Raw genomic sequence first — 72,089 nt, 5'->3', positions numbered from 1 at the left:
TCCATAATGACAAGTGAAAAAGGTTTTGTAGAAATTTTTGCAAATTTATTAAGAATGAAAAACTGAAATATTGCATGTACATAAGTATTCACACCCTTTGCTATGACACTCAAAATTGAGCTCAGGTTCGTCCTGTTTCCACTGATCATCCTTGAGATGTTTCTACATCTTGACTGGAGTCCACCCGTAGTAAATTCAATTGATTGGACATGATTTGGAAAGGCACACACCTGTCTATATAAGGTCCCACTGTTGACAGTGCATGTCAGAGCAGAAACCAAGCCATGAAGTCAAAGGAATTGTCTGTGGACCTCCGAGACAGGATTGTATCGAGGCACAGATCTGGGGAAGGGTACAAAAAAATTTCTACAGCTTTGAAGGTCCCGAAGAGCACAGTGGTCTCTATCATTAGTAAATGGAAGAAGTTTGGATCCACCAGGACTCTTCCTAGAGCTGGCCGCCCAGCCAAGCTGAGCAATCGGGGGAAAAGGGCCTTGGTCAGGGAGGTGACCAAGAACCCGATGGTCACTCTGACAGAGCTCCAGCGTTCCTCTGTGGAGATGGGAGAACCTTCCAGAAGGACAACCATCTCTGCAGCACTTCACCAATCAGGCCTTTATGGTAGAGTGGCCAGACAGAAGCCTCTGCTCAGTAAAAGGCACGTGACAGCCCGCTTGGAGTTTGCCAGAAAGCACCTAAAGGACTCTCAGACCATGAGAAACAAGATTCTCTGGTCTGATGAAACCAAGATTGAACTCTTTGGCCTGAATGCCAAACGTCACGTCTGGAGGAAACCAGGCACCTCTCATCACCTTGTTAATACCATCCCTACAGTGAAGCATGGTGGTGGCAGCATCATGCTGTGGGGATGTTCTTCAGCGGCAGGAACTGGGAGACTAGTCAGGATCGAGGGAAAGATGAATGGAGCAAAGTACAGAGAGCTCCTTGATGAAAACCTGCTCCAGAGCGCTCAGGACCTCAGACTGGGGCGAAGGTTTACCTTTCAACACGACAACGACCCTAAGCACACAGCCAAGACAACGAAGGAGTGGCTTCGGGACAAGTCTGTGAATGTCCTTGAGTGGCCCAGCCAGAGCCCAGACTTGAACCCCATTGAACATCACTGTAGACCTGAAAATAGCTGTGCAGCGATGCTCCCCATCTAAGCTTACAGAGCTCGAGAGGATCTGCAGAGAAGAATGGGAGAAATACCCCAAATATAGGTGTGCCAAGCTTGTAGCTTCATACCCAAGAAGACTTGAGGCTGTAATCGCTGCCAAGGGTGCCTAAACCAAGTATTGAGTAAAGGGTGTGAATACTTATGTACATGCAATATTTCACTTTTTTATTTTTAATAAATTTGCAAAAATTTCTACAAAACCTTTTTCACTTTGTCATTATGGAGTATTGTGTGTAGATTGATGAGAAAAAAAAAGGAATTTAATCCATTTTGGAATAAGGCTGTAACATAACAAAATGTGGGGAAAGTGAAGGGGTGTGAATACTTTCCGGATGCACTGCATACACACACGCACACACACACACACACACACACATACACGTGCTTGCTTGCTGGTTGTCCATCGTATCCGATGAGGACCATCTTCTCCTATTTGTGAGTCCTTTGGTGGCTGAATAGTCCGATCCTGGATGCACAGTTACGGTTGTAGACCGGGCATGTAAAAGTGGTGCTGGGGGGGGGGGTAGCTTTGCGAGCATGCCTCTTCGCACGCTTTGCCACGCACACGAATAGTAATGTATAATAATGATGCCTGTTATGCATACCTCATAGATTTGACTGTCTTTGAAAAAGCCATGATTTATGAAGTGTGTATTATGGGCATTTCTTTCTTACTTTTTGCACTTGGCCAATTACCCCACTCTTCCGAGCTGTCCCGGTCGCTGCTCCGCCCCCTCTGCCGATCTGGGGAGGGCTGCAGACGACTATATGACTCCTTCGATACATGTGGAGTCACCAGCCACTTCTTTTCACCTGACAGTGAGGAGTTTCGCCAGGGGGACGTAGCGCATGGGAGGATCATGCTATTCCCCCCAGTTCCCCCTCCCCCCCGAACAGGCGCCATCGCCGACCAGAGGAGGCGCTAATGCAGTGACCAGAACACACCCACATCCAGCTTCCCACCCGCAGAGATGGACAATTGTGTCTGTAGGGACGACCGACCAAGCCGGAGGTAACACAGGGATTTGAACCGGCTATCCCCGTGTTGGTAGGCAATGGAGTCAGCCGCCACACCACCTGGATGCCCCAAGGGTATTCTAATATATGGACACAGAACTGTAAATTCTCGTATGATTTCTATGTTGCTCATTTATTATGATCTAGTGCAAAAAAATGAACCGAATGTCACATGTTACATTTTCCAAAGAGAATAACTGAGATAACAAAGACAACTGTCGCAATAACACAAAATAGCCCCACCGTTGTCTGCTTTAGTTGGCGGTTTAGGCAATTATGGACTCCCTTATTTCACAATTCCAATCTGACAGCATTTTTAAAACGTTTAATAACAATTCATGAACAAAATGCTCCCTTTGGCCTTAAGCAACAAACCGAGCAACATGGAGCCTGGAGACCAGATGTTAAATCTGTGTCTGTAATTGCTTTATTAACGGTCTTATCAGCTTTGCTCTCTTTTTCTGTAGGTCCTTGTGTGGTCATTTATTTTCAGCCTGACAGTAAACATTTCAAAATGTTCTCGACCCTACAGGCAGGACACAGGGAGAGTCTCCACACTGGAGGGTGTTGGTCAATGTTCTGGGAATGCACACAGAGAAGACTTATAGCTAAGTGGTAAGAGGGGGGCATTGTGGGTCACATAAACACTTTCTTGCTCTGTGGCCATGTGCTAGAATGATTTTCATATGTATGAATGTAATTCAACATTGTGAATAACAGTAGACCACACAGACACACCAGCGATAGCACCCTGGCTCATGTCTTAGCAACTGGAACAAGTTGCAAACAGGAAACGTGCCAAGGCAGCAACAACTGTCCATATCAAATTCACCAAATTTCCGCCAATGACACTGAGTGACATACAGTCACTCTGTTGACCTTTTTCGACTGCATACATGAATTCTGACCAATTTCCATTAATTTTTGTGCCATCCTTCACATGGTAAACCTAACTATACATTTGATAGGATAGGATGGGATGGGATGGGATGGGATAGGATAGGATAGGATAGGATAGGATAGGATAGGATAGGATAGGATAGGATAGGATAGGATAGGGTAGGGTGGTGACAGGCATGGGTGCAAGTCCATGAATACTGGGATGGCATCCAGCGCTTTTCCTGTGGTTAGTGGTTGTGTCAGGAAGGGCATCCGACATAAAATGTTGCCAAATCAGCATGCGGATTGACAAGACCATACCGGATTGGTTGAGGCTCCATACCGGGTCAGTCGAGGCCCAAGTAAACAATGGCTGCCATTGATGCTGTGTCCTCAAAGGTTACTGATGGAAACTGTAAAATCTGCTGTGGTGACCCCTGAGAAACAGGGAATAAGCCGAAAGAAAAAGGATTGGATGGGATAGGATGGGATGGGATAGGATAGGATAGGATAGGATAGGATAGGAAATATAATTCCTGTGAGGTCCAATATGATAGGATAGTAAATATAATTCCTGAGATATCAAAGCTCTTGACTTTGGTGCAACAAACTCCCTCTTCTGCAATCTGACCATCTGACCAGATTCAGTCTGGTGTGTGCATGTCTGGCACACATCTGGGAAGTGAGTGAACTAGCTATCTCATATGGTAGGAGGCAGTGAACCTTCCCCTTGGAATTCTGGTAGCTTTACCACAGGCCACCCTCTTGCAATCAGCTAGCGGACGTCCATTTCCACCAGCCTTCATCCTGCTCAAAACGCAAACCGCGGCACTATTATGTCCATGTGAACTGGCGCGCTGCCTATATAGCCCATGTCAAAGCGTGGTGAGAGGAGTAGGATACCAGATAGAGTCAAATTAAGGCCAGACTGAGGCCTGGATCTGAGCTCCCCTCACCTCATCGGTCATGATGTAGGAGAGAGATGTTCGCATTGACAAGCAATTGCTGATGTCTCTTGTTGCGCTTTTAGAAATCTTCTGGTAGCTTTAAGGCTAAGTCATATTTACAGCGGCTTTAGCACACTCTTGATTTATTCCACAAGAACAGAAGACATGGCCCCCGGCAAAATGTGTTTCTCGTTAGAAAAGTGTTTAGGGCTCCAGGAACATGCTCCACCATGTAGGAATTTGGAGAATGTATGCTGACGGGGTTATATAATGCAGTTTTTTATGTGGGAAGATAGTGTGAGTAAACTTGCTATATTGCAGTTGTCAAGCTCAGACGTCAGTAACGCTTAAGGTTGGTGAGGCGGTATCTAATTGGGCACAGGAAAACATGAAAATAAACATTTAGCATCCCGTGTGTATAGATAGGGCGATATAGAATGAGTTGGCCCATGATGTCATGGCTCCTACTGAAATACAACATTGGCAGTTCACCTCCAATCTGTTGGGCGTCTGGCTTCCTGTTTTTCTCCATGCCTATTAGGGTGTCCTTTGGGAGTCTATGTGTCGCTCTGATTCACGGTTTTACGGAAGTCTTATCTCTGTGGTCGGTAAATACCATTGCCAGGTTCTGTCCCATGCTGAAATGTTGACTTTAACAAGTGCAAAAATACAGGCCATTCCTTACCGGCAGTATCAGCATGGAGTGTTATCAACCATCAGAAAGTTGTGGTTTTCCAAAATGTGTTGCATAGTTGCATTGACAGTAGCCATCATGCCAGGTAACATGTGATCACATTCACGTATTATACCGGGTGTGAGACCATGTGTTGGCCTCCCTTCTTCGACTGTAAGTAGAAGTATGTTTGGTTTCCCTCTTAGGAACAGCAATATGCTTCGTAACATCTGTTGAGATTTTCTTCAGCCTCTTTAAATCCGTCAAAGGCTCTGCAGTTCATTAACAGCCTTGGAAGCTCCCATCTGCCAAGTCAGAAACACTATGATGACAACGATTGCATCGAAACGTGTTATGAAGTCACTGAATTGTGTTGTCTGAAATAGGAAACACATTTTTGAAAATTTCTCAGGCGTTGCTGCTCATTTTAAGAGCTATGCAAGGCATTTATCCCAGAGAGCGGAGCAAATCAGTTCAAGAGACGAGGATAAAAGCATGAGTGGGGGGGGGTTGAGCCAGTGGGTTTTTGACAGAACCAGACACCGTCTACTGTACTGTATACTGACAAAAGGTTTAATTTGACAAGTTCACTCACATTAGCAGTCAATAAGCAGCACTTATTTGCAGTAAATAGATCCAACTCATCTCGTCGCTCATCTACAATTCTGCCAATCATATTAGGTGGCAGGGCTGAGGAGCATATGGAATTGGGCATGCCAAATTGGAATGAAGGAAAATGAGAAAAAGGAAAAAATAGAAAAGGAATGACAAAATAAGATTAGCACCATAACATTCTAGAAACTTCTGAAATATCCTACGAAATGATGACTTTTTTTTTTAATATATATTTCACTCCCAGAACTGATATATGGTATTTTGGAAAATAAACAGCTAATAAAAATACAAGGATGTCTTGTATCCACTAGCAGCTTTGGGGTAAACCTAATTGCTGTGGATGTTTCCCCCCCTTCCTAATGGTGTAGCAGTGGTGCAGGTCGTGATTTGACTGGCTACCTGTTCAAACCTGTCTGGAGAAGAGAACAACGCTTCAGGGACCAGGCTTGAGTTTACCTTCTGACTAAGCCAAGTCCTCTGACTCTTGCATTCCTTTTAACTCTCACTACAACTCACTCTGCACTTTACACAGCATACGCACCACGCAAAATACCACGCCGGGCCTTCCAAGTTTCTCCAACATGGAAATTAGTGCAGAAACTATTGTGCGGAGGCCTGCAATAATGGTCTGCTCCTCAGAAACTCCAGTGTGCGTCAAAGGCAGAGGGAACTTGTGCAGGGTCTCGGTGCATGCCACAGATACCTCAGCCTTTAGAGTATTCAGAGCCACTGAGCGTGTGCAGAAGAGGTGAGACACCAGGCGTGTGCAAGGGCACAAAAGACCTTATCATGCGAAGGGAAGGGCATTTGATAGCTGGAACACCAGCCGTGAGCAGTGTCAACATGAAAGAGTGACCGTGAAAGAGTCCATTGACAGGTAACCTGGCTGATAATTGACTGACATATGAATATTTCAAAGATCCCAGTTAATTTCTCAGTTCCCCCAAACAGCAGGGTCAGGATGTATGCAATTTTGAAGGAAGTTACAGGGATGATCTGATGTTCCATGAAAACATCCAAAGGAGTGTTTTCAGCATTTTTGACAAAAAGATAAATAAAAAGGATTTCAGTATAGTAAAGGATTAAAAGGATTCCATGTACCCAAGATATGCCCAACATATGTCTGTTCATTATTAATATATTTATAAATTCATTAAATGAAACCTTCAATGGTAGGGAAAGTGCTCAACAAACAAGGAGCAAAATAATCCAGTGAGTCAAGTATTTTTTTTTAATTAGCCAGTACAAGCCTGTTTCATGCCATAAGCAATCATTAGCTGTCAATAAAGCAATAACGCTTTATGCTGATGATATATATATATATATATATATATATATATATATATATACATACATACATACACACTCACTGGCCACTTTATTAGGTACACCTTGCTAGTACCGGGTTGGACCCCCTTTTGCCTTCAAAACTGCCTTAATCCTTCGTGGCATAGATTCAACAAGGTACTGGAAACATTCCTCAGAGAGTTTGGTCCATATTGACATGATAGCGTCACGCAGTTGCTGCAGATTTGTCGGCTGCACATCCATGATGCGAATCTCCCGGTCCACCACATCCCAAAGGTGCTCTATTGGATTGAGATCTGGTGACTGTGGAGGCCATTTGAGTACAGTGAACTCATTGTCATGTTCAAGAAACCAGTCTGAGATGATTCGAGCTTTATGACATGGCGCGTTATCCTGCTGGAAGTAGCCATCAGAAGATGGGAACACTGTGGTCATAAAGGGATGGACATGGTCAGCAACAATACTCATGTAGGCTGTGGCGTTGACACGATGCTCAATTGGTACTAAGGGGCCCAAAGTGTGCCAAGAAAATATCTCCCACACCATTACACCACCACCACCAGCCTGAACCGTTGATACAAGGCAGGATGGATCCATGCTTTCATGTTGTTGACGCCAAATTCTGACCCTACCATCCGAATGTCGCAGCAGAAATCGAGACTCATCAGACCAGGCAACGTTTTTCCAATCTTCTATTGTCCAATTTTGGTGAGCCTGTGCGAATTGTAGCCTGTTTCCTGTTCTTAGCTGACAGGAGTGGCACCCGGTGTGGTCTTCTGCTGCTGTAGCCCATCTGCCTCAAGGTTCGACGTGTTGTGCGTTCAAAGATGCTCTTCTGCATACCTCGGTTGTAATGAGTGGTTATTTGAGTTACTGTTGCCTTTCTATCAGCTCGAACCAGTCTGGCTATTCTCCTCTGACCTCTGGCATCAACAAGGCATTTTCGCCCACAGAACTGCCGCTCACTGGATATTTTCTCTTTTTCGGACCATTCTCTGTAAACCCTAGAGATGGTTGTGAGTGAAAATCCCAGTAGATCAGCAGTTTCTGAAATACTCAGACCAGCCCGTCTGGCACCAACAACCATGCCACGTTCAAAGTCACTTAAATCACCTTTCTTCCCCATTCTGATGCTCGGTTTGAACTGCAGCAGATCGTCTTGACCATGTCTACATGCCTAAATGCATTGAGTTGCTGCCATGTGATTGGCTGATTAGAAATTTGCGTTAACAAGCAGTTGGACAGGTGTGCCTAATAAAGTGGCCGGTGAGTGTATATATATATATATATATATATATATATATATATATATATATATACACATATGTGATATATTAATTGATTAGTTGACCAGTAATTGTTGGTCGTATTGAACATCTTAAATTATAAAACATTGATTCAAAGATTCTGTAGGATTATATGTTCCTAACTAATCACAGCGCCATTATGAGTGGATTGAAATCATTAATGCCCACAATTGAGGCCTTTGCACGCCAAATCTGAATTTTTGGTATGTGTTTTTTAAATCCATCACCATGGTCCAGCAACTCTTAAAGTGTCTTAGAGCTTATGGACAGATGCAAAAAAAAACAAACAAAAACAACAAACAAACAGAAAGCTGAAACTTCTGAAAACCTTTATGACGGGTGACTTTTCCTGAGTCAAGATCACTTGTAATATTGCTGTTAAACTGCAAATATTGTAGTCTAATGTTTGTGTCAAAGAAGGTTGAATCACTTCATGTGGATACAACGCCTACTGACAGATACATTTCATCACTTAGATGAGTCTCTTAGTTGAGTGATGGAACATAGCTGTCAATAAACATTGTAGCCAGATGAACCGATTCAACTTTCTTTGATTTTCTTACCTGGATTCCTGAGCATGGATAAAGATATAATGTTTGTATTGTATTTTGTCATTATGTTTGACGTTGTAAAGTACAATTGATTGTAAAAGATGTAGTTCTGAAACAAAAGTTTTTGGGGGTTATTTTTCCCTGTGGAAGCTGTTATCTGTATGTCTTATTCCATCATGGCCTGTTTTGATGTCCTTACACAAAGTCAAACAGATGCTACTGATCACCTTCAACTCAGGTTCCAGCCTTCGCCGTATCACAATAAAAACCACTAGCTTGTCCTAATACTCTTACCTTAACATTCACCTGGGTCATAGAGAAACACCACTTGCGATATTATAAGATCCATGACTAACACCGACCCATTTCTCATCCCGACATGATTAATGGTCATTTTTCCATCCACTGTAGTTTACTGGAGAGTAATGTATCTCCACTTCTTAATGGTGCAGCAGGGTCATAGACAGAGACACGTTTTGTAAAACGATAAGATCAGATCCTCATATCAGCCCATTACCTATATCTGTAGCAGTAAAACACAGCATCCTCTGGCTCCATGGTAGCCGGGTCACGCAGAGGCTGCTCGCCACCATCAGCCGGAGAGCAAGGTAGCCTGGATATCTTGATTGTCCCGCAGGGCAGATCAAAAGGTGATCTTTAACTCTCCCATGCGGTTTGCATTTGACATGGGCGGGGGTGGCTATAGGTATAGCCAGGTCTAGTCCCTTTCATTGTCCCAGATGCAGACGTAAATCATTTGGGCTACACGTCCGACCTGCCCCATCTGGGCCTGCTTATCTCTCAGCCTGCGGAGCTCGTGCTAGCCATCACTCAGACGCTTCAATCACAGACACGGACGTGAGTGTTTGAGTAGAGATGTGAGAACGAGAGCAGTGTTGATTTCAGGCCTTGATTGGGAGACAGAATGTGTGTTGCAGTTTTTGTTGTGTTTTTTTTTTGTTACAAATTTCTGCATCAAACCTCATTGAAATGTGTTGGGAACATGGGGACTGACAATGTGTGTAAGAATGATGTAGGGCAGAATATTCTTACGCGTGCTATCCTTCCAGAGAGGAATGTGATGCTATTAATGTATGCAAAGAAGAAAATGCAGCGGTTGGCGGGCATCCAGTCTTTGTGTGTGTGTGTGTGTGAGAGAGAGAGAGAGAGAGAGAGGGAGAGAGAGGGAGACAGAGCAAGACAGAAAGAAAGAGAAACAGAGAGATAGACTGATTGACATAAAGAAAGATAGGGAGAGTAAGAGAGAGAGAGATTTGATTTCAAAAGCACATTTATTTAATTTACATTAGAAACACAAATATGTCTGTACATTTATTCCACATATACCTTAAATAGATAGCTATTCCTCTGCAACAACAAATTAAAACACATTTAAAGCAGATTTCAACCAAAAACACTTGTAAAGACTATTTCATCCTGGAACAAATGAAGAAGGCACACTGTTATCATACTACCGCTGATGAACGAAAGTGAAACAATTAAAAGGTATGACTTCCGTCCCTGTTCTGTCCTCCATTTTGTTTTTGCTGGTCATAATGTAAATGGATATTTAAATAATGTCGAATAGAGAGCCCCCTCTAACAGGAAGTCCAACAGCTGATATTCAGATTTATGCGTCTTATTGTGATCCAGCTCATAAAACGAAAAACAGTTTCAGAAAATGTCTCGTTGAGTGGTTCAAACAATGTATTTATAACAACAAACAGGTTTTCAACTTGCCCACACTCTGTAAAATGATGAAACATTGCTTCTATTGTCCCGCAGAGAGGACAAACATGGGGGGAGACAGAGAGACAGAGACAGACAGGGACAGAGACAGAAAGAGAGCTAGAGAGAGGTAGAGAGGGACAGCGAGACAGAGAGAGAGAGAGAGAGAGAGAGAGAGATAGTGAGAGCGAAAGGTAGCGAGAGCCAGAGAGAGAGAGGTAGAGAGAGAGAGAGGTAGAGAGAGAGACAGAGAAAGAGGTAGAGAGAGATAGAGAGGTAGAGGGAGGTAGAGAGAGACAGTTGGAGAGAGAGAGCAGTAGAGAGAGAGAGTGAGAGGGGTAGAGCGAGAGAGAGAGAGGTAGAGAGGTAGAGAGATAGAGGGAGTTAGTGAGAGAGAGGTAGAAAGAGAGAGCGAGAGAGAGAGGTAGAAAGAGAGCGAGAGAGAGAGAGGTAGAGAGAGACAGCGAGAGACAGAGATAGAGAGACGGAGAGCGAGAGAGGAAGAGCGAAAGGTAACGAGCCAGGGAGAGAGAGAGAGAGAGACAGTGAGAGAGGTAGAGAGAGACAGTTGGGGAGAGAGAGTGGTAGAGCGAGAGAAAGAGAGGTAGAGAGATAGAGGGAGTTAGTGAGAGACAGTTGGAGAGAGAGAGTGGTAGAGCGAGAGAAAGAGAGGTAGAGAGATAGAGGGAGTTAGTGAGAGAGGTAGAGAAAGGTAGAAAGAGAGCGAGAGAAAGAGAGAGAGAGAGAGGGAGGTAGAGAGAGAGAGGTAGAAAGAGAGAGAGAGAGAGGTAGAAAGAGAGAGCGAGAGAGAGAGAGAGGTTAGTTTATGTGAGTGAGAGATGTTGCAAGGAGTTGAATTTCGTACAATGGCCTTCGAAAGCCCACTTGTGCGGAAAGTGTTTGTGTTTGTGCAAGTCGCCAGGTGCCTGGAATGCCTCTCGACACGCAGGCAACGCTCTCCCTCATACGATCCCCCTGCGCTCGCGAACGCAGAGCATTTAAATCACCCAAGAATGCTATGGAATAACAAATGTCACGTTAGGCCTCCCTAAAACAATGCCAGTCTCCGCGGAGCTGAGGAGCTCTCCAGCAGCCCGTCATTACATTCTTCTGAATTTATATTTCCCGGGGGTGCACTTCACCGAGACATTCCCAAACTAAACAAAAGGAATGTTTCACATTTCTCTGAAATGACCGTAATGCTGCCTTGCCCGGAGGTAGCTAGTGTTTATCAGTCATTGAATCTAACTTTATCAGCCCCGTGTAATTGCACTCTTCAGCGCTGACGTTCGGGGGAATGACACTGTTATTGTCCACGCGAATACCCCTCTGATGACTGATGCTGCGATTAACGACGCCGCGGGGTGTGTTTATCCGTCGTCCGATCCCGCTTTTAATTTTCACATCCGGGAATAGCTTTAGTCATTCGTCACGGTGCACATAGAGGGGGTCCATTACATTTTAAGCATTTAGCTGGGCTCATTTTTTCAATATGAGTTGCAGTAATGACAGCGGCAGAATGATATTTGTTTTTCACGAGAATTGCAGGAAGCTATAGTGGGCCACAAAGCAAGCGTATGTTGGTGATAAGTTGCACGGGTCTCTGGGACCGCACCTAGACGGCAACAGTGTTGCGATAGTACGACATTCGTACATCATCAGCCATAGAAGAAGAGAACAACAGGCTTAGGGAAATGGTGCTTTTTTTTTTTTTGGCGAGGTCAGGTGATTGAGGACGAGGAAGGCGACGGCGACGGATTGTTCTCATCTTCCTCTCTCACTTTTCAGTTAACTTTTAGCCTCCCTTCTCTCGCCACCTCTCTTCATCAGTACGGGGGACAGCCAGAGTGTAATGTGAATGCGTGTGAAAGAGAGAGCGAGATAAAGATAGAGAGAGAGAGAGAGAGAGAGAGAGAGAGAGAGAGAGAGAGAGAGAGAGAGAGAGAGAGAGAGAGAGAGAGGAGAGCAAGAGGGAGTGTGAGAGCGAGGGTGACTGAAATAGCTGAGGGTGTGTAGGCCGGGCTCCGACCACTGGCATGCATTAGGAAGCTTGTCTCCATTCCACAGGCTAGCGTATGGTTGAGAAACACTACAGAGAGCACAGCTCAGCAGCCCACATGTAAGTCCTCTGCTCTTCTCCACCCTCAGCTATTCTGGGCTCCTCTGCAACTGTGGTGGCTTTCACTCAGCAACCGCACAAATAACGCCTGGCGGAGGAAAAACACGAGGAACTGAAGCGCCACGCAAGGGGGAGGGTGGCGAGGGGCGGGGGGGGGGTTTATGGTTTATTGTTTTTAATTGTTGTTGTTTGTCATCGTGTGTTTTTCAGGCCGAGTGAAGCAGCACACATAAATCCTGCTGCGGTTTAGTGTATTTTAAGTCTTTGGATCGAATGAGGCAACGTCCTTGTATTCTTGGATGTTCCAGCGAGTGTCCATTCAGCCCTATAATGTCATGAATCAGACATGATGCGTGGAAGTTTTTATACCCAGATGTGCCGTTGCAGCATCGCCAGTTCTGAAATAGTCCCAACCGCGGATAATCAAAATTATTCTTCCAGTAAATGGGTGGTGCTCTTTTTAGTCATCTTTATTACCGGTGGACACAACAACTTATAATGAAGGCTGGGGCCTCGATTTGCTCCGTTTTCGGCCTTCGGTTCGTGTCGTACCTGCCACAGGTAAGGCTTTTCGCTCTCAGGTCTGTGGTTTGGTGTCATCCGACATCCGTCCCAAAATAGCTGGAAGGGGATGTGAAGACGTCATCACTGACAACCAGTGGGCATCGTCGGACCACTCACAAGGATGTTGCTGTTAACGCCACCAGAGTGAATGAGCAGAGAATAAAACAACACGGCAGTGTTTATAGTTGTGAGAGGAGGGGGAAATCCAGGGTGAATGCACTGTAAAGGTGATTTTTGCAATGAATAAAAACTCTCTGATGCTTGAACATATAGACGGAGAAGCTGCTTGAGCTGTAGATAAACTGAACGAAATAAAGGTAAAATCATGTACAGGCCTTATTTTTTTAGCATTTGAAGTTTTGAAACTCAAAATGTGCTGGTAACAACAATAACAACACCAAAGCAACAACAGCAACAAAAAAAGTTGCTGCGCTGATGTTTGTCTCAACCCGTCCTCTGCCCGTCCCAGGAGTCTTGTTTGGTATTTGGTAAAGAGTAATCACCATGTTCTGGTCTACTTAAGAAGAGAAGACATAATGTAATGTAGGAGGACTACTGACTCAGGTTTTCCTAACCTATACATGCAGCTTTGCAGTCGTGCATAACAGACTACCTGGTAATGCTCTCTGACCTGCCATCATGTGTGTACTGTTCACAGCCTTGATAATCATCTTATACCACCCAGGTAGATACAAAGCTGTTATGTCTGGGTACATGCACTCATTAACCTCTTTATGGCTAATCCTACATACAGACAAACGCTGAGGACAACATAAGGTAGCAATGTGTCCTGTAATGCATCCTGTGTGCTCCGTTCCCTCCCTCACCGTGAGTCGCTCCTGTCCGTGTTCCTCAATGGCAGTTCTTTTGGCGCCATCTGCTGGCCATGTTTGGCCTGCACTTAAACGCGCCAAGGACCACATGCAAGGTTGGACACGCTGTTGCTGAAGATAAGTATAAACTCACCTCCGATGGACAATGTGTGTGTGTGTGTGTGTGTGTGTGTGTGTGTGTGTGTGTGTGTGTGTGTGTGTGTGTCTGACTCAGACGTTTTTATCCACTTCCTCTCAAATTAACTAAGCAAAGTTGAAATATCGAGGCAATAAAACGCTGTTTACATTTTAATTCGTCATGCGGGCTGTGTGTGTGTGTGTGTGTGTGTGTGTGTGTGTGTGTGTGTGTGTGTGTGTGCGTGTGTGTGTCTATTTGAAGGGGAAAAAAAGCAAACACACAAAAAGAAACGCTTATGTGATGCTCATTTTGTTATTGTAAACCTGTGCAAATACTGGGTGGTGTTTGTGCGCGTGTGTTTGTGGAGGGGCCGGTCAAAGGTCATGGACAGGAATGTGCTGGTTTTATACTGACTTTGTTGTTTTTTCTGGTTGTTTTGTTTGTTTTGCACTGCAATACACTTTCCTCGAGCATAATGTCGGTATCTTTATATATTCTCAGCAAGGTCTTTGTGTTGCTCACTGGGTTAGACAGAAAGACAGGGAGAGGTCCTAAAAAGAGAGCATGTAAATGTGCGAGAAGGGGACTGAGGTTTCTCCAGAAGGAAAAAGAAAAAAATTGGCACAAACTTGGAATACGTGATGTGCATCTGCTGCCTAAGGAATGAGTGATATAGCCGATATGAGCCACCTACTGTCCACGAGGGGCAGCCCAGTCCCCTACACACTTGCCCCCGATTGAGAATATACCCTCTGCGGCGTCATCCACAGAAGGCCAAAAAGCTAAAAGGTCACGGTGAGGTATCTGATGTAACCTGGTTGCCCCATATATCTTCCCACCATTCATCTGCTGTCAGTGGGGTAATTACTTTCTGTCCTGGGGGTTTAATGTCTCCCCCCCTGTGATCATTTCAGCCGACTCTCCGGGGAGCGGGGTTTATCTGGGATGCATAATTTCCGAATGTGCCCCATTAGTCACAGGGTAGTTTCACCATGTACGCCTTCCCCGGTGTTGTAGTTTTGCCCCCAGTCCATCCTGCAACTGGAAGATGGATGTGCGTGTGGCGTGTACAGTCTTTGTGCTGTACTTGCACATGTTCATGTGTACTGTAATGTGCGCGCCATCATAACACATTTCTCCACTGGGTACCTATTGCATCCCCAATTCTCTCATTTTATGAGGGTACACGTTTATTTAGTTATTCTATTTGTTTACTTACCTGTTTTCTACACCGTAAATTTCCAAAAGTTATGTTTACTTAATAAAATAGGAAACCGATTACTCTCGGGAAACGTAAGTAAATGAACTTAATTGTGTCAAGTTATGTGAAACGATTTTGATTTCACATAAGTTGGCGCAATTAAGTACTTATACCGAGTGTAATCGGTTTCCTAATCTTCTTTAAGTACACTTAGCATTCACAGTGTAGTAAGGTTAGGTTCAGGTTTGTGTGTGTGTGTGTGTGTGTGTGTGTGTGTGTGTGTGTGTGTGTGTGTGTGTGTGTGTGTGTGTTTGTCTTTATCTGAACGTCTGTGTCTGTGTTTGAAAGAGAAAGAGGTCTGAAGAGAGAGAGAGAGAGAGAGAGAGAGAGAGAGAGAGAGAGAGAGAGAGAGAGAGAGAGAGAGAGAGTAAGCAACTGCAAACTGAGGGGCAGTAACAGATATTTCGTTCCTCAATTGGTGTTTTTTTTGTGTGACATACTTAACCTTCATGACCTTGAAACCTAAATCCACCGGCTACTAATTAGGAATGCTAACCATGCCACCTTGGTTGAGTTAAAAGCCCCTGAAAAGGTGTGAAAACCACAGTTTATAATAGTTTGCACGGCAGAGCAGTGATGAATGTGGACGGAGGCCATGCCAAGTTCTTCCCTGGGCAAAAAGGCCAGGATTTTGCGCATGATTTGTTACAGCAATGTAGAGAAAGCTAATAATCCTCGTCTACGTATCTGGTCAGGCAGAAAGACGGACGACATGGTCAGGGGGGAGTGAATGGGGGGAATACTGCTGAGCTTCTTTTTAACTGCCGTCTGTCCCTGCAGACTTGTTCTGTAGCCAGATGCAGAAAACTGCACCGGCGGTGGGAAGTTCCCAGGTGGGAATGTGTTTTCAGTAATGGGAAGTTGCGTCTTGGCATGCTCATGAACCTTTCCTAAACAAGTGGGGGGGGGGGGGAAGAAATCCAAAAAGGAGCAAGTATGAAAAACTGTTTCACCACATTGCCAACCAAAAAAAAAAAATCAAATCATTTGAATTAGTTTTCATTATCTACGAGAACAGAGTACAGTCCCTGGTCGGACGATTTTTAACATGGGGCCAAAACAAGACATTTAAATTTCTGTATTTATTATTATATGGGCATCCGGGTAGCGTAGCGGCCTATTCCGCTGCCTACCAACACAGGGATCTCTAGTTCAAATCCCCGTGTTACCTCCGGTGTCCTGGTTGCTGCACTAGCGCCTCCTCTGGTCAGTCGGGGGGGGGGGGATAGCGTGATCCTCTCACGCGCTACATCCCCCTGTCCGGTGAAAAGAAGCGGTTGGCGGCTCCACATGTATGGGAGGAGGCATGTGGTAGTCTGCAGTCCTCCCCGGATCGGCAGAGGGGGTGGAGCAGCGACCGGGATGGCTCTGAAGAATGGGGGTAATTGGCCAGATACAATTAGGGGGGGGGGGGTTCTATATTTGATGAGGTAAAAATTAAGAATGTATCCTTATATAAAGATCAGAATGGACAGCATAATACATAAATGGATAGATAGATAAAGGGATAGATGGAACTATCGGACTAGCCAACAGCCTGCTAGTTTAGACCGGTCCTCATCCACGACATAGTGCAGTGGCGGCTGGTACTAAAAAAAATTTGTTTTTTTTGGGGGGGGGCGCAATGCACCTTGGCACAGCACACCTGACAGCTGATTTAATGTCAACACAGTCACAGAGTTATTAAGGACAATGTAGCCTATAGATTTCATCCGGGTTCGTAGATGGTGGATGACTGACAGTCGAGACGAGGCGTCGTGGTGGGTGTGAACATGATTGACAGCCACGAGAACTATCCAATCACATTAGCTCAAAAACCATTAAAACAATACCAATTCGCTGCCAATAAAAGTGGGAGTATCTGGGGCGCGCAGAACTGCGCCCCCTGGAAAATCTGAAGAAACCAATCAGACAGCAGCCTCAGGTCACCTGCTCACCACAAGTGTGAGGGCTTACATAAGGTATGGTTTGGCCGGTGTCCCTCACCCAGGAAGTCTATGTATTCAGACAGAAATCAACCAAATACCATGTGGAATCAATATTTAAAGCCTGCAGACAGGCGCTCACAGGCTGAAAAGCACTTTTATTTCATAATTATTTGCAACTAAATTATATTTAACGAAGTAGATTTTCATCTCTTAATATTTGAATGGGGCGGCGCCCCAGCGCCCTGTACTGGCCAGCCACCACTGTTCTTCAGCATACTTTGAGACAGATAGAGAGACAGAGAGATAGGGAGATAGATAGACAAGTTAATTGAATAAGTGGATAATTGGATTAAGAAATGTTAACCTACATATAAGCACATAAATCAACATAGCAGCATTGGGCGCCCTCGGCTGATTGTATGATATAAATTCAAATTCAAATGGCTTTATTGGCATGAAATAACACTGTACATATTGCCAAATATGCCAATTGCCAATATGCCAATATATTTATAAAGAAGTTATTAGGTGATGAAAAATGTGCATCTGTTAAGAAGACAAATATGACAGTTACATCAAAAACAACCATCACTTACAATAAACTTTTACTGTTGGGAGGGTTTTGACTTATTGTAAGATGGGATTTGTTATTGCGCCTGTCTTTGGTGACTGCCTAATTACAAGCGAAGTGCTTCTGAGGTGGGCCTCAGCATGAATACACTGAGTGCCTTGCAGTTAAAATAGAAAACAAAATAGCAAGTCTCTAAGTTGGACTTCCCCAATCCCCACAAATGCATTCAATCAGTTACGCAACACTTGCCACATCTTTATGGCTGAATGAATCTTTAAACTATCTGCAAACACGGCATCCAGCTGATACAGGAGTTAGCTCTCCTTCCACTGAGGTACAGCCGGCAGCTCACGTAAACAGGTAAAAAACCCCTACGATTCCTTCTGAAAGAGAACAGTTGAACGCCACACTCTTCCATCTGTCAGTACAGACCTGATAGTAATGCCCTATTTCACTCTGTTTCTTTGTATTGTTTGACAACTGTTACGGGCTTATTTCTGCACATAAAGCTAATCTAATGGTGCTTTCATATCTTCCCCTGTGGCATAAGACCTTGGACAGACATGCGGTGGGTTGATAAAACATCTGTTTTGACATTCATTCCTTATCTGCTGGCTTTGACCTGATGGGAGCAGAGCCGTGACTGGATGTTCCTCTCTTATCAGCTCATCTGCGTCTGTTTGGCCGAGCCCAGTGCTGGTGGCCAAGCTTCTTTTTTCTTTTTTTTTATCACCATGCTTCTGGGTTTCAGGTGGGCTTTTTGTTCCCTGTGCTGGCAGAATGCAGGCTGTGGGCCGAGGAACAATACAGTGTATTCTGTGCTCAAAGAGCAGGGAAAAAACTGCACGTAGCGATCATCAAATCATCACATCACTTAAAGTGTGGTTACAAGGGGACCCTCCCCGCTCCTGTTTCCAGCCGTTCCTCTCTGCAGGCTTTAATGAATGGGAAGTCATTTTTCTATTTCTGCCAAGTCAAACAAACACTGTGTTATCACTTCCAAAAGAGATGTTTTTAATATCACTAATTACTTTTCAATGTAATAAAATGTATTGTCATTTGGGGAGGTAAGGTAAAGTTTCACTTTATCACAAACTAAGTTGTAACGCAAAACATGTAGGTTATGAATGACAGTCATTTATTTAGAGGTGTTTTTGTTGACCTCTTCAAATAAAGATCCTTGCTTAAGGTAAGCTGCAGATTTGATGGATTCATTGGCAGATCAGGAGAGTTGAATGATGTTGCGGCAGCCTACTGATGAGCATGGTCCATCTGAGCTTTACTATATAGGCTGTTATTCCCTGATAAGTCAAACAGTTTTATAACATGTCTTTTGATAATGGACAAAATCAAGTAAAAATGACAAAAATTCAGCTACTACACAGTAACACGGTGACAATCTGAGGCGCTGGAATAAATGCCAAAATAGGGCAGCTCTATTTGAGCAGACTAAAAGTTCAAGGTTGATTAAATGTATTTTGAACGCTCACAGCTCTGGTACTCATTTTGCCTCAGTTTAGACCCACAGACGCCACATAATATTTTCTTTACAAAGGTAAGTCATTATTTGAATTGTATATTTTCTAGAACACTTTAATAAGCCTTACAGAATGGAAATACTGCCTCCCACGTGCAGAATGTTTTGCTGCTACACAATGAAGCAGGGATTTGAAATGGGAAGCTCTTAAAACCCGCTAGATGTTGCCTAAAACAACTAACTTTTGGTAAAGTTTAAGTTTGTAAGAGGGAAAAGGGGTTTCCAAAACCTGCCTCGTTGTCATTGAAAGCTTATGGAAGAGCTCGGGGGCTCAGGCTAACAACAACAATACAATTTTAATAACATCTACATGACATTATCTGAGACCAGCTTTGGGAAAATGGGCACAAGTACATACATTGTTTAGCATGGCATGTCTTGACATTAATATTATATAATATTTTATATGATATTATAATATAGAATATTTTTGTATACCTGCTTGAATTGTGCTGCATTGCGTTAGGTGGTAGAGAATTCTAATGAGAAATCTAAATGTATCCTCGCCGTCTACTTTTAGGTAGTTGTTTTGTTTTTGTTTGTTTGTTTTGTTTTGTTTTTGTTTGTTTTTTTAAATTATTTTTTCTAATACCCACAGACCCCCTAGAAACTACGTAGAATTCAAAACGGAAAAAATAACAGTGCGGAACCTTTCTGTGAAATCCCGCATTTAAGACGGAACGGTTTGGTAGTTACACAGAGAGATACGGAGACGTGCAGTCCTGCTTACCCACTGTAAGACTTCTAACTTTACTTGTTTTACTTTTTTTGGGGGGGCAAAAGTCTGTCAGTGCAGCTAATCACGGTGGTTATATATCATTAAAAGGTACAGTGTTGTGACGTGTATAGTTGCCCCTGGCACATTGATAATACCTTGTCGCCTAACTTTGTTTACTCGTTAGCTCGGTGTTTAAATGGAGCTAGCAGAACGTCGAAACAGTTTCACATGTTGAATTTCTCTGTGACGAGACTTAAATTGACGGTTCGTAACCAATAGCGACGTACACCTGCTTGGTTGAGAGGTATTGTCACTGGTTTTCACCGTATGTGAATAGCTTCACAGAGCTGCTGGCTAGCTAGCTCGCTAAGTGATTATTGTGTTTTTATCCTATTAAGCAGCCTAGCCGGCCTGCCAGCCGTTCCGTGTAAACAACTCCAGGGCAACAAGCGAATGACAGTTTTATGTTGGATTCGTTTCCATTAAGGTGCCTGTGGGCTTTCCAATCTACAGCGCTGAGGCCATTGCCATGTACCGTCGCAATAACGTTTCCCCTGCTTTTGACTTCATTCATGCCTCATAGATCTGTTTAACATCGCAGTAGTGAAAATTTAACAAGTTGAAGGAACAAAATTGTCACATGACACAGTGCCATTATAGCACTCAACGGGAGAGCAAACATACTGTAGAATGAGATAATCATCATTCTTTGCTCATTGTTTCTGTTGTAGATAAACTTTCAAAGTGACAAGGCTGGAAATTACAGAGCCCTCCTGAGTTTTTTTTCACTTTACATTTTCAAAATAAAATGTGTGGTAGGCTACTGTAAAGAACTATACCATGTTCTACTTTTTAAATAGCTATAGTAAATAAGTGTTCTCTGCATATTTTGTAAATGAAAATATCAATTGCTTAAAGAAAAGCAGACCCCTTTTTTAGATGGAAAGTCTTAATTAAGGCCAGATGCTTGATAAATTTACTGGGAATTCTCTATGCGTTTTCTGGCAAGAATAGGCAAACCAATAGGCTTGATAAACTTACTTAAAGTGTTTTTCCCAAACTTGAATTGTAGATCTATATGAATAAAAGAACAATTTGTGGGTTTCTTGGAAGCAGCTGTGTTGTCTAGTCTACTAGTGTGCTTTGATTAAGGATGAAACTTGAAGCAGACAAAATCTATTGAGTGTATTTTAACATTGACTCATATCTCAAAAAAGTTAAGATGATTCCCACCAAATTTTATCAGTTTAGTTGAGTCTATTCTTTAAGTGGCAGTATTAAATGCCATGGACTTGGGCCTTTGTCCAAAATGTTTTCTTTTCAATATTGTTGCAGCTCTTGATGTCCTAACGAATTCACAAACAAGCTACACCAAAACATGTGACTACAAACTGGCAAGAAGTTGTTTCCCCTCATATTTCAGCCTTTAGATAAAGCCATATGAATGTTTAAAGTCATTGTAACTTGCTATTCCTGTCTCTCTCTGTAGGCCTGCAATATGGCACAGGCAGACAACAAGGTGCTGGTTCTGGGAGCATTGGCGGGGGTGGCTGGCATCAGTTTGGCTGCGGTCTGGTACCAGGGCCTCAGGTCCAGACGAAGAAGCTCCTGGCCCGCTGCATACTTCAACAGTAGTAATGAGCGGAGTGCTGGGATGATGATGGTGAACAGTCCAGTATTACCCAACGGCCAAGCTGAGGTGCTTGAGCGGCTTGAAACCTTGATGCAATGTGTATCAGAACTGAAGGACGAGATGAAGGCTTTGAAGAATGCAATGCCGCTGTTCCAAGACCAAGTGAGGGAAGAGCTGAAAGGACATGGCGGGGCTCATGGAGCAGTCAGTGCACATAAAGCCAGCGCCCTCCACAGGGCCACACCCACACGTAGAAAAAAGGCTGCTGGCGCTGGGACCAGAGCAGAGGCTCAAAGCTCAGAGGACGCAGAGAGTGAGGGAGGGTGAGTACTCTACAATACCTCACTGAGGAGCCCTTTAGAAACCTTTTATACCAACCGTTTACAACACATTTTATTAGCGGAAGCCATTCATAGGAATAGTAGACTGATGAGAGGATTATTGGTAGCCATAATTCAGTGAATAATAAAAACTCTTATAATAAAAAATCTAAATGACCTTTAAGATTCATACACACTAATCAGTCATTAAAATTACTAAATAAAAAAATATTTATAATCTATTCCCAAATCATTCAAAATAATTCACTTAAATTATTAGAAATATTTATCCTCAGAGACGTGTTTTTTCGTCACATTTCAACTTCATTCAGGTTATCTTAAAGTCGTTTAGCCTTGCAAAAGATTCTGCGATAGGCTGTTGTTCTTTCCCTTTCTTTTTAGTGTTGTCTCCTATGCAAACCTCGAACTTTCAATCCCCACACTCTTTTAACACACTTTATTTGGGAACATAGTATATAGTATGATTTAACACCAAAAATAATTGTCTTAGAAAATTGACAACTGACATCAAGTTCTTTCTGCTACAGTTCAAGGCCAGCTCAGCTAGAGATGGTTCAGTAGTTGTATTTAATCATTAATGACTGGATGGAGGTACAGCTGCAAATCCTACATCAGTACAGATGGTTTAAGCAAGACTTAAGCAAAGATTGCTGTGGTTGTTGGTTAAATCATCAAAAATTATTTTGGCCATCAAGTCACTGATTCACAATTCATTAGTAAGCATTGTCAGATGAGATCACATTAACAATGTAAGGAAGGCAAAGTTAATGCTCATGAGCTCAGTTAGTAGTTTGAGTAGTTCCTGTCTTGACAATTATTAGTACGCCTGATCACAGTGTACTAGAATGATCTCCGGTACTATTTATGAGCGGCATTTATCTGTAAGCTGGTCATAAGCCTTCGCACTGTCCTTTGCAGTATCATTAACCTCCTGGCGTCAGTGGAAACCAGCAGCAGCTAATCTAAACAGCAGTGTATTTTTTTTTCTTTTCTGGTGTTTGTCACATGACATCTGAATAAATGTATTACATGTGGCATTCATTCATTCACTCATACAGAACATGGGCACAAAATGAGTGCCGAGTGAGTAGGGGAGGTGCTAGAGGCTGAATGAATGTGTTACCTTTCTCCCCGTACACATTGTGCATTCGTAGCACATGTAGAATAATTTTGTTGTGCTGCTTATCTGCATTTATATACATGAGATGCGGGCTAGGGCAAAATGCCACTTGCAGTTCGTATTGCATTATGAACCAGGATGAGCCAGAAAGAGCAACCCTGTGGCTTTGGGAGGCAGTAGAGGCCCTCAGTCTGCTTCCAAGTGCTCTTTCATATGTGAATGTTCAAGCTACCAAGTTACTTATACATTTCACACTCCTCCCTTTGGAAAGGCAGGTATGCGAATGAGATTCTAGATAAGACGCTGATGATAAAATGAATGGGAACCACTCCATTAAACCTCAGGTCTTTTTAGTTCTAGTGTACCTTCATCATGGAGAGTGACACAAGGATATTGAGAGTGGGTAGGTGTCAGGCAGTTGTGAGGAAAAGTTAGAGGTGGTAGCTCTTTTCAACATTTAACAGTTAATAGCTACCTTTTTTAATGAAAAAAAAATCACCGAACAGACCATGTGTGTCATCCACGTGAGTGGGAACAGAGGGGAAACAGAGGCACTTGAAGTGAAAATAAGCAAATTAATTAAAAGGAATGATAAGAGTGAAGAGTTGAGTGTTTGCATGTTATCCCTGTGTCTGTGTGGGTTTCCTCCGGTGCTCCGGTTTCCTGCCACAGTCCAAAGACATGTAGGTCAGGTGAATCGGCCATACTAAATTGTCCCTAGGTGTGAATGTGTTGGCCCTGTGATGGACTGGCTGCCTGTCCAGGGTGTCTCCCCGCCTGCCGCCCTGTGCCTGCTGGGATAGGCTCCAGCTTCCCGTGACCCCGATTGGGATAAGCGGCTCGGATAATGGATGGATGGATAAGAGTGATAGGTTGCTCATGTCGATCATTTCTATATCCTGCTCAAGTTGAGTAGGCGTGAGGCTTTTTAGAAGCTGTTGCAAAGGTCAGAGACTCTGGAGCTGTACTGCATTCTATTGTGCACACCATTTTCCATTCAACTTGAATCAGTTTTGTACAAGTTGAGCTCTTACACATTTATGAACAACAGTGTTACTTTTTGATTTAACAGAAGGCAAAATAACACAAAAGATGATTTTAGGTAATTGTTCCCCTTTTAACAAGCTTATTTTTACTAAAATTTTTTTTTTTTGAAGCTACATTTTTGTGTCCATCCTACTTAACCAGCCAAACTTGCATATCTTATGTGGCTTAAATTATAGGTGATCGTGTATGCCTCAGGTGTTGGGGAGAGGAGCAGTGGAATCTTGCACCACATGCCCAGTCATCCACCTCCATCCAAAGCCAAATACCTTGATCACACGCCAGCTCCAGAATAACATAAACAACAGATGTCTTTCTCTCGAATGAGCTGCCATTTAAATCTCATCTTTCAAAAACAAATATTAACAGGTAAATGAAGATCATTGAGACAAAGGCCCATATATTTTTCTAATTGTCTGGCACGCTCAGACTCTTGGACGTAAGCAAAATGTGCGGCGCTCTCTGCACGCTTCTCAAAAATTGTATTAAATCTGAGAGCAGTGAAAATAAAGTTGGGTTTAAATATATCCTAGCACATAATTGTGTAAGAACCATCCTAAGAGCTGGATGAGAGTTGGATCCTGTTGGCAGAAGACACCTGGATTGATTTTTACCTTAATGTTCCCCGCTGTAAGACTAGATGTGCTGTGCCAGGGACATATTATAAAAAAACTGAGCCCTGCCTGCTTGCCTCAACATCCTAAGTGGTGTGGAAGTGCATGAAGAGGCTGCAGATCGGTGCTATATGACTCCTCCTCATCACTGCAGCAGATTTGAATCCTGGCAGCAATTTAATGATTGCCTGGGAGCAAATTTGTACAACAACAACGCAGTGAAGCAAGCCAATTAAACATCCAGAGCACTCAAGGAAAATTAATGACTGCTGTGAAAAGCATTCTGTCTGTCTTTAAAATGAAAAAAAAAAAAACCCGAACTTGTAGGTAGAGTCTAGTGCACTATTTTCTCCCTGGAGTTTACAAGTTAGAGTCTGTCTTCTTAGCATACCAATGTCTTGTGCTAGTACTTACGAGAAGTCACAGCCAAAAATGTACATCCGTCTACTCGAGGCACCAGTATTGATACTTGTGATACAGTAAAATGGACTGGAAATGATACCATCCAAACAGAGCAAAATAACATAACATTGTTTTAGCAGGAACGTCATGATGAATTCTCATGTGACGTACAGGTTACCAGTGACAAAGCAAAATGAAACAGGTCATTTTCAGTCGGCAACATGAGACTACATTTGTTTTATTAGCAATAAACATAGCACCTGGAGAGAATGCGGATGAGGCTGTTTGTCTAAAGCCATAGTTACACTGGTCATTTCAATGCTACTTTTGTGACTGGATGCGCCAGATTGGAATTTTGTCCGCGTATTTCTGTCCACTTGACACAGCTATTCGACCTTCCTATTCGGAGATTGATCTCGAACGTAATGCTCCCACACATCCGTCCATCCATTATCTGAACCACTTATCCTGCTCTCAGGGTCACGGGGATGCTGGAGCCTATCCCAGCAGTCATTGGGCGGCAGGTGGGGAGACACCCCGGACAGGCTGCCAGGCCGTCACACGGACGACACACACATACACATTCATACCTAGGGGCAAATTAGTCCGGCCGATTCACCTGACCTACATGTCTTTGGACTGTGGGAGGAAACCGGAGCACCTGGAGGAAACCCACACAGGCACGGGGAGAACATGCAAACTCCACACAGAAGACGACCTGGGATGACCCCCAAGGTTGGGCTACCCCGGGGCTCAAACCCAGGACCTTCTTGCTGTGAGGCGACTGCTCTGACCACTGCGCCACCATGCCACTCCCACACAGTAGAGCTGAAATGTGATTGCCCTTTTTTTTTTTCAGCACCCCAGGTTTGGGAAGTAAATTTCCCGTTCATTTTTGACAGACATTTCAGAAAATCCTTATGTGAAGTGGGTTTTTTTTTGAGGGGGTCCCCCCCCCCCTTTTCTCCCCAACTGTACCTGTACCCGGCCAATTACCCCACTCTTCCGAACCGCCCCGGTTGCTGCTCCGCCCCCTCTGCTGATTGGGGAGGGTTGCAGACTACTACATGCCTCCTCCGATACATGTGGCATCGCCGGCCGCTTCTTTTCACCTGACAGTGGGGCGTTTTGCCAGGGGGACGTAGTGCGTGGGAGGATCACGCTATTCCCCCCAGTTCCCCCTCCCCCCCAGACAGGCATTCCAACTGACCAGAGTAGGCGCTAGTGCAGAAACCAGGACACATACCCACATACAGCTTACCACGCGCAGACATGGTCGATTGTCTCTGTAGGGACGCCCGACCAAGCCGGAGGTAACACGAGGATTTGAACCAGTGATCCCCGTGTTGGTAGGCAATGGAATAGACCACCACACTATCCGGATGCCACGGAATGTGAAGTGTTTTAAGCCTTGAACCGATCCATCCTGCTACAAGATGAATCATGGCTTTATAACCATTGAGTCCAAAGAAAAACATTTTTGAAAAATGGAGAAACGACAAAGGTACAACCCATTGTACTTCATGTCTTTTAAGAGGGAATGAAAGATTCATCCCATAAAGCATTGTGAATGATGACATTGAGTCCCTTTCTCCTCACTGTTATTTTTTTTTTTTTACTTCTTTTATTAATCCCCTTGGGGCAATTCTTTCTCTGCATTTAACCCATCCTAGCTGTGTAGCTAGGAGCAGTGAGCAGCTGTCGTGCAGCACCCGGGGACCAACTTCAGTTTGTCTTGCCATGCCTCAGTCAGGGGCACAGACAGGAGTACTAACCCTAACATGCATGCTTCTTTTGATGGTGGGGGAAACTCCACACAAATCCCACGGTTGGACAACCCCAGGGTTCAAACCCAGGACCTTCTTGTTGTGAGGCGACAGCGCTAACCATTGGGCCACAGTGCCACCCAACTATCAACTGGTTTCAATTAACTTTTGTGATCTTGTATATTTTATCTTTAATTCTTTCTTGTATATTGTGTTTGATGATTTGACTCCTCTTCATCGCTAAAAAAGCACATCATGTTGAACAGAGAAAACATGGTGGCGTATGCCACTAGCCAACACAGATGATATTACATTGCTATGTTCTGCCCCCCCCCCCCCCCCCGGCTCAACTTCGTAGTGGGTTACAGCCCCTTGGTAATGACAATGTCTCTGATTGGTGGAACTCAGTAAAGGACTGTGGGTAATGTAGTACTTCACCCGGAATTCGTTTGCAAAACAAATGATTTCAGTTTTGTGAAACTGGACACAGGTGAAAGTGCAAGCGCAGAAATAAGCCCAGGGGCACATGGGTGTGCCAAATATATTTTTGGTAATTCGGTGACCCGAAACACAGGTGCAACCCTGTGAGGTGCAGCGCCAACTGTGTTGATAGTAGAATTGACTCCTGTCCTACGGGAATGCTGTGGGAGTCCTGTGACCCATAAGATGTCGGGCTCTAGTAGAGACCGTTTGTACTAGCGGATACATCTGTCTGGATCAGAAAGACTTTAACGTTGCCAAGTTAGGTTGAGTTTTCCAAGTGTCGTGATAAGTGCAAAGTCTCTGATTCACTCCAAAATTCAACAGCCACATATCACAATTTTTTCCCCCCCGATTAACTTATATTCCGATTGTTGCATTCAATTGTTGCTATTGGTTTCAGTGATTGAATTCAGTGGAGTGAATTCTTTAGGTTAACAGCCAGTAAAACACATCTAGCTAGATGAATGAGCCACACCGGATGACAGTGCGAGTTAGATCCAGTCGTTGAGCGTACAAACTTGGCAGTTAATGCACCTGGCATGATTGGATGACAAAAGTCACGTTGAATAGACAAGTTTAACTGTGGTGTAAGACTGTCTTGTGGATACAATTGCATGTCATTTTCATAAATTATATCAGGTGTTGAAGGTGCATTTTCAGTTGAAAATTATGTCTGTGCTAGTGATTAGGGTGGGGCCAATAAACAAATACATCGGGATTTGGCAAAGGGCTAAATCTGTTGCCAGCAGATTTTTTGGGGGGGCTGATTTAAAAATCTTTATTTGGGTTGTTTAAATTTATTATTTTTTTTTTTTTTAATTTTCCCAATTTTTCTCCCCAACTGTATCCGTCCAATTACCACCACTCTTTCGAGCCGTCCTGGTCACTGCATGTCTCCTCCGATACATGTAGAGTCGCCAGCCGCTTCTTTTCACCTGACAGTGAGGAGTTTCCCCAGGGGGACGTAGCACATAGGGGGGATCACACCGTTCCCCCTCCCCCCTGAACAGGTGCCCCTGACCGACCAGAGAAGGCACTAGTGCAGCAACCAGGCCACATACCCACATCCGGTTTCCCACCCGCAGACACGGCCAATTGTGTCTGTAGGGACGCCCGACCAAGCCGGAGGTAACACAGGGGTTCGAACCGGCGATCCCCATGTTGGTAGGCCACAGAATAGACCGCCACGCTACCCGGACACCATAACAGGTTGTTTAAATTTCAGAGGCCTAAAACATTACCCACCTGTACTACTAAAGGCATGGTCATCTCTACACAGTTGTTAGCGCAGTGTGGATCATTTGACAGCCAAGCAGATTAGCTCTGTTATTCCCACTTGTTTCTTCATTTGGAGGCTGCAAGCAACGGCATGGTTCACTGGACCAAGTTTCGTTTGCTATTTCTTCTTCACTTAAGGCTGACACACAAGTAGAGGTTTCAGTGCCGAAACATGCTTGTCTGTCTGACCCCAGAATACATCTGAAATCTCCGACTGAGGGAATGGCAGTGACCATTAGGAAAATTGTGATATATTGCCCAACCCTTATAATGATGAACAATGCAAAATAGCCACTAAAATCAGAATAATGGAGAGATGCTGTGCCATAGTCAGAGGCATTGACTCTAGTCATCTTTAGAATGACATAACACCCACATATAAAAAGTGCCATTATTGCACTTAAACAGTATCAAGTATCATAATGGTTTCTCATGATGTTATTTTAGTAGTCCCTAAGTATTGCATCCTGAACTCTGCCTTGGGAGGAGGGTAGCCTATGAAGGGGAAAATCCTCTGCCATACACTTGGTCTCTCTTTAGGTTTGAAGTATCATACATGATGGATGAACAGGTTCATATCAGGTTGTCCTACCACTCTCTCTATAAACATCATCCCTCCTCCCCTACCCCTCAATTGGTTAAGAAGCAGAAAGAGGTGTAAGAGCCGCCCTCTAGCTGATACAGAGCCCAGATGCTGAGTGACAGCCATCGGCCCCATCAAATGCTCTTAATTACAGCCCAGATTATTATCCTTTTAAAGAAATCACATAATGTGCACACCTCCAGTAATTAAAGAGCCTTTGCCACCGCTCTGTTATTTGTACGAGCAGAGGGTGTGGGCTCAGTGGGAATGGTGCAGTGAAGAAATTCCAGCCCCCCAGGGAATGACTGGCACTCACCCAGGGGAACCAGTTACACCCCTAATTCTCAAAGGGCTCTCCGTGTTAGTTGTAACAGCTGGATGTTATAACATTGTAACGCCACACAATGTCCTGGTGAGATGCATGTTGAAGATGGTTGGGCAGTTTTTATAGAAGTTTTTACAGCATTGTATTCACTCATTTGATGCAATCGAATGTCTTTAGATTAAAGAAGGTTTTTTTGGGGCGGACCCCCCCCCTTTTTTTTCTCCCCAATTGTACCCGGCCAATTACTTCGCTTGTCCGAGCCACCCCGGTCGCTGCTCCACCCCCTCTGCCTCCTTCCGATACATGTGGAGTCGCCAGCCGCTTCTTTTCACCTGACAGTGAGGAGTTTCGCCAGGGGGACGTAGCGCATGGGAGGATCACGCTACTCCCCCCAGTTTCCCCTCTCCCCTGAACAGGCGTCCTGACCGACCAGAGGAGGCGCTAGTTGCAGCGACCAGGACACATACCCACATCCAGCTTCCCAGCCACAGACACGGCCAGTTGTGTCTGTAGGGATGCTCGACCAAGCCGGAGGTTTACACGGGGATTCAAACCGGCGATCCCCGTGTTGGTAGGCAACAGAATAGACCGCCATGCTACCCGGATGCCCCCTAGAAGTTATTTTTTACTTTGTTCAAAATGCAGGATTACAAACATTATGAATGTTAAACCTTTAACAACTTAAAAAAAAAGTCACCTCAAACTAGATAACATAGTCAATCCTCAATTCTAACTGAAAACAAAAGGAAATCTTTCCTCCAATAAATCACTGAAAAAGGCATTGATGTGTCAGCTAAGATCCAGTATTAGGTATCGTGCTACAATTACAAATAGGACTCCAACCATCCTCTGCAGCATGCTCCGCTGTAGCGCAACACACGGGTCATTTAAAGCCATTAGTAGGTGAGAGCTTCTTTTTTTTTTTGATGTTTTTTGCTGCCATGTTTTTTTGATTTTTTTTATTACAGTCTCAGTGTCTGAAAGTGATTTATTTTACACACGTCATATTTCTATAAGCTATGTTCTGAAGCCAATCTTTTTTACCCCTCAGTGCAGATAGTTGCGGTTGATTCATAAAAAAATACCCGAGTCAACACCTTTTCTTCAAACCAGCCCTGCCTGCTGTGTTCGTAAAGATATTCTGACTGTGACCAATATTGGCGAAGTCTCTGATGAGACGGGTCTTGCTCAAACATGAGTCTATGTAATTCAGCACGATACTTCTCTGAAGCAGTGCGCGTACAGTAAACGATAAAACGAATCTGTAAGACACAAGACACCGTGTCACCAATAATGAGTGGGGGGAAAAGCCTATCAGGAGTTGGAAGATTTGCGCTACAGCGAAGAGTTGAGAGTTACAGTTGTTTACCTCAGTCAGTCTTCGTCTGTCATAACAGCTTCCTCTCAGCTACCTCACTACAGGTTAGAGACCAATCAATCATGATGACGGCGTGCCAAGCTGTCAGAGACCTCATTTAAAAGTGTCTTGCACTAACATGTCATTCCTCACAACAGTTCCTATTGCAGTTGATTCCCCTCACGTAGTAGTCATAGCTTAGCATCTTTTTTCTTCATCAAAAAAAAGAAGCATTTATTACACAAGATAGTTGTTGATTTAAGCTGAGTGGTTTTGTTTAGTGAGGGGCATGTCTGATCAACACGCTAACAAAAGTTAAGAAAGGGACTTCATTGTCTGCTTTGTGATTTCAAGCTTTAACCTCACCGCTTTGTGATGTCATGGGGGTTGTCCTTTAGTGTCATAGACGGTTGCATTTAAGAGACTCATATTCTTACTTCCATGACATGGACTCAGGTGTGAAAACAAATGTGCTTATGTAAAGCATTGGATGTAGATGGTACACCGACTTTGTTCTAAACAGGCCCACAAGGCCCCCTTTTTCCACTAGCTAAAGGGTATCGTGTAGAAAAAGCTTTAATGGATACATTTATTTTGGAAAAATTGACCTTGTTTCTAAAATAAATTCAGATACATTGATTCTCTTGTATTTTATTATCTGTGATGAATCGGAAGACCTCATTTCTCTAATCTGGTTTATGAATCGTTTGAAAACTGATGTACAAGGAAAGCAAGACTGTCAAAAAATATAAAGGAGTCACTAGGTTGCTTTGCAGCTGACATCTGATATGCCACGACCTAGAACCCAGAGTGCACTTGTACTGTTCTACAAGACAAATGCAGGCAAGTCATTTACAGTGCCTTCCACTAATATAGGCACCCTTGATAAATATGAGCAAAAGTGGCTATAAAAAACGTCTTTGCTGTTTATCCTCCTGATCTCGCACTCAAAATATTTAGTAATGTCTAACCTCAAATTGAAGTAAAATGGTTGAAAGAAGAAAAAAAAAGTTTTTTGGATTCCCCCCTCCCCTTTTCTTCTCAATTGTATCTGGCCAATTATCCCACTCTTCCGAGCCATCCTGGTTGCTGCTCCATCCCCTCTGCTGATCTGAGGAGGGCTGCAGACTACCACATGCCTCCTCCGATACATGTGGAGTCTTCAGTTGCTTCTTTTCACCTGGCAGTGAGGAGTTTCACCAGGGGGCCGTAGCACGTGGGAGGATCACGCTATTCCCCCTCCTCCCTGAACAGATGCCCTGACCAACCATAGAAGGTGCTAGTGCAGTGACTAGGACACATACCCACTTCCAGCTTCCCGCCCACAGACACGGCCAATTGTGTCTGTAGACCAAGCCGGAGGTAACACGGGATTTTAACCAGTGATCCCCATGTTAGTAGGCAGCGGAATAAACTGCTACACTACCCGGACAGAAAAAAAAAATTCTTATTATAGTAGCACAGTGGTGCAGTGGTTAGCAAGGTCGCCTCACAGCAAGAAGGTCCTGGGTTCGAACCTTGTGGTTGTCCAACCTTGGGGCTCATCCCAGGTCATCCTGTGTATGGAGTTTGCATGTTCTCCCCGTGTCTGCCTGGGTTTCCTCCGGGTGCCCCAGTTTCCTCTCACAGTCCAAAGACATGTAGGTCGGGTGAATCGACCATACTAAATTATCCCTAGGTGTGATGTGTCGGCTCCGTGATGGACTGGTGGCCTGTCGGCCTGTCCAGGGTGTTTCCCCACCTGCCGCTCAATGACTGCTGAGATAGGCTCCAGCATCCCATGACCCCAATTGGGATAAGCAGCTTGGATAATGGATGGCTGGATGGATTCTTATTATATAATGAATATTTTTCTCAAAAATGTGTGCCACAATTATTGGCACCCGTAGAAATTCTTAGGAGTAAAATCTAATTGAAGTATACTTCCATTCATAGTTTACTTTTTCATGTTCACCTGAGTGATTAGGCGCACTTAAGTGGTCATCTATAACTTCCTGTAATACTGAGGTATAAATATGAGGTGACACACAAGCCAAATTCCCATAGTCATCCTTCACATCACTGTGGGAAAGATCCGAGAATACAGTAATGATGTGCGACAAAATGTTGTTGAACTGTACAAATCAGGAAATGGCTGTAAGAAAATAGCTTAACGGTTGAAAATTACCATTTCCACTATCAGGGCAGTAATTAAGAACTTGAAGATGTTAAGAATCTGCATGGAAGGGTGTCCGGGTAGCGTAGTGGTTTAGTCCATTGCCTACCAACACGGTTCGCCGGTTCGAATCCCCATGTTACCTCTGACTTGGTTGGGCGTCCCTACAGACACAATTGGCCGTGACTGCGGGTGGGAAGCCAGCTGTGGGTATGTGCCCTGGTCGCTGCACTAGTGCCTCCTCTGGTTGGTTGGGGCACCTGTTTGGGGGGGAGGGGGAACTGAGGGGAATAGCGTGATCCTCCCACGTGTTACGTCCCCCAGGTGAAACTCCTCACTACCAGATGAAAAGAAGTGGCTGGCAACTCCACATGTATCGGAGGAGGCATGTGGTAGTCTGCAGCCCTCCCCGGATTGGCAGAGGGGTGGAGCAGCGACCAGGACAGCTCAGAACAGTGGGATAATTGGCCAGGTTCAATTGGGGGGAAAAAGGGGGAGGAAAAAAAACCTGCATGGAAGAGGACGTGTATCAAAACTGACCCGACACACAGTGAGAAGGATGGTTCACGTGGCCAAAGAATCTCCAAGGATCACTGTTGGGTAATTGCAGATGTTCGTTGCATCTTTGGGTCAGAAAGTCTCCAAAACTACGATCAGATGCCACCAACATAAACACGAGATGTTTGGGAGGGTTGCCAGAAAAAAGCCTCTGCTGTCATTAAACAACAAACTGAAGTGCCTACAGTTTGCCAAGCTTTACTGAAGCTTTCAGTGGGGCCAGGTTCTATGGTCAGATGAGACCAAAATAGAGCTTTTTGACAACAAACACCAGAGGCGGGTTTGGCATAGACTGAAAGATAGCCGTGTAGAAAAGTACCTCATCCCAGCTGGAAAGCATGGAGGTGGATTGTTGATGTTGTGGGGCTGTTCTTCTTCCAAAGACCCTGGACAACTTGATAGTATCATGGAATCTATCAAGTACCGGCAGATATTAAATCAAAACCTGACTGCCTCTGCAAGGAAGCTTAAACTGGGCCCTGGTTGGATCTTCCAGTAGGACGATAATCCAAAGCACACCTCAAAATTGACACAAAAATGGTTCGCTGACCGCAGACTCATTTTGCCATGGTCCTCTCAGTCCCTTGACCTAAACCCCATAGAAAACCTTTAGGATGAGCTGAAGAGAGAGTCCATAAGCAAGGACCAAGGAATCTGAAGAGTTTCTGTATGCAGGAATGACCTCAGATCCCTTGCCATGTGTTCTCCAACCTCATTACGCATTATTGACCCTTTTCACATGACGTCACATCCCACTCGCGGGGAATATGAACGCCATGACGGACGGCAGAAGACTCTGGCTTCAAATTTATGACAAGCAGGCACGTTAGCTATAGTTCGACATTTCGTTGTTTGAAGCTAGTTTTTATTTTACTTTTATGGTATGATGGTGATTTCCTGCTGTGCCGTGCAGTGTGCCAACAGGCAAGGCCTGAACCTGAACTGACTATATATATAATTTTCTTTTTTTTTTAACCAAAAATTATGCATTTTTAATTTAATTAACACATTTCATATGAAGAGGGAAGTATTTTTGCTCATAAGAATAATAAAAGTCTGAGATTTATGTGATATTTTTTAAGCGTTACCTTACATGAATGTGAGAAATGGTCAGAGTGGACATGAGACAATGATTGTAATTTAACAAAAACAGCTTATATTTATTATTTAATTGTATTTTGCTTCATGCTAACCAGTACACTTGAATCAGTGGCTTCAGACACTGAAAACATTACTGACAGTTTTATTATGCCTCCTTGTCCCCTTTGAATGTTTTGGACTCAAACGTAACACTTTCTATGGAATGACCCAAATGTAGATGGCAAGACTGTGTAACCTACTATGAAATGGCAAGGAAAGTATGAGCTGCTTTTGGTTACAGTCGATTTGAGTTTTGATGGCATCCTAGGGGAAACAGGTTAAAAACATACACAGCTGGCTAGCTATGTCTTACCTTTGCCATCATGAGGTACATCCCCCTGCTGTGAGCGTAGCACCGCGATTCTGTAACCAAACCAGCTACAAAGAACTGGTAAGCATCCAGACTTTTGTATGCTTTTAGATCAGCACCTGTGTATGGGGACACTCCGTTGGTAACATAGTGGTACAGATCGTGTGGATTGAACTCGGGCAGACTGGACGATTTTGCTAGATCTGTGAACACATCAGTAGGAAGAAGGTACGGGTCGCTAGCTAACCCTGATAACGCTAGCTTCTCCACATATCTCTCTTTGTGCCGTCCTACAAGGTGACTCACTTCACAGGACAACTCCACAACATTACTCTGACTATCGGTAGCCATCACTTAAATTTAAACTATAATAGCTACTCATTCGTCGCAATATTTTGTTTGTTTTTGTTGTTCGCTTTTGAATTTCCCGGTCTATCACTTACTGCTGTCCGTCATGGCGCAGTCTCTCTCGTCACGTGATAATTGTGACGTGTCTGCAAAGGGTGAATTGGAGAAGACTCAGAGCTGTTATCTTGTCAAAGAGTCTTGACAAAGGGGGGTTGCGCCAAGTATTAAATGAAGGGGTGCCAATAACTGTGGTACACGTTTTTCAGAATGAAAATTTGTTTCATGATAGAAATTCATTTTTTCCTTTCAATTGTTTTACTCCAATCAAAGGTTAGATTTTTGTTAATATTTTGAGTGAAAGATCAAGAGAATAAATGATAGACATGTTTTCATAATCCCTTTTGTTCATATTTATCAAGGGTGCCAATATTAGTGGGGAGGGCACTGTAGCTTAACAGTTCACATTTGCAAACAAGAATGAAATGTGATCCTTGAAAGTAATCATATGCATGAGTAACATGAACAATGGAGTTTTGTTTGTTTTGCATTCTTTTTCTTCATGTTATTTTTAGCATTCAGTGGATAAACAGCCATTGTCGGACTTCCCCCCATTTTTATTGCTTAGTTGGGTGAACTATACATGTCTAAATTACAGCTATGTTCAGGACACTGATGGTTTCCTTTCTTATTACCATTCTGTGATTTCTTGAACTCACTTTGCATATAAATAGTAGGTATTATCTGCTATTTCTCTGTTTTTGTATTAATTTGAAGAATTTCTTGCCTTGATATGCCTTTTGTTTTTCATTCATAAGCTTCCTTTGAATACAGTTAAGTTCCTTGTGCAGGACCTGTAGCTTCGGGCGAAACCTCAACCTGCAACCGGTTACTGCCTTTCAGTGTTTATTTTAGACCAATGGGACGATTCAGTCACTCTACCTGTTCATAAAGCTGCTTATCTAATGAAGAAAAGAGCTGCAGGTTACATTTGCACTGTGCCAGCATAAGAGCAAACAAACATTAAGCTGTGAACAATGGCATGACTGTAATTTTTCACTGTGGTGTCACAATGACAAGTTTATGACGAGTTAATATCATCAAAGCCTTCATGTTTTTCTGCATGCTGTTACTTAGCACAGCAAACAGGGGGCATTATTGGTACCATGATGCATATGATGGTAGAAACTTGATGATCTCACCATATCTGTGGTATAGAAGTTTATCTGTGGGAAACATAGGAAAGGTAGCAGGGGGTTAGGTTAGGAGAGATTTGACCCCCATCCACCCCCTGGGCTCCACAAGAATAAAATCTGCACTCTTTCCAGACATATATTGTGATGGAGGCACCTTTCAATGGCCCTGCCACCAGCAGTACACAGACTGAAAAAGCCTGGCTGAATGCTCTGAGGCCCAAGGATGTTGGGATGGTAACTGTTCGTCAGGTTTGTTTTGAAGGGTTTTACCATGGTGACTGCCATTGCTAAGCTCCCTTGAAAGACTATGTCATCCCCCTCTGGTTTCTGTTTATTGAATGGATAACCTTCCTCAGCATGCACACTGCATGTTGAGAAAGCTTGTTAGAGCTTCACAGTCTTGGATATTGCAATGGTTATGCTAGTAACAAGTTGTGGCTAGTCCATATATTAGTTCAGGTCAACTTTTTATGGCCCAGCAGTTTTTGTTTACATAAGAAGCATGTTTACATAAGGTGTATTGATCAAGATGTATTGTTAAAAGTCTTCAGAGGCAGATCAGCATTGTATTTTCTCAAAGTGGTTTTCATCCTTAATTTTACATAGTTTTAAAATACCTCTGGATAGCCTGCCAACATTTATACTCTTAATGAGAATATCTCCGCAAACAGCCACATTGGATTCAGGGTAAATTTCTAAGTGGGCTAAAGGTGTCAAAGACCAGTTGTGTATCTGTTACTCCAGGATCTATTAAGCAAGAAGGTTACAATAATTTCACCTTGGAAGGTACTTCCAGTTTTTTTTACAACCTTGGTGTTATTTTTGTAGTTTTTGCCAATGTGCATACTGGTTATGATATTATTTTACTCACTGGATTCATTGTAGAGTTGTTGGATACAGGATATCGCTGTACATAGCTTTACAATGGCATCTTATGGATAATCAAAACACGAGTATCGAACATGTTTCAGTGAGTCCAATTCAACCCAGTTATCTAAACCATGTATCTGGAAGTATGGGAAGCACGGTGGCGCAGTGGTTAGTGCAGTCACCTCACAGTAAGAAGGTCCTGGGTTCGAGACCTTGAGGGTTGTCCCAGGTTATCCTCTGTATGGAGTTTGCATGTTCTCCCTGTGTCTGCGTGGGTTTCTTCTGGGTACTCCAGTTTCCTCCCACAGTCTAAAGACATGCAGGTCAGGTGAATCGGCCATACTAAATTGTGTGTGTGTGTGTGTGTGTATTTGTGTGTGTGTGATGGCCTGGCAGTCTGTCCAGGTTGTCCCCCCCCCCCCCGCCTGTCGCCCAATTACTGCTGGGATAGGCCCCAGCATCCCCACGACCCTGAGAGCAGGATAAGCGGTTTGCATAATGGCTGGATAGATAGATGTATTTGGAAGTGAAAACAACTATGAAAGTTAAAAGTTATTACCCAAAATGTCCGATTTTATCAGCGGCCATTTGTGTTGCTGAGTTGATCCAACTTACAGGAATGACAAGCCTATAGGTTATAGGTAGTAACCATTGATAAAGTACTAGACATGATAGTTAGTTATAGATAATGGGAAATCATGTACACAGTTTTTTTTGTTTGTTTGTTTTTTTTGTCGTTGAAAGGATGTGTTTAAGTCTTGTATTCAGTTGCCCTGTAAGAAGCCGCTGTAAAGCTGTCTAGCAATGGTTCTGTGTCCAAAATCTCCACAATAAAGATGATGAGTAACATGATATATCTAAACTGCATGGTGGCAGGAACTACAAAAATAAGATCCTGGTTGTACAAAGAACTGGGATTTTACCAAGGCAAAAAAAAGGAAGTAAAATAGAATTTCTCTGCATTCTCTTTACTCTTTTCCCTTCATTTGATATTCTGTTTTACTGACGTCCAGCACATCTACTGATGTTCATTACATATGCCTACTTCTGTACACTGACCTATTGTTGGGCATAGATTAACCAGATACATAACATGACTCTAATTCTTATCAAGCTCATGGCAATATTGCATATATGCTGCCCACTGCTGAAGATCCTGTTCAGATTTATCTGAGCTGGTCATCAGTGTGCATCAGTGTGCTCATCTCATCAATATTTCTATGCCAACCTTGCTAATTGAATTTCATTTGCAGACACAGTAATGTATGACATTCTTCTGTATCTTATCTTTTAACAAGACATTTAAGAGTCTGGCAGTGCATGTACTTAGCTACAGTCCTCAGCTAGTGATGGTAGATTTGCCATGCTCTCTCTGATGTGTTCAGTGAGTAACATTTTAGGGAAAGTGATGACACATTCAACACAAATACACACACATTTACACGCATTATACAAGTGGATCCTTAGTGGGGGTTTTTTTTCCATTATCCGTTCATTATCCAAGCCGCTTGTCCCAATCGGGGTCACGGGATACTGGAGCCTATCCCAGCAGTCATTGGGCGGCAGGCGGGGAAACACCCTGGACAGGCCACCAGTTCCTCACATGACCAATACATTCACACCTAGGGACAATTTAGTACGGCCAGTTCACCTGACCTACATGTCTGGACTGTGGGAGGAAACCCACCCAGAGTAAACCCACGCAGACATGGGGAGAACATACAAACTCCACACAGAGGATGCCCCGGGATGACCCCCAAGGTTGGACAACCCCAGGGTTCAAGCCCAGGACCTTCTTGCTGTGAGGCAACTGCACCTCCATGCCGCCAGCTGTTTTTTTTTTCAATTAAATTAAGCAGTTGATGAGTCATAGAATGGTGTGACAGAAATGTGCTGACCTCTCAGTACTGTGTTGCCTCTCACCACTTCCATTTAGTGAATAACTTCAGGAGAGGAGGTGGAGGCGACTGCTGAATGACTGGAAGGGCAGGTAAATTAATTACTAGGTGAATCAATGACAGAACTGGACCAATATGACAGTGTAGCCATAGTTAAGGGCTCAGTGTCTTGCTCAAGGACACTTTGGCAAGCTCTCTACAGGAGCCGGGGATTAAACCAGCGACCTTGTGATTACTGGATGACCCACTGTACCTCCTGAGCCATGCTACCCAGCAGTCCCCTCCATCTCCTCCTGCAGTTAATGAATAACTGCAGGAGAATAACCAAATGGCTGAAAGGACACAAATTAACTAGTAGGTGAATGAGTGACAGAACTTGACTAATATGACAGTGTAGCCATGGTTAGTCGAAGGCTAGATCGATCTGTTGTAAAGCAGTGTTCTGTAGAATACAGTCCAGACAAAGGGATAACACAGGAGCCAGTAAATGGCTATTACTCATACAAAAGCAGGCCCATTCAGATTTTTTAAGCTGGGTTCTGTTGGCCAATAAATAGTTTGAGCCCTGCCTGCAGATTTTAGGGTTTACTCTGGGGTCACTGTGCAGGGAGGGGATTATGAACTTGGGATCGTAAACAAGGCCTCTGGTGTACTTTCACCAGTTGTCACTTCATGGTGGGGTTGTATGAAGACAAACAGACAGCAAAGAGCAATAAAACAAATATATGCTCTGGGCCTCATTCATTTTTGGTGTTTGGCTCAGTTACTTGTCCTTTCCTCACCAAGCCACTGGATGTAGTAGATGAAGTACAATCTGATGGCACGTAAAAGCTCATTTTGTGTGTGTGTGTGTGTGTGTGTGTGTGTGTGTGTGTGTGTGTGTGAGAATAAATCAAAACCCTTCCTTCCAAACAAAAAGATGTTTGAACAACAAGCAGGAAGAGTCGCTGAGCCAACAGGCCAGGCCTGCTGGCCGCACACTCAGTGATAGGAGAGAGACTGACAGTTTTAATCCCCACAGAAAGCATTTCCATTACTGGGCGTGCCACCGTACAGCTTGAGCTCTTGTATGTCTAGAAGAAGGTGAAAAATGGGCCTGTAGCAATGACATTTTCAATTTTTACAATTGCAAAAACTTTCCTCTTTTAGTACTAGCATTCTTTGATATACGTAGCCTGTCCAGTTTTGTCTTCTTTTTTTTTTTATCAACCATTGCTGCTTTTCCAGGTGATATAGAAGCAAGTCGGATGTACCAGATGATGTTATGAACTAAACAAGACAATAAAATTCTTCATGTAGCCTGCCTTGAGGACATTACCCCTTGTTTAGTGCGTTTTTGCAGTGTTTTTTTTTCTGCAGTTTTATTTTCCTGACTTGAAGAAAACACCTCTGTGGCTCATGCACCAGCTCCTTTAATCACCCCAATTTAGGCTGAAGGTGTGTGTATGTGCTTGCTGTGTGTGTGGACAGGGATGGGGGGGTGGGTGGGTGGAGTCTAGATGGAGCCTCAGGCACACGGCACCTGTTGGGTCCACAATGTCAGTGGCCCGCTCTGACACATCCCCCCAGAACCATAGCTTAGAGACTAAAACATTCCCTTAACCGCCAGTGACGCACATGCAGCTGCTGCCAATGCTTATTAGAGGCTTTTCATGTTTTCACCTTTCTCTGTGTCTTTCATTTCTACCTGACTATGTTATTAATATAGTTTTTATGGCTGCTACTTCTTAAGTGTCAGTTCAGGGTGTTAGTGCTTGCTTACAGTGGTTGAAAAGGGACTGTAAAAGCCGAGTGTTGCGTGCCTTGCCCCCGACAAACAAAGTTTCCCTATGCTCGGTGGAAAGCCTGCAGGTATCCATGTTAAGATATCCAGACTTTTAACAGCCAGCATTTATAAACAATTAAGTGACCCACTTGTGTAAACAAATGTGAGGCAGTTTGCGTGTAAACATGCAGTGAACGCTGATCCATTATCATCAGCATCTGGCAGCGAGGGGGCCCATAAAACCTACTCGTTAAGACTTGATTTTGATTGTAGTTAGTCATCACCAGAGAGAGATTTCCTCAGATGAGATTTTTTCATTCCACCTCACAAGTAGAAGATGGTTATACGTTGAGTTATTGGGACTCGGGCCATGTTCATCTAATCCAGGAGAAGCTTCCACGTCTGGTAGAGTTTACACTTGAGCCACTCCAAAGTAGTTTGTCGGTGCTCACCAAGGTCAGGTTTCTTGTCTTGTCTATGAGCAGGATTGAGGAAATCATGCTTGAGAAACGAAATGCCAGCATGTATTACGACAAGTATTAAGTTCTTCTCCCGCCCACATCGTTGACCTTAAGAGTCCATATACTGAGAGCAGGTAAAAATACAGTACACTTTTTTTTTTTTTTTGGTTTTTTTTTTTTTTTTTTAATGAATGGAGTATTTATGTTTTCAGGTACATGACCGCACTGACAGACTCTGAGGAAGAGGAGCCAAGTGATTTTGGTCAGAGCGGCAAGGAAGAGATTGTGGACAAACTATTAGTCTTTCTGGATAGGATTGACATTTTACATCAGGGCACTGAATCTGACAAGCGAGAGAGTCTCAACACCCTGCTGAAGGAGAAAGAGGAAGTATGTTGGATTGGTTGTGAAACTCAGTACCCCTTATACCCCTATGGACTAGATTTGGGTGCAACCCTACTAAAGCTGATTACAAAATATTTAGTCTCTGATAAAACCCAGTTGAACCTTTGATCAAACTTCTCTTTCCTTGCAGTTTGGACAGAATTCACAGTTTCTTTGGCGATTAACCCGAGCCTACTGTGATGTTCATGACATCAGCTCCAGCCTGGAAGAAAAGAAGACCCATGCAGAGGCTGGTAATTTTTCATAATTGTCTAATAACGCTTGTTATATGCCTTATTTACCAAGCCTTCCATCATGGGTGATGGAGATGATGGAGTTAAAAAAACGTCAACTCCATATATCTGTATGTGCCACAAATAACTCCGGAAGAGACCTTGGCACACTAAAGGAACACTTGAATGGCTTCTCGAAAAGCCAGTTCACATTTGTCTCTGTTCTCTGCTATGACTTCAGTCAGCTGGTTTGTGTTTTGGGCCTAAAGAGAATTGGCAGAAATGATGGTTGGCAGATCACAGAAAGTTGAGTCAGTTCATCTGGACAAAACATTTATTGAGAGAAACGTTGCATCACTCATCTAAGCGACCTCTTCAGTCTCAACTGACTGTAGGTGTCCCCTGGGTGGGGATACCTGCAGTCTCAATAAACGTTGTGTCCAGATGAACTGATTCAGCTTTTTGTAATTTTCTTAGCTGGATTATTGAGCATGCATAAAGATTGTTGGCAAACTTTTGCCAAACTTATAAATGTAGGTGTCTGTTGTAACAAGCTGCATTAGACAGAGATGATTAACTGTTGTACAGACAAAAATCTTAACACCCATATCACCCATTCATTTGATTAAGAGAGTATTTAGTAGGCTAAAATAAGTATTTAATAGTAATTCTTACTTGATCTATTAATTCTTGTCACAGGATATCCATTGTGCAATGGTTTAGGGCTGACGGTCAAACAGCAACAGGGCTAAAGCAGCTTTCATAAATGCTGAGTTATTTTACCCCTACAAAAAACACTACAATTAGTGTTTACACCAAAAAAAAAATATAAAAATTAAGGCAACACTTTAAAAAATGAAATAGATTCTGAGAAAATTGAGTGTGTTCATTTAACTTATATGAGGACCCCTACTCTCAGGTTTCAGAGTGGTCTTTTAACAAAACGAAATATTTTAGGATGCTTAATTCGGTTTCATGGCAGACGTTTTGATGTCTTTTTTTTTTTAGCCAAGTTGGCTGCAGGAGGAATTTATCAACTTATTTTTTAACTAGTCTTCGTGGTTTTTACCCAATAATCTTCCACTTTTTTTTAAAACAAATTATAGTGACTCATCACACTTCACACTTTGCATGTGTTGTGCTGTGATGTGAAGATATGATGTTTTTTTCTTAAACAGAGGCCGCTGTGTGATCATACTGAAGTTCAGACTGGATTGACCTGTTTCTCTGTTAACCTCTCATTAATGTGGCACTAATCAGTGCTGGCCAGGTGCTTTTGACAAAGATACCATTGTGAAAGGGTTTGACAGGGTTACAGTCATGACTATTTAAAGTAAAATGTTTTTTATATATACATATATATTGTGTGTCTGTAACAATCATGCAGGTATTTATGGGCCGATTGGAATTAGACAGCCGCCACTGAGTGATGAAGGATTTGCAACCCCACTCTCTTCCTGTATCAAATTTCATATTGCTTTTGTTTTTATTGCTCTAATCCAATGCCTAGTGGTGTTCCTTGGTTCTTATTTTCTTCAAATCAGCACACCCTTTGATACCACTAATCCATGCTCTCTTGTACTGTTATGTGAACAAAAATGTCCTGGATTGAGTTTATGTTGAGTTTGTGTTTCAGCACAACATCATTCTCAGTGGTCTATCTTGCCCCCACCCCCTCCACAGGGAAGAACATCGGCGAGGAGGCTGTGCGGCTGAATCCTTCATGCGCTGAAAGTCATCAGTGGTAGGTCTAATTTTCCTATTCACCCCCCCACCCACCCTCCCATCTCTTGAAAGGTAGCCCCTGTGTCTAGGGCTTGAAACAGCTGCCCCAAAAACCATGACTCAGGCCTTTATGCAGGGCACTAGTTTTCTCTCAGCAGGAGTTTAAGTCTACACAAGCGCCTGTGATGCAGTGTCTTGCTTGCCGCCAGATAAAATAATACAGGGCAACCAACACTCTGATGAATCTACAGGAAATGCTCAGAGCCCCCTCCTGATAGGTTGTGGGCAGATTTATTTCAATATACATGTATGTGTGTATTATTCCTGACTGGTGGCAAAAGCAAAGTTGCCTTGTTAATTTATCACTTACTACTGGCACTGTTCCCAGCAGTTTTAAGACACCTGTGGTCAAACCTCTACTTAAGAAACCGCACCTCAATCTAGGGTCTCTTAATAACTATTGACCAGTCTCTGAAGTTTCCATTCTTTTCTAAAGTACTAGAGAGAGTTTTGTATCAACAACTTTGACCCATATAGAAGAAAACTATCTATATGAACCTTTTCAATCAGCTTTCAGGGCCTGTCCTCCACTGAACCTGCTCTGACCAGAGTGGTGAATGATCATTTGCTAGCTATGTACTCTGATTCCACCTCTGTGCTTCTACTACTGGACCTCAGTGCAGCCTTTGACACCACTGATCACTGTATGCTATTAGACAGAATAAATTGTAATTTCAGTGTCTCTGGCTTACCTTTCTCTTGGCTTAAAACCTACTTTATCTGGAAGAATACACTGTGTCTGCTATATTGATATTGCATCGACATTCTCTGACGTTAAATATGGCATACCTCAGGGCTCGGTTCTTGACCCTCTACTTTTCACTTTATATATTTCATTTCTTGGCCAAATTATATGCAGTCTTGGAATAAATTTCCATTGCTCTGTGGATAATACTCAGCTGTTTGTGCCTATAAGGGCTGATGATCATACTCAAATGACTAATTTAGAGGCCTGCTTGGCTGCTGTGAAAAATTGGATGTCACTAAATTTCCTGCTTTTAAATTCAGATAAAACTGGGATAGTGGTCATTGGCCCTGCTAGACACAAACACCAGTTTGATCAAGTAACAATCGAAAACTCTGGGATTTCACAAAGAGTGACAGTCAAAAATCATGGTGTTATGTTTGATCCCAGCCTTTCCTTTGATAAGCACATTATAGAAATCACCAAGAGTACCTTTTCTCACTTCAGTAACATAGCTAAAATCCAGTCTCTCCTCTCCATGGCTGATGCAGAGACTGTAATACATGCATTTGTTTCATCCAAACTTCATTACTGTAATGTACTGTTTTCAAGTTTGCCACGTTAGTACGAAAAGTCTTCGGATGGTTCAAAATGCTGCAGCTAGAATCCTAACTAAAACTAGAAAATTTGACCATATTACACGAATTCTTGCCTCCCTTCATTGGCTTCCTATCCATGTTAGATCAGACTTCAAGGTGCCTCTGCTGACTTTTAAAATCCTAAATGGGCTTGCCCCATTTACCTACTATATCTGATCTTCTTAAACCGTACATCCCATCTCGAGTTCTCCGCTCTCAAAATATGGGGCTCCTCTGTGTACCCAAAGTTAAAAAGAAGTCAGCTGGTGACAGGGCCTTTTCCTATTGGGCCCTGTTCTTGTGGAATAACCTGCCTGCTGCCGTGAGACAATCATACTCTGTCGACTCCTTTAAATCCAAACTTAAAACGCATTTTTTGCCTTAGCCTACAATTAGTTGCATTTAAATTGAGTACTTCACACCCTGTACTACATGGCAGGTCAGTTTCTGTCTCAATGAATTTACCAAGTACTGTTCTGCTGACGAGATTATAGCATATAGATTATTCACTATTGCAAATGATTCTCTTCTCTCAAATCTTTTCTCTCTCTCTGGATGATGTCTTCTCCTTTTCTCTTCTCCTGTGTCTGTGAATGGCATGATGTGAGTCTCCCCTGTGTGCATGTGTAGTCTGTCCTTCTCCCAGGTGTCCATGTTGATGATGGCTGCCACCTGGACACTGGCATCCTCCTCATCACTTTTTTTTCGAAATCTAATAAATCCATATCCTGTTTCAATGTTATATCCTTCTCTCAGGCCATGTGATGGCCTGTTGGCCTGTCCAGGTTGTCTCCCCACCCAATGACTGCTGAGATAGGCTCCAGCGACCCTGAGAGCAGGATAACCGGTTTGGATAATGGATGGATGGATGAATCCTTCTCTCACTCTGATGTGTTACTAATGTTTTTTCTTGTCTCTTCTCCCGCATATGTGAATGGTATGATATGAGTCTCCCCTGTGTACATGTGTAGTCTGCCCTTCTGTCACGTCTACATGGTGATGGTGGTCGTGTGGCTCAGGTCCTAGACTGTTCTGGAGGCATCTGGACACTGTTTGGCATCCTCCTCATCATAATCTTCATATATTTTATAATCCGACTATAATTCCATTATCTTCTTTCAGTGTTGTATTCTGTAAATTGTGTACACACAATATCCATTGCATTTCTGTCTGTCTTGAGAGAGAGAGCCCTCCTCAGTTTCTTCCTATTTTTTTCTCCCTGTTAAAGGTTTTTTTTAAAGGAGTTGTTCCTTATCCGATGCAAGAGTCTAAGGACTGGATGTTGTAGTGCTGTAAAGCCCAGAGACAAATTTATAATTTATGATAATGGGCTATACAAATAACATTTATTTGACTTGCTTGAAACATTTGGAATGTGCAGTGGGAAGATCAGTCAGTATGAGTTGAACTTTTTATAACATAGCTTAGCTGTACTATACTTCATAGAGATACATGTTGGCCATAATAGTGGTTCTCAATCTCTTCTTCCTGCTGACACCTCACACCCCTCCCCACCCTCCACCCCTTCCAATTCTAGATAATGGCATTACATCCCCCTTCAATTATATAAATATAAACATTGATTGTGCTCAGTACTCACATAGCCATGTGATTTATGGTCCTCTGTTATTACACTGGCTGCTACTGGCATCCAGATGGTGTTGACATAGAGCCTACTGTTCTCGTTTTGTTTTGTTTTTTAGTTTGAATCCGACTCATGTCCTTTTGTTTGCATTTCACCCCGATTTCAGTTGTCTCTCTTCTCATTCCCTTGCGTGATCTCTTCTCTCTCTCAGAAATGGTCTTGATGTGTACATTATCTAGACACCTATTTGCTGCTTCTTTGTTATGCTGGTAGACAGTACATGGAGACCTTTTTTTCTTTTGAAAAGTGGGCCCACGTGTCACAATTATTTACAAGGAATTTTGCATCTGTATGGCAGACATCAAAGACAAGGAAATCGAGAGCCCCCATTCCCCTCCTGCCTCGGATGAAAACATATACTACCCCTTTTACTTGGTGACCCGGGCAAAATCCCCTTGCTTTTCATTAGCTGAAAAGTGGGTTTTATGGTAATTATTCTGTTTGCATTGGTAAAGGCTATATACAGCTTCATTCTTCACTTGAAACTCTGCTCATGTTAAGACTTTTGTTCATGACCTGATGGATGGGTGGAACAAACAAAGCTTTATGACGATATCGTCAGATGAAACGCTAATATTGTCCTGCTTCTACTGGAATTTAAAGGAGTGTACTTTCGAAAAAAATCCCGCTTGTTTTTATAAGCTCATATTTTCCACTTGTGGGTTTGTCATAACTTACTGTACATTCCCTAACTATCATTTGTAATTGATCTTGAGTGAGTGGCTTCTGTTCTTTAACAGGTGCATGGTGTTTTATGCATGGGAACAGTCCCAGAGCACCTCGTTGAGCCTGCAGTCCTGTTTGCCATGCTTGTTAGGAAATAATTACCATTAGCTCATGCGCATACCATAGCGCTTTAGACGGCAAGTGAAAGAGAAGGCTGTATTTGTTTAGCTAATTAAGAGCAACAGCTTAAAAAAGCTTAACGCTTAATCCTATATCCACTAATGGAATTTGTAAGATTCTTAAACTTGTCGGAAACACTGTCTAAGTTTAATGGACAAGGCAAAGTAGATAAAGCAGCAGTTTGTTGAGGAAGGAAATGGAGTCTGGGGGATTGTGTCAGGCAGTGTTGCAAGGCAATTAAAGTCTGAGGGAGCTATTTGCTTACCTTACCGATATCGTGAGAAAACTTGTCAACCCTTTTTCCTCAATGCTGCCAAGCAGGTCGCAACTTTGGCAGATCTTCAAATTCACTGTCAATCAGTACCTGCTCTGCCACAAACAACCAGGTTTTTGAAGTCACGTGTATAGGGAGCTGCTTGAATCTATCGGAGTGCTGTTGAGCTGAATGCTAGATCAGTGTGTCCACAGTGTTCCACAGTGACATCCCTTTAACTTTAGAACTCCTCCAAGCATATCAGAAAGGACACCTGCACCTCTGGCCTTTCCCCTCTCAAATTCCATTCATATAAAATTTTCCAGCTTTGGACAGTTGACATATCCACTGAAGAACTTTCCAGTAGACCCCCATTTGACAAATGAGACCTGCTGTGGAGCTCAAGTGGGATTTATGGGGCCCTGTGTTTTCCGTGATGCATTAAAAAAAACGGACAGAATCACAGAATGGAGACATAAAAATGGATGTCAGGGAAAAACAAATATGAAGTATACAAAATTTGGAAATGTTCAGAATATTAAGTAAATTGTTGGTAAACTGTCTGTCGCTCTCACTTGCAGAAACCCTGTCACATTTCTGTCATTTTGCATGTGTGTGCATGAGCATGTTGGGGGGGGGGGGATGCTGACGTGACTGGCATCACAGAAAAAAAGTTAAAAAAAACAAATACACACAGACAGTTTGCTTTTTAATTATTGTAATTGATTAAACAAACTTTCTTACAGCAAAATTAGGTAAAAAGACAAAAATCTGAGTCAAAGAAAAAGTTAAAATCAAGAAAACCAAAAATGGAAAAAAAATAAAATGGAATTTGGGCAAAATGTAAAAGCGATTTCATAGGTCCCTAAATTTAGTATATAACCTGTGTATCAGTGTATGGAAATGTTAAGCCTAGCATTTGTGTTTGAGCGAGTGAGTATGCAAGCACATTTTTATGCATACTTACATTCTCGAATGGGGTTGCCTGTGTGCATTTTGGGCTGAAGGCTCAAAGCCTATTTGTATAATCTCAGCAGGAGGACGACCAGGGGGACATGGTTGCACTCTTGTACTGCTGGCTTTGTTTGAACATGTATTTTCATTGATTCCACTGTTCAAATTAAGCCTGGGTAAATCCCTCACAATAGGGCATCTCCAAAGGTGCAAAGGCCTGCGGATTAACCAGAGTCCCTGCAAGTGGCAGTTGCAAGCGTTGTTCAGAAGAGGGGTCACTTTGGACTTTGGATCAACAACTTAAAAACCAAACACATGCCTTTGTCACTGTGGTACTCATTAGGGTTGTTGTGACTACATTCAGCTTTGTTCCCTTGCACTTAATCAGTGCCTATGGAAAACCCGTAGGCATTTCGATTACAAACCTTCCTGTGGTCATCAAGAAGTACCTAATATAGCTCCTCAGTGGCTGTGGAAAATCTATAGGTGATTAGATTTCAAACGCCACTGTACTTAATATAGTCCGTTGCTGTTTGAACTCTCAACACACCATCAGTTTTTCACAAATCCCACACTCATTCCCATGCAGTCTCACAGACTTGCCCTTGAATTCCTCGAGTTCCTCCTCCTGTTTCTGTGCAAGTTTTGGCCTGGAGCACCACCAAGTCCTCTCCGCCTTTTGAATGAGCTCTCTATGTTTGGATTTGAAGGCTGAAATCAATCTGCAGTTTCCGCCAAGGAGCTGACACTTAGACCCTTTTGTTTTTACCCAGCAGAGTGGGGGATTTTTGGTGAGCCACAGTGGAAATGGGGACTAACCTTGCGCAATTAATGTTCTGTCTTTCTCTTGTCTTCCCCTGTCATGGGTGTTTTTTTTTGTTCCCTCCCCTCCTTTCCTTCCCCTCTTGATGCTTCTCCTCCTTGCTTTCGAAAGTCAGGAGAGATAAAATTTCAACACATAGAATATAGGGAAGGCAAAACAACAGCAGGTAGGCCCCTGAGGCCAGACACACCTCTCCACACCTTCACATCCCATCTCCCCTGCTCTCTTTCTCCCTCCCTTTCCTTCCCTTTCTTGGTTCCACCCTCCTCTCTTCTCATTGGAGGTGTGATGTTTTTTTCTTGTTGGAAATATAAACTTTATATAAAGTTCCACAAAAAAGGACTTTGGAAGACTTGGTGCCTCATCGGTCTTGATTGAAAATAAAATTGTAGTTAGTAAAGACATACAACATATATCCCTTTTCTATGAGGATTTCTCAGTTGATTAGCAGACAGACACAGGTTAGTGAAGGACTTGGATATAATCACAATCTGTCCTTGGCTAATTGAAAGCTCTCTCCATTGTTTCTCCCATAGGCAAACTCCATAGTGAGGGAGACAAGCCAACACTACTATGCACTTGGCCAGTTATGAGGAGCTCTGCAGGTAGCACCTCTGACCCCACTTACTTTTCTCATTAAGCACTGCAGGCATTGCGACATGCTGAATAATGGTACAACTATCTAGGCAGAGATGGGGAAAAGTATGTCCTGCAGTAGCCTGATGTTGAGCAATCTCCCCCCACAGCCCTCACCTACGCAAGGCTTGATCTCGACTGCGATTAGTACTCTCTTCTGATTTGCTTTTCTGGTCTCTCTCCTCCTCTGACAAGATTTATTACGCCTAATCGCATAATATATTCTAGAATACATAAATAAAGGGAGGAAAGATTTCCGTCTGGCTGGATGGAATGCCTCCACAAAGGAAAATGAAGGCAGATAAGCTAATGTTTGTTGCCAAGTCTTGATTCCAAAAGCTGTGTGGGAGATTTCCACTGCCTGTTAATTGATATATTTTTGCCTTTCTTTGTCATTTTTAAGACTGTAAAACAGAAAGTCCCTTTCCCCAACACGTTAGAATATGGATGACGGAAGCAACTCATCTCCTTAATTGTCCATTGGTTCACACCTGGTGTGTAGATGTAAACCAAACAACCTCCTGGCCCAGTTTCCTCGCTAAAAGGTAGCTGGCCGTCAGTGTGGGATTTTCTCAAAGCCTTTGCATCCCACACTGTGTTTTCATTGGAAGCCAGTCGGCACAACTGCAGACAGATAGCATCTTTGCTCTTGTGATGTTGTGGAGCTCCCTGCTCATCGGGCGCCAATCAGCAGAGGCACGGCTGAGTCCCGCAGTGACTTAAGAAAATAAACACAGAACTTTTCTGTTACACTTACACACACAATTCGCCCACTTTTCTTTGCTTGGCAGAGGGTGTGAATGGCACTTAAGTGAATGGTGCGGTTGGCACTTGTTTAATTCTTATTTTTCCACACCGCCCACATTAAATGAAATTCATAATGTCAAGCACAAAGTGTGAGAGATTTATGTTTGCACACGGTTACATACAACCACCTGAACTAATTTTTTTCCCCTGCCCTCCAAGCAGACAATCGTTTTAACAATGCCAGTTGAAGTCAAATAGATCACGTCCATACCTGACGTAGGGCGAGATCACACACACCTTACTCCAGCTTAAATTTTGAATTACCTGCTGATCATGTCATATAATTTGTATCCTGCCACAACCCACCAAATAACCCAATTTACCTGTCACTGTCCTCCAAGAGCCTCAGTCCATATAGACATTCTAAATTAGCTGTATTTCATGAGTGACAGAGAGAGAGAGAGAGATAGAGATTATGGAAGTTTGTCTTGGTGGTCAACATGAAGACTAAAGGACACAAATGTGTAATAAAGATGCGAACAAACTTAAATCATCAAACATTATCGCTACAAAAATAGCAATACCCCTGAATTGCCCGAGTACCTGAGTTGATTAAATATCTAATTATCTCAGTTACACTTAAACAAGGAATTGCAAAGTGAACGGTATAAACACAGTGCAAATAAAGAACAGGCTTTTAACAAATGTGTGACATGTGCATTTTATAGGGCATTCACAAGTTTATCGTTGCAGTTGCAGGAGACGTAAAGCTCTGATAAGAAGACACACGACTGTTTTCTTAGCAGTTCAGTATGTCTCCTGCAAGTACATGTCTCGTTATGCCCGTCTTTAAAATATCTCATTCATAGATGCAGACCCCAGTGCATACCATCTATATGTACCATCAGCACCACCATGTCAGACCACAGATTGTCAGATGACCCTTTTTGCCCAGCAGCCCCGCTTATGAAACGGTGTTTGTATCGTGCCGTGGTGTTTGACACCAAGTACCAGCAGCATCAGAACAGCCTTGTGGTGAAACACTTTGATCACCTTTCTCTCTTCCCCCTACTCTGAATCACTTCTTTCCCTCCTATTTACCTTTTCCTCTTGGTATAGAGTCTTAAACCTTGTAGGGGTTGGTGTTTGTTGAAGTCCTTCTCCAAAATTGTCTGTTGAGGAATCTTAAGAAAGACGGTTGAATAGTGCTGACTTCCTCTGCGCCCTAAGTTGATTTATGTCTTGGTGACGTGGAGAACGGGTTGGTGCAACTCGCTGTACCCACCGAAACTCCAGTAGCTGACTGCTTAAAAGTCAAGCATTGGCAGAAGAGACGTCGCAGCAGTGTTCTTCATTGACATTGATTTTGACTTGTTGAAAAAGCTTCAATGTGTCAGATTGCTTCTTTGGTAGCCTTTGTATTCTGCTTGCTGAAGACACTATCATTTAGACACAAGCAGTCGTTAAATGTTGCAGCACACACTAATTAAAGGGTGTAAGGCCATGTAATTTTTAACGCTTTCCATTTGAGTGGGTTCAAGAGCATGCAAAGAGATGTATTTAGTAACTCAGAGGTCACAAAGGCAGGAATGATATCAGCAAATTCAATAGAATAGAATAGAAATACTCCTTGTTAGTCATTTTGTACGTACATACAAATGAAATGTACTCTCTGCATTTAACCCATCCTAGCTGTGTAGCTAGGAGCAGTGGGCAGCCGCCGTGCAGCCCCCGGGGACCAACTCCACTTCTTCTTACTATTGCCTTGCTCAGGGGCACAGGCAGGAGTATTAACCCTGGCGTGCATGTCTTTTTAATGGTGGGAGGAAACCGGAGCACCCGGAGGAAACCCACCACAGACATGGGGAGAACATGCAAACTCTAGAAAGGACCTGGGACGGCCGGTGGTTTGAACCCAGGACCTTCTTGCTGTGAAGCAACAGTGCTAACCACTTGGCCACCGTGCCGCCCTAGATGAAAGATAGATAAATTGAAAGATAAATAGCGAGACAAACAGACAGTATTTGGCCCTATAGATCGCCGTAGTTGATATTTTGTGGAAACTGATTGACCAGGTTAGGAGGTGTATTTTTTTCTCAATAGGTGGCGCCCTCTATTAGTCAATTTAAACGTTATTTTGGGCTTTATTTTTGTAAACCTTCAACCTGTGTACCCACTATTATAATGACTTGAACACCAGGCTTAGAATTGAAATGTTTATAGGGAAAACACGACGTCACTGGGGGTGACGAAGAAGGACAAGATTAGGAACGAGCATATTAGAGGGACCGCTCAGGTTGGACGGTTTGGAGACAGAGCAAGAGAGCCAAGATTGAGATGGTTTGGACATGTGTGGAGGAGAGATGCTAGGTATATTAAGGGAAGGATGCTGAATATTGAGCTGCCAGGGAAGAGGAAAAGAGGAAGGCCAAAGAGGAGGTTTATGGATGTGGCAAGGGAGGACATGCAGGTGGCTGGTGTGACAGAGGAAGTTGCAGAGGACAGGAAGACATGGAAACGGATGGTCCACTGTGGCGACCCCTAACGGTAGCAGCCGAAAGTAGTAGTCGTATAGGAAAACACAGCGGAGGTCTGCACTAGAATTGTTTTTCAATAGGAAGGACCTTTTATCATTGATGGCGGATTGCTGTTGTCCATAAAGAGTCAACCCCTTTTCAGAAATGATGTTTTTGAGTTCGGACCTTCGTCCTGTGTCAATAACTACACTTCAGGCAGAATTTTTATTTATATTTAAATGTTTATTAACATACATAATGGTCTTTAACTATAACTGGCAAACCTCTCAGCAGAGATCTGTCGTAATTAAATCCCTAAATTTGCAGCTGCTAAATTATCGAATACTGAAAACTTTTTTGCCGTCTTGCAGTAACTTGGGAGTTTGTATTTGACTGAGGGACTACCGCACCATTAGGGCACTAGTCTGGCATAACATAATTGTGTGCGGTGTGTGTGTGTGTGTGTACACGTGTGTGCATGACGTGTGTGAGAACAAGTGCGTGGAGAGGTGTTGGAGGGGCTGGAGGGTGGGGTTGTGACATTTCAACTTTAAAGTGTGTTTTCCCGCCTTGCTGCCCTTCATGTCATTTATGTGAAAACTCCTTTGACGATGGGGCCAATGTAAATTGAGTTACGAGCCGTTTTTTTTTTTTTCCTGATTAGCCTTGCACTTTCTGAATAAATAAACCCGTGTTGTTTATTCCCTTGAGTGAATCCCTGGTGCCTGGGTTTAGAAGAGATGTAGAAGGAAAATCAAGGTCTGTTTAATATGTTTTATTTTTGGAGTCAGTGGGTCAAAAACTGACATCTGTGGTTTTCAAAAGGGCATATATTTTAACACTGTTGGCACACGTGGTTTTTTTAGGTTCATAGATGCCATAGGACAGGCTAGCTATAGTTATAAGAGTGAGCTGAATGTCCATGATCTCCACAGGTACGCCATCATGTGCGGCATCATGGCAGAGTACGACACGGTCCAGAACAGGATAAAGAACGGGTACATCTTCAAGGTGAGTTCTTTTTTTTCTTTTTTTTTTCTAACGCCTAATCTTGTGGTGGCGCTCACCTGTGACTGAGAATTCACATACATGTGTGAGTGCCTCCTATGTTGTTTGTGTATCAATGAATCTCACCTCAAGGAGTCGGCTCATGCTTACACCAGTTGTGAGGGGTGTTTGCTTAACTTCCAGAGGCTAGTTGTATCCAACCTTTCCCGGTATGCTGCCCCACCAGCCAGCATCAGCTGCACAAGGTGGAGAATGGCACGTAGAGCTGCCTCCACTAACACCGTACCTACAAAAACCTGACAGGTGAAAGAGAGCGAGAGAGGATATGGAAAATCTAGACCGGAGAGAGATAGTGGAAAAGGGAGAGGGAGGATGCTTGACAGCGGGGAGTGTGCAGTGCTTGTTTTTTTTCTTTCTTTCTTTCTTTCTTTCTTTCTTTCTTTCTTTCTTTTTTTTTTGCCATCGCGTGTGTGAGAGGTGTTTGTGAAATACTTGTGGGCTGGTGGAGCAGGGTGGATCAGGTTGGAACGAAGAGATGGAAAAGCCGCCATGTCATGAATCAACACTGTAAACCATCTCCCCGCCTCTCTCCCCTCTCTCAGGATCACCTGGATAAAGCCATCGAGCTGAAGCCGCAGGACCCCATGTCCTACTATCTCCTGGGCCGGTGGTGCTACGCGGTACGTGACATTTTGGTTCACCCCAGCAACACGGCAGCACACACCTATTGTTCCCGTCTCTCTTCACATCAACAACCGTGAATTTGCGAAGGCAGACATTTATGCTTGGCCTACCGCCTCTGCTAACCCACCCACTATTTCCCTTCATTCATTCCCACTGTTTAGTTTTCCCTAAGGGTTGTTTTTCTTGCGACGATAGCCATGGAGAACGCCACGGGAGGCTGACACCGGCCATTGTTCCCTTTAAACCAGAATGTACCGGAGAGAGGTCTTTATGCTGTTTCTCTTTTGTTGTCTTTCATCAACATCTCTCTTCTACATTATTCCTCAGCATAGTCTGATCATCTGACCTTGTGATTTTGGACATGGTCTTTTTATTTTCATATTTTGAAGTAAGGCAAGATGATAAATTAGGTAATTCAAAGTGTACAAAACAATCACACACAAGTTTACAGCTTTTTCTCTGCAAACAGTAGCTGTTAATTCATCCGCTCTTTATTCAGTAATTTGCTGCTCATCTAAGCAGTAGGCTGAAAGGAAAGGAGTTGTTTCTTGGCATAAAACAGGCACGATTGACATCCCACCGGTGGATTACATAATGCATCGGAGAGGATGTAGCTCAGTGGAGTTCCTATGGGGTTTACTACCTGAAAGGGCTCCTGGATCCTATGAGTAATGGATGATGCACACTGGAGGAATATACTATCTCCCTCTGAATGAGTATCCTGATCTAAGTTAAATAAGCAGAAAACTCAACAACAATTTTGTTTTTTTCCTTTCAGGAAAACTCTGTTAAGATAGGTTTTGCTGTGACATACGTAGACAGTAGAATTTAATATGCACTCCACCAAAGTAGAAATATCTCTATTACTCTTATTCCAACAGCTTTCCCACATATACAAGAGCAGGAACAAGGCACTGAAGGATGGTTAAATGTTTGAGAGCTCACACCTGATGTTTTGAATGTTTTTGGATCTTGGTGAACATGCTGATGTGTAACAGTGATTTACTATTTAACTTCTGGCAGCAGCAATCTTCTGAAGGACATATGATGACACCGTTTTACCTGCAGTCAGACATTACTAAGATGAATAGGGAATGTGGTGAGGAAGAAGGAGTGAATGTTTGACCCAGACTCCACCAGGCTATTATCTTCCTAGGACCAGTACCGAGTTAGTATTGTCATAGAAGTGCTCCCCCATCATTACTTTATCAGTTGTTTTTAATGGGATTCTGAGCCTCTTGTAGTAATAAATGACTTTGAATAAATAAAGTGGGGCAAAATAACTTTCCATGTTATATAAATCTAAAAATATAAGCAAAGTTTGACAAAAAAAATAACCAAACCATTCACAGGAATTTTTTTTCATTTTAACCAGATGTTATATTTCAACATACAATAGATGTCATAGTGATCATGAATATTGTTCCGTGGATCATAGAATCATTCCAAGGAAATTTCTGTACAATACATTGTAGTCCTAAAAAGTCATTGGATTTGTGGGGGTGTCTGGGTAGCGTAGCAGTCTATTCCGTTGCCTACCAACACGGGGCTCGCCGGTTCGAATCCCCGTGTTACTTCCAGCTTTGTTGAACGTCTCTGCAGACATAATTGGCCGTGTCTGCGGGTGGGAAGCCAGATGTGGGTATGTGTCCTGGCCGCTGCACTAGTGCCTCCTCCAGTCGGTCGGGGCGCCTGTTCAGGGGGGAGGGGGAACTGTGATTCTCTCACGCGCTATGTCCCCCTGGCGAAACTCCTCACCATCAGGTGAAAAGAAGCGGCTCACGACTCCACATGTATCAGAGGAGGCATGGGGTAGTCTGCAGCCCTCCCTGGATCGGCAGAGGGGGTGGAGCAGAGACCGGGACGGCTTGGAAGAGGGGTAATTGGCCGGATATAGTGGGGAGAAAAAGGGAGGGGGAGGGCATTATTGGATTTGTTTTTGATTTTGATTTTTGCAGAATTTTTCTAATGTGTGGTGGCAGAACTTACTTCTCATGCTTTCCAGAACACTGATCTTTTATATCTACATCATCACCACCCTCATTTCAGTTTGGATTTCTCTGTTTTGAATCAGCGACATTTTCCATGACCGTGTGTTGCAGGTGGCTCAGTTATCGTGGATCGAGAGGAAAGTTGCCGCCACGTTGTTTGGAGAGCCTCCGAGTGCCACAGTCCAAGATGCGCTCAAGAATTTTCTGAAGGTATTTTCATTTAATCTGCTATGGTTCTCCACAGTTTTGCAGTTTTTTTTTCTACATTTATTCACTCAGGTACAGCTTTTTAAATGATTTGGTCCCTCTGAATTCTTGCTGGGTGTAGATAACTCCAACAGTACTACAGTGCTAGTCTGCCTTTTTTGCAAGTTGGAATTGCAAAGTTGTTCATTCTTACCAGTTTATATCCTGTTGACCGTGATTAGGATATCAATAATACATTGTAGACATTTCAGTTTCAGTGAAAATTGAGGTTCATTTCACTGATGATTTGTAATGTAATCAGATATAAATTTTGAGTGGGACTGCAGGAGCAGAGTCGCTCATGGGGCTTGCTGGCGTCTGCCCCATCTAGCCCATCCTCTCTGTGTGTATCTGTAGACTTTACTGCTTGAGCTACCTTTCTATTTATCTTCTTGTCTCTTTCCCTGTTTATATTTCTCTCTGCAGGTATAGGTATTCACTGGGTCTTAGCATACCTTCCATCTGGTATCCTGGGCTCTCCTTAACATTAAAACTTCTAGAAAGCAGGGCCCTATTTATTTATTGTTGAATTCAAACTTGCCCCCCAGGTTCCTTCTGTTTTGTTTTTGTTTTTGTTTTTTTGTTTTTTTTTAAGGCCAAACCCTAGGTATTCAAAGAGGCTTAGTCTGTGCTCCCTTATTTCACATGTTTATATAGTAGAGAAATGAAATTTGCTCCTGGCCAATATTCTCATGCATGCCTCTTCCTCTTGTCTTGTGTATCTCACTCATCAATTTGATTTAAGTGGTCCCTGTTACAACTTGTTGCTTATGGCTGCAAGGGCTCTGAAAAGGCTGCCTCTGCCTTCAACAAATACATCCTGCGAGGTTATACAACTCCTCCAGTTGCTTACCAGTGGCCAGGTGTTATCTGTACTCCCCTAACTGTAGGAGGCCTATTTAGCTTGAAGAAGAGGAGACAGAGACGGGGGTGACTCAAGGGAAAAGTTTATCCTCACAGACTTTTGTAATGACACATCTAGTGCAGTCTGACATTGCCTAAACCAAGATTCATATCTTCATTCCAATCTGTATGTTTGCTGATGTTCCTACTCTAACCCCATACTCGATTACCTGATGTGTTGGGGGTTTTTTTAATGTCCAGTTCCACTGAAATCGATGATAATCATCCCGTGGAATTAAGCTGTGGCAGGGATACTCAAACATTGGCTCAAAAGTAATGTGTGGCTCTTTGGTGTCTATGTTGCAGCCCTTTTTTTTGGGACCCCCCCCTTTTTCTCCCCAGTTGTACCCCGGCCAACTACCACTCTTCCGAGCCGTCCCGGTCACTGCAGCGCCCCCCCCTGCCGATCCTTGGAGGGCCGCAGACTACCACATGCCTCCTCCAATCCATGTGGAGTCGCCAGCCGCTTCTTTTCACCTGACAGTGAGGAGTTTCACCAGGGGGGGACGTAGCGCATGGGAGGATCACACTATTCCCCCCAGTTCCCCCTCCCCTCCTGAACAGGCACCCTGACCAACCCCAGGAGGGGCTAGTGCGGCGACCAGGACACATACGCACAGTCGACGTCCTACCCGCAGACACTGCCTGTTGTGTCTGTTAGGACGCCCGACCAAGCCGGGGGTAACACAGGGATTCAAACCGACGATCCCCGTGTTGGTAGGCAGCGGAATATACCGCTACACCACCCGGACGCCTAGCACCTGGCTTATTTTTTTTATTCCACTGCTGGTGGAATATTTTTGTTCCTGCCAGCCTGTTATTAATACTTTTTTCAAAGTGAAACATAGTTTCTCTCTCACGCTCTCTCGTTCTTTCCAGTGAGGAAGAAATACATTGCATACTACACAGTCACGCTTTTTTGTTCCTTAACTACCTATTTACCAGCAGCCCACTCCAAAAGTTGTAGTTTTTGTCCATGTGGTTGTGAAGCTGGCCACATCTGAGTCCCGCTGAGCTACAGCAACTATCTCTGCTTTGTTGATTAGTCAACCACTTCATAGTACTATTATCTTTATATGAGACCTTATTACTACTATGGAATACCTCACACCTGGTAGTTCTCCATATTATCTTTATATGAGACCTTATTACAATACTATAGAATACCTCACGCCGGGTAGTTCTCCATATTTTCACACATTTCATTCTTTTCTGTATGCAAAAGAACAGATGTACGGGTGATCTCCAGCAGCCTCTTTAATGCCTCTTGTTTTTCATTCACAGGTGGAGGAGCTCCATCCTAAATATTCCAAACTCAACTATGTGTTTTTGGCCAAGGTCGGCACAAGTAAACCTCCGTTAAAGACACAAACCCAATATTAATTTCATAGGGAGATTTTATTTTTTCATTAAACTAGTCTCAGTTTTGTGGGGTCATAAAGCAATCTTATTTTTTGACTGAACTATGCATGAAACATTTCTCATTCCTCTTTTTTGGATAGTGCTACCGAGACCTGGGGCAGAAATGTGAGGCTAGAAACATGTGTGAGGCTGCTTGCTCAATGGACACCGTCTCTAAAGAGGTACACTGTCAGATTGTGTAAAAGCTGTTTATATTCCTTTCCTCGCCGGCTTACTTGGTATGCCTCCACCGGCCAGCGTTTAGCCACACGTTGGCCAGCCCAGTCTCAGCTGTCGTTAACACGTGGCCTTGGCCAGCTGGACATGTGACACACACTCGGTGCCGTTGTCTCACAAAATGTCTTCCTCCAAAAATTCGCAAGTCGATGATGAGGCACGCCAAACCGTAGATACTGTATCTCAAATATACTCTTTACTTGCTTTCTTTTTTTAATAGGATAAAGAAGCACAGAAGGAGCTGGACTCACTTTGGTCGTCTCTTGGAGTTTGATGACACACCGCAATGTTGCAGTCCTTTGGAAACCATTATTTCCCATGTGCTAGCAAGGGAGCCATCTGCTGTCATCATCAACACTGTAACTGTAACCATTGTGGGCTGTGTGTGTGTGTGTGTGTGTGTGTGTGTGTGTGTGTGTGTGTGTGTGTGTGTGTGTGTGCGCGCGCCCATGTGCGTGTGTGTGTCACTTTAAGAGTCCTTCGTGTTAATTCACTCTGTGAGTGGAGGGGTGTGGACTGCATCCAGAGATCATTAGACTGTCTTCTCTGTGGGGATACAGACATGTCATTTTGTCATAATTTAAACAGAAATCACTGCTTTATATGCTCATCGCTGGCAGCTAGACTGCCAGTCAGCCGTCCTCTACCGTCTTTCAGCTGCCACAGATTGAATTTTCTCAGATTTGAGCACAGAAACAAACCTGCTGTATGAGGTCTCATCTCATTGGTTAAAGAAATGGTTTTCACCCATCTGCGTAGCTCTCGCAGATATCTATCACATCCAAACCTGACGGGTGGGTTCAGAATATTGTCGCTCAAGGAAGATTATAAATGTTGCACAGAATTTGGGTTAATCGATCATAATTGATGTTAAAATAAAAAAGTGTACTATCCTTTCTTATCCAGTTACCTTCCTTGGAACGTTTCATTGCACCAAGAAGGAGAAAAGGCACCGGCGTCTCAGTAAAGATACCATCGGGTTTCCTTGATGACAGAGAGCTGTCAGACAATTTGGGAAAGTGATCCGTAGAGCTTGTTGTTTCTGCTTTGTCCTGCTTTTGTTTCATATCCCGCCACACATTCACTGAGCAGAAAAAAAAAAAACACCTAACAATAGACCGCCCAAACAAAATGTCACGCTGTGACCAGTGTTTGACCTTTTGCCATCTTCTTCGCCACAATTCAAGCCAGTGTGTTTGCTCAATGGCTTTATTTACATGCACACAATCATGCAATTATTTCCCCGTCATTGATTGTGAAGGCGATCTGATTAAGATGTTGACGTGCACGCCAGCACAGTGTTTTGTTAATGTGTTCCCATGTCCATGCAGTCTTGCATACGAGGATTATTCATTAACCCCTGATGACTTATCGCTCCAGTGGCATTTATTTTGCCTCTGTGTAACTCTTGTGTGATTTATCAAATGCTACAAATTGTAGATAGTAGCCGACATGGAAAGCTATGGAATAATGGGTGAATGTTGCAGATTGTGAATACCGTCCAGGCGGCCTTCAAATGATTTGAATGTTATCTCAGTAGCCCACATTTTATTATTAATACTCTAAATATGGCCATTACTTAAGTAAAACAGCAAGATCCATGTTATTACATAGTCAAATTCACACGACAAAAGTATTGATATGCATGTAAATATTGTCATTGAAAGAGAAAGGTAAACCCAGCCCTAAACGCTACACTGTAAAAAATAATCTGCTGGTTTAATTTAAAAAAGTAAGGCAACCTATTACAAGCCATTTTCTGAGTAATCTCAACTAGTGTGTGCAAAACTCACATGATCAGTGATCACTTCTCCATAATGTAGGGGCTACCTAAGAGCCACAGTAAAGACAGACAAATCCGATGAATGAACACACCATCGGATTTGTAATAACAATAAATGTTATTATTTATTATAATTAATGATAAAATAAATAGTATATAATAAAATAATATAAATATAAATAAGTAATAAATAAGTAATAACACCCACACATTCATCAGATTTGTCTTTCTTTACTGTGGCTCTTGCGTAGCCCCCATGTTATGGAGACATGATCATTGATCATTTGAGTTTTGCACACGCTAGTTGAGATTACTCAGAAAAGGACTTGTAGTAGGTTCTCTTACTTTTTTAAATTAAACCAGCAGGTTATTTTTTACAGTGTAGCTGACTTGGTCCACTAGCTTTATTTTGAATACATATCTTGGTGCTCTAATTTGCATGTGTTTGGAGTATGCCACTCTGCTGTGAGCTAATGGACTGAGATACTATAAGAATCAACAGCACTTCTTGATTTAATATGTATTTCAATGGAATTTCAATACCGTTTTTTTTTTTTCTTGAACGAAGGGGACTTTGACGTAAACATTTCCCTCCGTCTTTTCACTGTAATGCATTTTAGATGTTTCCATGAACCCATTTGCTTGAAGAATGCGAATATTTCAGGATTTTTATGGATGAATGTCTTGATTGTTTGGGAAGGGACCAAGGAATTTACAATCTGTGGTTTGAGATGCTCCTCTTTATCTTTTAACACTACCTAATTTATGAAAATTTCACAAAGAAATTAATGCTAGTTGTTGCTTCGAAGATTTCTTTTTCCATCTCCTATATATGAATGTATTTGAATTGTTGTGTTGCCAAGAGAAATGTAGCTTACCTTCTGCTCACCTTGTAAATCAAACACTAAGTAGAGATCATACTGTACGATGTGGAAGGCTTTGCACTGACTGATCAATGGTACTCGGGGGTACAATTAAATGTGTGCAATCTTGATATGTGTGGTGAGTTTGTTGTGGTGTTTTACTAGGCGTGAGTGAATCAGCTTGTTTGGATACACACTGGCATTAGGGCTGAGCCCTCGGTGTATATACCTGTAGTAGTGGTTTATACATGCAATCAGGTAATTACAACATCTTGTGAATATTTTTTTCGACATTGGTCCTGGTTCAAGTACAACATAAAAGCTGGATTGTTTCTGACTATGGTGATGGTGTGGTTTAATTTTCACAAGACTGTACATTTTGTGCCAAGGCTACTGGAAATTAGACACTAAATCAGATTCAGGCCATCTTCCCTCCTGTCTCATCACGCTTCAGTTTTGTACCATTTTGAAAGAGCCTTTGTTTCCCTAGACTGAATGAAATGGCTTTTTACCCTTTGTAGCGGAAGGACTCAGTCCAGACAGAGTGACAGTTTATTTATGGCCATTATTCCTAAACATGACCGCAGTTTGTCATGTCTGTTGCTTGACAGACAGAGTATGTGTGTTATGACTGCACTTAATCTTAAAGACCCTTCAAGACAAGTCACTATGTTAAGAGGTGTGGTGGCCTGGTGTTAGCAGATATCCCTCCAGAAGTTGTCATTTGGAAAGAGAATAAACAAAGTGCCTCTCAGGTTTGCCTAGTTTAGCTGACTGACAAGTCATTGACCCCTCTTTGAAGCCTATTTGCCATGTTCCCTTCAGAATGATTGATTGGTTAATTGGTATAAGTTCAGCACAAAGGATTTAACCTCAGATCCTGTGTATTATTTAATTTTCTGTCAAGTCTTGGATAGTGACTTCTGTGAATAGGGCAGCTGACAACAAGGGAAAGACCCTGTGACAGCTTGGAAAGACAGCTGGCAGGAGGGAATACTCCACAATAGGGCTGTCATGGTTTGACAGCTCATGGCGGCAGTATCCATGGGTAGTGTAGCCAGGTGAATGCACTCAGGTTAGCTACAGAGAAACATGTTGAGATACTCCAAGAGACTGCGAGAGCGGGGATGGAAGAAGACTCTGTGGATAACATGGTTTTAGACCTAGGAACGGCTTTGACTACGAGTAGGGGTAAAAACATGGAAGCAGTCAGTTCAGAATGGGACAGAAAGAAGCTGCAGGTTTGCATATGTGGTAGGAAGTAGATATCAATGAAGAGATTTAGGATCCACCAAGGATGTATAAAGTGCTTGACTGAAGGAGAACAAGGGTCCCACATTGATCAGTACTTGTTGAGAAGTAGGTCAAATCAGTCGGATGAAGTCCAGCGGCAGGTTTCACACCAAAGTCTGCAGGATAAACGTAGGTACGCCTGATGCAGAGGAGGTAGGTTCAAGCACTGTAGTACAAGATGGTGGAGAGCAGGGTGTAGCTAGCCAGATAAGAGAGGACTATCTTAAAAGGGTCCACGCAGGGCATCTGGGTAATGTAGTGCTCTATTCCATTGCCTACCAACACGGAGCTTGCCAGTTCGAATCCCTGTGTTACCCCCGGCTTAGTTGGGCGCCCCTACAGACACAATTGGCCGTGTCTGCAGGTGGGAAGCCGGATGTTGGTATGTGTCCTGGTCACTGCACTAGCGCCTCCTCTGGTCGGTTGGGGCGCCAGATCGGGGGGGGGGGTAGCATGATCCTCCCATGTGCTACGTCCCCCTGGCGAAACTCCTCATTGTCAGCTGAAAAGAAGCGGCTGGTGACTCCACGTGTAACGGAGGAGGCACGTGGTAGTCTGCAGAGGGGGTGGAGCAGTGACCAGGACGGCTCCGAAGAGTGGGGTAATTGCACAGGTACAATTGGGGAGAAAAAGGAGGAACCCCCCCCCAAAAAAAGGGCTCCACGCAGAAAGTGAGAGGGCTAGGGAACCTTTGATGCCAACAGATATCTCACCAATTGGAGAGATAAAATGTCAGTTTTATGTCAGTCCGCCCAAGTTAGAGTGAGGTGCAAGATATTGAGTAGCGTGCAAGGGCCTCTTCTGCACCTGGACATAATGGGGTGCCTTATCGGTTTTATAAGAGTGTGCCTGGTGTTCTGAGGTATTTATAGAAGCTAATTGTAATAGTATGGAAAAAACGAGTTATTCCCAGGGCTTGGCAGACAACAGGAGACATTTGATACCGAAGGAGAAAGATGTAGTCAAGATTGGACAGTTTAGGTCCATTTGTTAATGGGCCTAAACTGTCCAAATTACCCACATTAATGTTAGCCAACACCAGCCATGTTCCTCAGAATATGCATGGACAGTGAGCACTTGCTGTATTTACTGTATTAATTGTATTTATGTATTATTATATTTACATCTGTTCGTTGCTTTGGATAGAAGCTTTGGATAAAAGTGTTTGCCAAATGTATGTAATGTAAATGTAGTGTAATTTGTCTTCTCAGTTAAGAAGGGAAGGTCTTCTTTCATGTAGTGGCACAGAGATTGGTTGCATATTTAAAGGTGAATAGGTTGATTGACACCTCAGTACAGAAAGAAGGAATTTTAGAAGCTTTGGATTGCTTGTCTTTATGCATGCTCAATAATCCACTTAAGAAAATCACAGAAAGTTGAATCAGTTCATCTGGACACAAACATCTATTGACAGAAACGTTTCATCACTCATCTAAGGGACTTCTTCAGTCTCAACTGACTGCAGGTACCCCCACCCTTATAAACAATACAGTGGCACAACAACCGAAACAAACGATTGGTTTCATATACAAATTCCCATAACCATTAACTAGAGTTAAAATGGCCATGTGTATTATTCACAGAGAATTGGGGAATAGAAACTGATTGTTTTTTTGTTTTTTTTGGGGGGGGGGGTTATGCCACTGTGTTGGGTGGGGGTACCTGCAGTCAGTTGAGACTGAAGAGGCCACTTAGATGAGTGATGACACATTTCTGTCAATAAACGTGTCCGGATGAACTGACTCAACTTTCTGTGATTTGGAGTGTTAGGAGCACACAAGTATGATTTGGCATTAAATTCAGGCAGCTAAGAAGCAGAAAAGACATCTCCATGTGGTATGTTTTGACCTTGCGAAGGTTTTTTGGCTCTGTGCCACAGAACCTTTGGTGGAAGGCATTTCATTTTTTTCAGGTCCCTGACACTATTATGAGCCTGGTCAGAGCATATTTTGATGATATTCAGTTTTGTTTCACTATCAGTGAGTATGCAACCTCATTGCAGCAGCTGGGTCCAAGGATAAGAGGGTGTCATATGTCATATACTGTCGTGTATTGTTGTATATTGAAGTGATTGTAAAGCCCTGCGGGACTACCTTGTGAATTTGGGCTGTATAAATAAACTTGACTTGAGATGGGGATAATGGCAGGTTGCACTATTTCATCTTTGGCTTTTGTTATGGCCATGGAGGTTATAATTGGGGCATCTAAGTGGGTTGTTGGTGGTGAGAGGGTGCAGTGTAGGGTGTGACCCCCTCCCATCCGAGTGTAGATGGATGACATGACTACAATTACAACAACAGCTTCATGCACCCGTAGGCTTTTGACTAAACTGAGTGGTAATCTAAACCGGGCAAGGATGAAGGTTAAAGTCGAAGTTTGCCGGCTGTTACGGGGGAAATAATGCAGGAGAACTTTCAGACTGGTGAGATACTTCTATCCATGGTAGAGAAAAGTGCCTGGCTATATGGCTTCCTTTTTGAGCAACAGGGAGCAAGGCTGCAACTTGAGAAAGAGTTTTGTGAAAGGCATTAAAAGTGTTGATAGGCCTTTATTGCCTGGTAAATTGAAATTGTGGTGCCTGCAGTTTGGTTTGCTACCACAAACAATGTGGCCTTTGACAGTTTATGAGGTAGCTGTCAACGAGGTGCAGAAATGAGATAAGATGGTATTTATGTCAGTCAGGAAGTGGTTGGGAGTTCCTCGGTATCCAAGTAGTCGAGCCCTGTATAAGGGGATGGTCGAGCCTCTATTGACTAGCTTGACAGATGAATTCAAGTGTGCTAAGGTGAGGTTGGAGTTGATGTTGTCTGGCTCGAGGGATCCAGCAGTTGGGGCTGTAACACCACAGGTGAAAACAGAGAGGAAATGGAAACCAAGGGAGGCAGCCCAGCATACCCAGGAAGCGCTTGAACATAGTGCATTTGTAGGACAAGTTCAAAGAGGAGGGATGGAGTTTGGTTCAGGGGATCCATGAAAAACTTGGAGTAAGCCTACATTGTCGGAAAGAAGGCAGATGTTGGTCAGACTTGACGAGAGGAAGTAGGTAGATGTGCGATGGTAGTTTCACAGGCAAAACATGGTCAGTGGACAAATTGGGAGGCTGTAGAGAGGAGGAAGAGTAGGTTGGCAAGAGTTGTGGACCATGGAGGCAAATTGTATTAAATTTATTATTGGAGCAACTTGTGATGTACATATGATGCCGAAAAATCTCAGTCAGTGGGTAGGTGAAAATGCGAGTTTTAGGTTGTGTGTACATTGAAGCATATCTTGTATATGTTGTTTTTTTTTTTTTTAATGTTTCCCCCTTTTTCTCCCCAATTGTACCTGGCCAATTACCTCACTCTTCTGAGCCATTATGGTCGCTGCTCCACCCCCTCTGCTGCTCCGGGGAGGGCTGCAGACTATCACATGCCTCCTCCGACACATGTGGAGTCACCAGCCGCTTCTTTTCACCTGACAGTGAGGAGTTTCGCCAGGGGGACGTAGTGCGTGGGAGGATCGCGCTATTCCCCCCCAGTTCCTCCTCCTCCCACTTGAACAGGCACCCTGACTGACCAGAGGAGGGGCTAGTGCAGTGACCAGGACACATACACACATCCAGTTTCCCACCCGCAGACAAGGCCAATTGTGTCTGTAGGGATGCCCAACCAAGCTGGAGGTAACATGGGTTTTTTGAACCGGCGATCCCCGTGTTGGTATGCAACAGAATAGACCGCTACGCTACCCAGACGCCTGTGTAAGTTTAGTTTAGTGCAGGGTCACTACACTTGGCGTCATATAAAGTTCCTCAGTGTCTGGCAGGTGTAATCAAAAGCAAGTGCATTGAAGTTAATTTGGTCCCTGTTAGTAAAGAAAACAGAACAGTTGGTTTCGTACGGGAGGGTCAGAATGTCACAGTACAGGTACGTAATTGTAGTATTGGTAAATGGGGGGGGGGGCAAGGGACTGAAAATTGTTAGAAGATGTTGGCACATACAGGTCCCACTGATGATTGTGTCCACTACCTTGAGGCCTGATATGGTTCTATACTCAAACAAGGATGAATAGTATGTTTCATTGAATAATAATTCCATTTGAGGGTGCAGCTGAGGAAGCCTTTGAGAGGAAGAGTTTAAAGTAGGCAGAGAGGGTACCTGAGACAAAGGCTCATGGTTGGCTTGCTCATGTTAGACCATTTAAAATAGGAGTTAGAGGGTTTGCAGCCAAGTCAACTACTTCATTTCTTTTCAATTTTGGTATTCAGGTTTGTTGTTTGAGATCAGCCCTAAAGGAGATGTCCAACAAAACGGTAAGGGCTAGTCAAATGCTGTGGATGAGGAGAAATCAGGTCAGTTGGGGTGACCGTAGTTAGAGGTGGATGGTAGCCTTTTAAGAAGGCCGCATAGAACCGGTGCAACTGAGCATGCATTAATGGTCTTGATGCGTGCTCAAAAATCCAGGTAAGGAAATCCCAGAAAGTCGAATCAGTTCATCTAGACACAACGTTTAGTGGCAGAAACATTTCATCACTCATCTAAGTGACCTCGCCAGTCTCAGCTGACTGCAGGTATCCCCACCCTTAACCGTTTATAAGCTGAGACTGATGAAGTCACTTAGATGGGTCATGAAAGGCTTCTCCCACCAGACTTTGTGTCCAGATGAACTGATTCAACTTTCTGGGATGCATTAATGGGGCGAGTGGGGTTAGCCACCGGGCAGGCCCGTATGGTGCTGGTGGCTTGTTCAAATTAACTTGTAGTTTAAGAGGTAGATGGAAGTTGTTGGATGTGGTTATGGAGGGGATTGGTTCTGGGATGCCTGAACTCACTGTTGAACCTTCTGGGGTTGTCGTGGTCCTAATTCAACGAAACATCTAAGATGGAAGGTGCCCATTTGATAACCCCAGTAAAATATTCATGTTGGCACTTTTCATTGGTTATTGCAAATTGGTAGCCAAGAGTTGCTAGTACCACTCGGTTTTTGGTAGCCAACTAAGCCACTTGGAACCACTTTTATGGAGGTTTGTGACGGTGTTACCTGATGTCCTCCCCTCAGATGTAGGGCCAAGTGGGTGAGGTTGTTTGGATGAACTGGACTTCTGTGTGTAGCCCTATAATTTCCAGCACAAGGGATTTAACATCAGATCCCATGTATCACACACGCATACACACAGCCAAGTTCCCTTCTCATATTCTGATAAATATTAATAGGTCCAAATAGTCAGTAGTCTTCAAAGCTGTTAGGCAGTATGTCACTGCATATTAAAAACGTCCTTATGTTACTAAATATTCCTCATCCAAAATCCAAGATGGACTACTTCGCCACATCGCCACTACAAACTAGTTGTAGTTAACAAAACAAGGGCCCAGCCATAAGAATGTGCATGCTTCTAAACCAGCTGATTAAAAGTAGATGCTTAGAGTGTGTGTGTGTGTGTGTGTACGTGCATGTGTCTATGTGCATGTCCTTTTGTGTTTCATGCAACATTCTTGCTTATTGTTAAAAATAGGACAGTCGCTTGCCGAGGTCGGGCAAGACTGGGACTATTGTGATTGATCTTGATCAGATGTACTTGACAGGTTTCAGCTGTAATGACACAGATTAATGCAGCAAAAAAAATCTTGCAAAGTTGTTCATGGAAGATTTTATCACGCTCACAAGGTGATGTAATTTCGGCTCAGAACAGTCTTGAGTGTCCCTCATAAAAATCTATGTGCAGAACACATGGTGGATATTCATTCGTATTGGCTCGGCCATGTTTTATTACCGAGTGAGTCTTGGCAAGGATCCCAAGAAGTGTTTCATACTTGTTCACTCTCAATAGAATAGTTTTCAGTCATTATATCCTTTGTGACTTCCTGTAATCCTAGAAGTGAAACTAGGCAATACAAGCTTGGTTTATTTTATGCAGGAGAAATACCCCCCCCCCCCGCCCCGAAGGTGGGTGCTGTCAGGATTGATTCACAGACTTAACCTACAGGACTCACTAGATACATTAACCACAACACTGCCTGGTTTTCAACACTTCATAATCCTCACCCCAATTTCTTACTTCAACCAACATGCAAGTGTAGGCTTCTGGTGTTTTTGGACGGATTTGTAAAGACTTTCCTTGGAAATAAAGACTTTCCTTGGAAATGTTGACTGCCACATAACTTGAGCTGCAGTGTTTAGTCTGCAGAGATCTGGGGGTGGATCTTCTTTCTTATTTGCATGTTTATTTCATGAGGGAGAGAGCATGATAAGTGCCCTATCAGTAATCATCTGCTGTGGTTTTTATCTGAATTTGTCACGCACTTCTATTTGGCTGGCTGGCTGGCTGAAGCGTCTCTCTGATCAGGTACAGGATGTTCTGGGAGCACAAGATAAAACGCCAGGCAGGAAAAGGGCTCTCCCAAACACTTCCCTTTTGTTCCCACCTGACCTGGCACAGTGCCCAGAAAACACTATATTTTTCTACTTAAGTCCACTTTGACAACGTACGGGATGCTTTTTGTTAGTTAAAATCTCAGTTCTAAAACAAAACAAAAAAGACATGCATTCAATTTTTTTTTTAATTTTTATTCTGAATCATAGATCTGACTTTCTGTCCTCTGGCTCTGGGGTGGAAAACCCTCGATCTTCAATTTGTTTGCTCATACCTGTTTCCAAGCAGACTTTCAATGAAGTGCAAAATGGGAGTTTATATCTCTGTTTATTTTGTATTACTGTACAGTGTCAATCAAAACAGCTTATCATTCTCTAAAGCAAGAGGGTACGAAATACTCTGAAGAACAACATCACAGGTGCGGTGACATAGACAAGAGATTAACTATTGCTAAAGTTAAGAATTAAAAACAACTTGTGCTAATTTAACTACATCCTGACAAAATGTGTGAATGATGTGACGATACAAAGAATCCGTATTTGACGGGAGACAGCTTCTTGACCATCGTCGCTGTAGTATGTTAGAAAGGTGACAGCTGTTGAGTTCAGTTTCCGTAATTAAAAGAAAGTTAAGCGTGGGAGCATCTTAACATAAACTGAATAAAAGTTTAGAGATAAAATTGGTATGCAGTAACTCAGTCACAAAATATGCATGTCCTGTTCTCAGGGTAGCTGGCCACCAGCATCATCAGACCGTTGATCATCAAGCTCTTCCTCGCTGCCAAGTCCCTAAGCACAGCCTGCTGCACCTCAATGCATTTTAATTGGAGTTTCTATGAGGAAAATTAGCTTGGGGGTAAGCATGCTGAAGTAACCCTTTCATCTGGTGCTTCATCACGGAAAGATGAATAATTTCAATGGCACGAACATTTAGTCAATTATGTTATCAAATACACCCTTGCACAATTTACCACAGTAGGACCGAGTGAACCCTACAACTGAAATCGTATTTCACTCCTGCAGAAACACCGTTCAAATGAAGATAATGTGGACGGGTGACAGACCAGAATCAACGAGTTTGTCAAGAATCTGGGTTCAGACGTCCTCTAAACGAGTACTTTATTCATCTTAATGAGCATATGCTCACGTCCATGAAAAGCCAAACCAGAGAGAAGTGAGACTTGCGCGGTGCTTGTCTGAACTTTACCCATTAAAATCACACTACATACACTATGTTCACATTATTTCCAGCCGTTTCTCTGTGAGACAGCAGCACATCAGTGCAGGACATCAGCATGATATCTCGCCAATGACAGGCGGTAGGTAGTAAATGCTCACACATAAAGATGAGACTTTCCTCTCATTATGTAATTTTGCATCTCACACACACACACACACACACACATATATATATATATATATATATATATATATATATTTGAGAAAAAATTAGACGAGTCTGCAGCAGGGAAATATAAAATATTCTACCCAATTGTCCCAGTGTTTGTACTTTTGACCATATGATTGTATTCTCTATTCCAAGATCACATGAAGACTTAATCATTTGGTTAATTGGCATCTTCAAAAGGGAATGAAGGTGACGGGGTAAAAGGAGTTTTCCAAGAGCAGCATTCTGTTACATTCAAGCTTATACACAGTGGAATACCCATTGTGAGACATCAAAAATAGAAA

General features: G+C 43.1%; 2 protein-coding genes across 2 annotated transcripts in view; one reads left to right on the top strand and one right to left on the bottom strand.

Annotated features, from left to right (window-relative positions):
- The first annotated feature begins 19,849 nt into the window (after positions 1-19,849).
- LOC130123050 (regulator of microtubule dynamics protein 2) lies at positions 19,850-61,833 on the top strand. Its single transcript, XM_056292174.1, has 11 exons — positions 19,850-19,871; positions 21,344-21,810; positions 41,711-41,888; positions 42,034-42,136; positions 43,799-43,859; positions 54,579-54,654; positions 55,254-55,331; positions 57,438-57,536; positions 59,760-59,813; positions 59,978-60,058; positions 60,334-61,833. Exons 2-11 carry the CDS (start codon positions 21,353-21,355, stop codon positions 60,385-60,387), a joined length of 1,242 nt encoding a protein of 413 aa, XP_056148149.1. The 5' UTR covers positions 19,850-19,871; positions 21,344-21,352; the 3' UTR covers positions 60,388-61,833.
- Positions 61,834-70,708: 8,875 nt separating this feature from the next.
- LOC130122597 (cytochrome P450 1B1) overlaps positions 70,709-72,089 on the bottom strand; it is a 6,312-nt gene continuing 4,931 nt past the window's right edge. Inside the window, exon 3 of the mRNA XM_056291523.1 lies at positions 70,709-72,089. This exon is cut by the window's right edge and continues 2,493 nt beyond it. The gene's annotated coding sequence lies outside the window, so the exon portion shown is untranslated.

Source organism: Lampris incognitus, chromosome 13, assembly GCF_029633865.1.
Source record: "Lampris incognitus isolate fLamInc1 chromosome 13, fLamInc1.hap2, whole genome shotgun sequence".
Taxonomy (NCBI): Eukaryota; Metazoa; Chordata; class Actinopteri; order Lampriformes; family Lampridae; genus Lampris; species Lampris incognitus.
Note: the sequence above shows the minus strand (reverse complement) of the source record. Positions and strands in the feature narration are given on the sequence as shown.

Bases quoted from the DNA above. Each gene is read 5' to 3' on its own strand.
- LOC130123050 (XM_056292174.1), top strand. From the start codon at position 21,353: ATGGCACAGGCAGACAACAAGGTGCTGGTTCTGGGAGCATTGGCGGGG. The intron at 42,137-43,798 runs GTAATTTTTCAT...CCCCCTCCACAG, and splicing joins GAAGACCCATGCAGAGGCTG to GGAAGAACATCGGCGAGGAG. The intron at 59,814-59,977 runs GTCGGCACAAGT...TTTTTTGGATAG, and splicing joins ACTATGTGTTTTTGGCCAAG to TGCTACCGAGACCTGGGGCA.